At 34.0% G+C, this 72,089-nt stretch overlaps 2 protein-coding genes and 1 pseudogene across 4 annotated transcripts; 2 read left to right on the top strand and 1 right to left on the bottom strand.

Moving 5' to 3' along the window:
* The first annotated feature begins 4,567 nt into the window (after positions 1 to 4,567).
* Positions 4,568 to 7,352, top strand: LOC120124788 (cell number regulator 6-like). Of its 3 annotated transcripts, none has more exons than XM_039143364.1 (5): positions 4,568 to 4,666; positions 4,758 to 4,859; positions 5,771 to 5,885; positions 6,135 to 6,400; positions 6,928 to 7,352. In XM_039143364.1, the coding sequence occupies exons 2-5, from the start codon at positions 4,758 to 4,760 to the stop codon at positions 7,144 to 7,146; spliced, it is 702 nt and encodes a 233-aa protein (XP_038999295.1). In that variant the 5' UTR covers positions 4,568 to 4,666; the 3' UTR covers positions 7,147 to 7,352. The 3 variants fall into 3 exon arrangements, with proteins under 3 accessions (XP_038999295.1, XP_038999292.1, XP_038999293.1); XM_039143361.1 differs by having other exon boundaries at positions 4,588 to 4,669; XM_039143362.1 differs by having other exon boundaries at positions 4,600 to 4,662; positions 4,749 to 4,859.
* Positions 7,353 to 28,323: 20,971 nt separating this feature from the next.
* LOC120125108 lies at positions 28,324 to 29,620 on the top strand (annotated as a pseudogene).
* A 957-nt stretch (positions 29,621 to 30,577) lies between these two features.
* On the bottom strand, positions 30,578 to 50,072 carry LOC120125107. Its single transcript, XM_039143599.1, has 16 exons — positions 49,786 to 50,072; positions 49,606 to 49,689; positions 49,368 to 49,441; positions 49,242 to 49,275; positions 49,071 to 49,129; positions 48,439 to 48,553; positions 48,291 to 48,328; positions 47,664 to 47,761; positions 47,452 to 47,507; positions 46,279 to 46,537; positions 46,044 to 46,156; positions 42,451 to 42,507; positions 32,602 to 32,667; positions 31,906 to 31,980; positions 31,070 to 31,165; positions 30,578 to 30,829 (listed from the first exon to the last, which is right to left on the bottom strand). The coding sequence occupies exons 1-15, from the start codon at positions 49,960 to 49,962 to the stop codon at positions 31,103 to 31,105; spliced, it is 1,368 nt and encodes a 455-aa protein (XP_038999530.1). The 5' UTR covers positions 49,963 to 50,072; the 3' UTR covers positions 30,578 to 30,829; positions 31,070 to 31,102.
* Between the last annotated feature and the right edge of the window lie 22,017 nt (positions 50,073 to 72,089).

Below are 72,089 nucleotides of genomic sequence, written 5' to 3'. Positions count from 1 at the left end.
TTGAAGACACATGAAGAAGGTTGACCAACACCTATCCAAGCATTCATACACAAGAGAAAAGTTTTTCAATCTTTTTTTTTCTTTCTCTGGTAAATATTTTTATTTTGAGCTTAATTGTATATCCTTAGGTTTTGCTTTTGTGAGCTTAAATCTTGTAAACACCTTTCTTTTAAGAGGTTTTCTTGTTTACATCTTATTCCTTTTGTAAAGGGGATTGGTTCTAGCTTAGCCTTTGAAAAGCTATGGAGTTGTAAATGTTATCTCTTTATCCTGCAAAAAGAAAGAACAAATTAGTGAATTTGTTAGAAAATCCTTAGTGAGGAGCTAAGGTAGTGGATGTAGACTTGGTTGAGAAGTCGAACCACTATAAATCATTGTGTAAATTTTCTTATCTCTTTTTTACTCCATACCCAAATTTTTCAAAAAGTCAATTCACCCCCTCTTGGCAATGACTTGGTTGATCAATTGAGCTTTATTGAAAATCCCAACAGAGTACCCTTTAGTGAAATAAATAAAAATGATAACTTTTAAAATTAATCAGGATGGTAGAAAAGGAAATATTCTCATATTTAGACTTATCAGAAATGGGTCTTTCGACTCTATTTGGAGGTTTAGGTTCGATATTTCTAAATATGCGAGCATTCTCTATCTTAAAGGACCGGTAATCCTATTAATAAAATTTTTTCTTGTTTTACAACTTTAGGTAAATAAATACCATGAATGAGGAATTCTTTGTTTCCTTCTAGGTAATCATCATTCTACCTTATATTAGGTAGTGATTCTCTTTCGGTTCGAAATGTTGGAATGTCAATTAAAAGTTTCGATGAAGAGATTAGTGATCGATCGATTTAATTAGAAATGAAAAAGATTTCATTCTTCCTCATATAAGGTGGTTAACTTTCCCTAGTTAAATGCTCGAATTGTTAATCTTTTCTCTTGGATTTTAATGTAATTATTTAACTAAATAGGGGATCATTAATTAAATTAAGTCTGAATCCATACGTTCCATTGCAAAGATAATAATTAATCGATTAGGTATCGATTTCCGAGCATTGTGGGGGTGTTAGCTCTTCTCCACACGTAATTAACTCCCAAACCTATTTTTCTAGAAAAGCAGACCAAAAAGTTATTTTAATAAATTAAGATTTTATTAAAACAACTAAACATTTTGGGTGATATAATTACACCCTAAATAAAGATTGGTGGCGAGTTTATCGAACCATATTTTTATTTTAAAACACAATTTTAATCGAAACAAAACCCATAAAATTAATCCTACGATTTTTCAGGATGTTGCGACACTTTCATAAAAAAAAAAATCAATTATCACTAGCCAATATGATTTTACTATTATTCCTTAAATATATTTTTCAATAGAATTAATTTTATATTAGAATAACAATAGAACTTAAATTCTCCTCCAATTTTCTATACCAAATAACAATAAGCAAACTATAAACTTAATCAACTTTCAATTTTTTACTTTTTGTATAAAAATCTATGCAATAATTAAATTCACCTATGATAAGTAAATGGATGAGTGTGTGATGCTCAATGAGAATCGATAGGCACCATTAACAAAGAGTACCATTAATTTAATTTATAAAAATTTAAAATTCTAAAGATCTCAACATATAATTAGTAATTAGTTAAAAATTAAAAGATAAATTATTTAAAATAAATGGTAAACTATACCAATAGGATTGGCAATGGGCCGGATTAGGATATGATCCAGTTAGACCCAGATCTAGATCCATTTTCACATATGAATTCAGACTCACCCCAGATACGCGGGTTTAGAAAACTGAGATTGGATCCAGGTCCAACGGATCTCACGAATCTGGGTCCAAAATGGCTCCAAAACGGATTTGTTAAAAAACGACCATTCGACTTATTTTTTAACGTAAGAAAACGAGCATTGACTAATTTCACATCACATCTCCAATGGAGGAAAGATTAATTTCAATACATCTAGTAACAGAATAAAAAACGAAAAACTAAAGTCTCAAAAAATTCCAACTCAATTACACAAAATGTCTTTTGAATAACAAAAACATTAAAAATGTAGATCTTGAAACATTTTATTGTGGCAAGCCGAGTTTAAAACATATAATAGCTTAACCCTATAAGAACTCAGGCGTCTCTCTATATAAAATGTTTATATATATATATTAAAACCTATTATGTCATTTATATATATTTTAAAACAAAACGTGGGTTTTTATATAAACGGGTAAACGGGTCCATACCCAGTATCTGTGTCAGATTTGGTCTGGATCCTTCGGGTCCAAAATTTTAGGATCCAAACCCTATAAAATGGATATGGATATATGGATTCGGGTCGAGTCCAGGATCCGTTGCCATCCCTATATACCAATGACCATCGAACTATTGTCCTTTTTTTATTTTGACCACCATTTTTGAAATTTTGTCAATTAGGCCACTCAACTATTTAAATGCATTCAATTAAATCACTTGCCGTTAATATTTAACGGATAAACTGATGTGAAAGTTAAAATATTTGATATAATTATACATTTGGTCACTATTACTTATATATTCTATCAATTTGTTCCTAATTTTAATAAATTAAAATAAACTTAACTCTTAAATCAAATGACATCTGCCGAAGTTTGGTCGGTACCGCATCATAAATTAAAAATGACCACCACAATAATAACATCACTGAAAAAAAAAACCTCAATCAATCAAAATTATTATACATATAATTAATGTTTTCCGATAACAAAATTTGCACTAAATTATTACTTCATTTATATCAGTTTGATATTTCATTTATTCGTTTAATTGATTTAAATGTTTTCAAACTTAATTTAATATTTTAAAATTTAATTTAATCCAATTGAAATTACTATAATGAAAAAATGACCACATATATGCGCAAAGTCCCATGATTCCTACAAATATAACTAATTAGTTATAGTTCCTATTAATTGTTTTATAATATTTTGAATAAATTTATTGAAACAATTTTAGATTCTAAAATTAATATAAGTTACGTATTTCAATTAGGCACACAAAAGAAATCAAATAAGCTCTCATGGTAAGTTCTAATGACACATGACAACATTTGATTTGAGGGTTAAGTTTATTTTTATTTATTAAAATTAGGACCAAATATAGAATATATAAGTAACAATGATCAAATATGTAATTATACCAAATATTTTAACTGTCACATCAGCTTCTTTGTTAAATATTAACGACGAGTGACTTAATTGAATATATTTAAATAGTTGAGTGACATGATTGACAAAATTAAAAAAATGATGGTCAAAATGAAATGGAATAATCGTTAGGTGGTCATTGTTACAATTTACCCTTTATTTAAAAAATGACCTTTAAAGTTTTAACTAATTTATAATTATACATTGAGTCCTTTAGAATTTTAAATTTTTATAAATTAAATTAATGGTGTTCATCGTTAATAGCGCTCATCGATGCTCGTCGAGCGTTGTAGAATTTTTTTAAGTATATATATAAAGGAAATAAACAAAATTATGATAAAAATGTGTATCTAGAAATGAACAAAATTTGAATCAATTCAAAAAAAATATTATTTTTAAAAATTAAAGTTAATTTAATCTTGTTATGTATATTTTAAATAAAATTTGATAAGTAATTTGGTTTTTTAAGTTTAGTTTTTTTTATAAATTTAAATATCTAAAAAACTGATTAATAAATTGATGTAAGTATTATTTATGTCCTTAATAATTTTAAAAAAAATAAATATGATAATAACTCTTATGAAAAAAGAGAATTGTAACTATAAATGAAACACATTATTAATTTGGGTGATAAAGCACACAAATGTTTCCGACTATAAGGTACTCTTTTGTTAAGTCAATCGACTATTAAAAATTACAAAATGATTCTTTGACTATAAAGCGTTGCTTTGTCGAGTCCATCGACTATAAAAAATTACAAAATGGTCACCTAATATGTTCTAAACTTGTCATTTTCCAGTAAAAATTTGATGGTTTTCTAAACTGGACGTTAACATGATAACTGAGATGTGATAGTCGTTTGAGATTCTGAGATCATATTTTATCATATGACAATCAACAATTTAATGTTTAGCTCAAAATAATATCAATTTTTAATGAAAAAAGACGAGTTTGGAACATAATGAATAGTCGGGTGACCATTTTATAACTTTTGATAATTAAGGGACTCAACAAAGTAACGCTCTATAGTCGGAGGACCATTTTGTAATTTTTAATAGTTGAGGGACTTAATAAAATAGTACCCATAGTCGAGGGACTATTTGTGTACTTTATCCTATTAATTTATATTATCTTTAAATAAATTTAATTCACATCACAATTTTTAAAAAATAAAATCCACGTATTGCACAGATTTAAAACTAATTATAAATTGTATCCCATTAAATCCAGGTGGAAGCTGTCGTTTTGAGCCAAAACGTCAGTAAAAACGTGCTGGTTCGAACCCGGTTCTAAGCAAAGTCCACGGGCGAAGGTTAGGTCGGTCATATTAGACTATCGACGAAACCGTAGACACCGTAAAATTGGAGGATAAAATGAGGGAGTAGGAACTGTAGTTGACCCTTGAACCTCATTTCTTGTAATTCTCTTTGGAGATTGTAATATTCCCCGTCTCCCTCTAGATCTCCTACATTTCGGAGGTTTGTAAGACTCTCAAGACTCATCTATGTTCGCCTCCTCTTTCTTCTCAATTTCTTTTTATATGTTTTTGACTTATTACTTTTGGATCAGATGGCGGATGCGCAATCCAGATACGTTAAGCTGACTAAAGATCAGGATCCTTTACAGGATATCCAACCTGGTGAACTTAATCAGCCCATTGATGTTCCTCAGGTCTTTCTCTCTCCCAATTTTTTTATTCGTTTCTTGAATGCTCGCTTGAAATAAGAATGATAATATGTGACGATAGTGGGATAGATATTTCATTTAGGTTTGTAAAGGTTCGAAACCAGTCTGAAATTTGTAGCACGATATTGCTTGAAATCCACGAAATTTGCGCTCGATTTACCAGCTGTTGGAATCGGTTTTTTTTTTTGGAGGCCAGTCAGATCTATTTGGAGGATATTGAAATAAGAACTTTGCCAAATGTTTCTTGCTGTTTCCAGCAAGCATCATTTTTTTTTGTAGATCTTTTGCACTTAGATCTGGCTAATTGCTCAAATTAAGACAAATCTTACACAATTTTAGTGAATTAGGATCAAATAATTCTTTTAATGAGTATTAGCTTTTGTATTTGTGATGAGGATTTTCTCCCTTTTTTGTAACTGAGTGATGAGCTTCACGCACCAATTAGATGTCGGAGACCATTGGTAAAATAAACATGTTTTTTTTACAAAAAAAAATTAAAAAATTAAAATGCCATTTTTTGGCTTAAAAAATTATATTTTTTTCTATCTCCAAGTCTTTCACTCCAAACGGGCCACTACGCATTTACTAAATGTTTCTAGTTACAAATTGCAAAGATTTATCCCTTACTAAACTGAAACGAAAGGTTTGATTTTGATTCTTTCAATTGGTGATAGGCTTGGTCCTAAATTGAGTAATTACCCTTAGATCTTGTTCCTCTAGAAAATTATGAGCTCGGAAGGATTTAACAAAAAATAACAATGATAAATAGGCCTTTAATTTGTATAAATAAGTATGATCTACCTTAAGATTCTGTGCTGAAAAAAAAAATAAAAAGGAAAAATCCTAGCTGGGAGATGCACATTGGGGTATTCACTGATCTGTTCATTGTTTCTTAGTTGCATGTCCGAAAGTGCAACGAATGTGGACAGGCTTTACCTGAAAACTTTGAGCCACCCGCTGTTGAACCTTGGACTACTGGAATTTTTGGCTGTGCTGAAGATACAGAAAGTTGTAAGTTGAGATGTTTTTAATTTGTCAATCTCTTACTTTGCCCTTGTTATTTGTTAAGGAACTGTAAGTAATTTTACGGGAATGTTTACATGCTTGAATCAGTAACCAATTTTTGTCTGTCTGTCTAATTACTGACACTGACGGAAAAGCTTTGTAATAAAATGGTTTAGTATATAATACATCGGTGCTATTTATTATCTTCCACCAAAGCTTTTGATTTAAAAATTAGCATATTGACTTGCTCTGCAGGCTGGACTGGACTATTTTGCCCATGTGTTCTATTTGGGCGTAATATTGAGAGCTTGAGAGATGATACGCCTTGGACTACACCATGCATTTGTCATGCTATTTGTGTTGAAGGTGGCATGGCATTGGCAGTTGCAACAGCTGTCTTCCATGGTATTGACCCGAAGACATCTTTTCTCATTTGCGAGGGTTTGTTGTTTGCTTGGTGGATGTGTGGAATATATACCGGTCTTGCTCGGCAATCCTTACAGAAAAAGTATCATCTCAAGGTAGTATCTAACCACTTGGCTTGTATGCACTTATTATTAATGCAACACAAACACAGCCCTCTAAGTATTTAGTATCAAGCTCAAGTAGTTGCAAAGTGGTATAATATTTTATCAAATAAGCATGTGTTCTATCACAAAATAAAGTATTAGTTGGGCCAGCCAAACATAATTTTTATGACAGACGAATTAGTTTATATCCATGGAAGTAAATTTGTAAAAGAAAGAAGTTTTCATAAAGTTCAATTTTAATTTAGTATTGATTAGGAATTATCCCTTGTCTCTTACCGCGATTAGCCAATTACCCATGCAGACTAGCTTGTTGTGTCTTTTGGGATGGAGCAAATAATTATCTTGATGATGTTGGTTCATATTTGAAAATCAAATTACTTTGAAATTCATGTCTAAAATTAAGGTTGCTTACCAATGTGCCTATTTATTTCTATACCAGTATCCGTTTGGAATTTTACCCAAAAACACCTGCTTAAGAGCTTAAGCTATGTACATTCTGACATGCATTTGAACTGCAGAATTCACCCTGTGATCCGTGCATGGTGCACTGCTGCATGCACTGGTGTGCGTTATGCCAGGAGCATAGAGAGATGAAGGGAAGGCTATCAGATAACTTTGTCATGCCGATGACTGTTGTCAACCCACCCCCTGTTCAAGAGATGAGCTCTTCCAATGAAAACCGTGATTCATCGCCACCCTTCGGGACTAGCACTAACTTGGAGATGCAACCTCTCTAAGCTCCGACATTCTTCCTACAAGAAAAAAGGCATATCGGTGAACGGTTTTTGTTTAAGAGGGATTTTATTGTCAGATTCATGTCTTGTTTCGATATAGAATTGGCTAGTCTTCGCAGAAGTACTCTGCCATACTCTTTGCATGCGGCCTATTAACCCTTCTGATCAACTAGTCTTCACAGAAGTACAAAAAATGGCATATTGGTGAGGCTTTTGATTAGCTATATAAACACACACACACATTAGGAGAAAATAAATCCACATGCACTCATAAAATATCGTCAAGTGTCTTTTCATTTATTTTTAATTTTTAATATATTTTAAAGACGCTTATTATAAATTTAAAGTGTTTCCAAAAAAAATTGTGAAATTAGTTTTTCGCTCATAGTGCATCTAATAATAATAGTCTATAAATGCGAACTTTATAATGCTGGAATCACTTTCAGAAATCTTGTGCATATTTTACAATCCACAGGATTCAAACATGGCAGTTTGCCAGTGAGATACTTAGGGGGTGTTTAGTTCAAGGATTGTGGAATTCCCATGGGATGGGAATCCCACATTCCCATGTTTGGTTGGTCGGGAATCTCATTTCCGGTAATATTTTATTACCAATAGTAGATTTTTTAGGGTATATTACCGGGAATATCATTACCTCCCTTTCCTTAGGTATTGTAACATTACCGGCGTTTTGGACTAAAATACCCTTAAATTTTTATTTTTTTTTCAAAAATATCCTTCTTCTGTCATTGAATAATAAAAATTCTACGAAGATTAAATTATAAATTTATCCTTAAATTATTTTAGATTTAAAAAAAATCTATAATTAAAATTTTATATGAAGTTTAGGGGTTAAATTTTTTTTTACCCTTTCATTAAACTTTTTTTATATTTTTAATTTTGTAATAAAAATTATAAATATTATGAATTTAATTTTTAAAGAAAATATATAAATATTTTACAATTTGTAATATTATACAAATATATAATAAGGACAATTTGGTTAAATATACGTTACAATAATCTTTTATTCCTTTAACCAAACATGGTAATCTTACATTCCTGCTAAACCAACCAAACACAAAATACAACATTCACAGTAATCTTATTCCCTGGTAATCTTTTATTCCCACTGGTAATCTTACATTCCGTGAACCAAACGCACCCTTAGGGGTTTCTTTAGTCACAAGGAAACTCATTGAAAATGACGGTGTGTTTCTTATTGAAAAGATCAAATCCAGGCTACATCACTGGTCGGGAAAGCACTTGAGTTACGCCGGCAGACTAGAACTTATCAAAGTTGTTCTCTTCAGTATTGCTAACTTCTGGTGCAGGCAGTTAATTCTACCTCAGGCTATTGTTAATAGGATTAAACAATTTTGCTCTAGATTTTTCTGGTAAGGTACTGATAAAGCCGCCACTAGAGCCAAAGTCAGTTGGCAGAAAATTTGCCTAGCGAAATCTGAAGGAGGACTCGGATTAAAAGATATTAAAACATGGAACAAAGCATGTATGATACAATTCATCAGGAACATTCTTGCGGGAGAGGGATCATTGTGGGTAGCTTGGATCAAAAGCTACGTTATTAAAGGTGCAGACTTTCTGTTAGTCGATGAATACCAAACTCCAGCTGGTGTATCAAGCGCTTACTTAAACTAAGGGCAGTTACAATCCCTGTTTTATCTACAGGAGCTACGAAGACAAAAGATTTCTGGAAAGAACTACGGGTAAAAGGAGAAAAAGTCTCATGGCACAAATTGATATGGTTTCCTCTACATGTCCCCAAGCATAGCATTATAACATGGATGGCTCTCCTGGATAGACTCCCAACTAGGGAGAGACTCTGAAGAATGAGAATCATTACCGATGTTTCCTGCATAATATGCAATGAAGCTACGGAGACTAGGGACCACCTATTTAGTGAATGCTCTATGGTAGTTTTATTATGGAAGGCTATTTTGAACCTCTCGGGCTTAAGCACCCCTACTTTACCTTGGAAGAGCATGATGGACAGGGCAGTTGGTGCTTGGAAAGGTAAGTCCCTCCTCACTACTATCTTGAAACTTGCTTGGTGCGCTTTAATCTATTCCCTATGGTCGAAAAGAAATAGAAGATTGTACCGAGAAAGCACAATAAGTGAGAATGAAATTCTGAGTTTAATTAAGTAGATTGTATGTATCCAATTAAGAGGAAGGAATATAAATAGAGTAGATAGTCTCAATACTTACCTTTGTAATAGTTGGGGTGTAAACCATTAAAACTTGGTTGTAAGTAGGTTGTCCATTATCCCAATGATGAGATTTTTTATGTAGCAAAATTTTGCACCTTGGGTAATAAAATTAAAATTATCAAAAAAATATTATATATATATATATATATATAAATTTAAAGTATTTCTTTTTTTAATAAAATTAATAGTTTGAGATAAATGAGAAATACTTTACAAGATAACTAATGCATGTTTAGAAGAGACAACGTGCTTTTAAGGCCTGAATGAATGGCGTAAATGTTGTGTTCAAATTTTGGGTTACGCCAATGATCACTTAAGTAGCAGATTATTTAGGCCTTGTGGTTGGGCCTTAAACGTAGTGATAAGTGGGGCAATGAATTCAGCGGTATTTATTTTGAAAACAATTCGCAAATCAATTTCCCGCTCTTTTGAGAAATTGAAAAGACCACAATTTTTTACTCCATTTCATTCCTAACTCCGGAAAGAGGAAACCTTCTTCAACCTCTCCAAATCTGCCACTCAACAACTCCGATTTGCAACCAAGGTAAATCTGGTTCATTCAATTTACATACGTAGTGTCATAACCATTTTTTGAAAAACAATTATTTATTATTTTAAAAAATAATTATGATTTTAATTTGGAAAAATCGGGTGATTTTGGATTGATTTGAAATAAGTTGAAAGAGAGTCACCATCGACCTTTGGGTTAGGTAGGTCGAATACCTAAAAATGTCTTTTTAAAACAATTTAAAAAAAATTGTTTTTTAAGATAAAAACTGGTCTACATTTACCAAAGATTGGATTAAAAACGGGTTCGGTAGTCGGTTACGTGTGAGGAAGGGTAAGCATCCCACAACGCCCAAAATTGGTACTCAAACGCTTTGTCGTAATGGGGAAATAATAAATCGAATATAAAGTTAAATTACGATCTATTTATTGAAATATAATTAATTTACTTCAAATTAATTAATTACAAAAAAAAAATTAACTCAAAAAGAAATCTTGAAATTAACAATCATCCATCGGGAAAGCTAATTCGACTATTCCTTGTCAGTAAAAGGATATTCCCTCATAATTGATTTTAAAAGATGCAAATCAAATATAAAAATGAAAATCAATCTCTTCATAAAATAAATTGCTATTTAGTAATATGCATTGCATCGTTCAACATTAAAAAAATAAAATAAAAAAGAATTACTTAACAAAATAAAATCAATTTTATTTCAAGTTCACATTTGTTCGAATATCGTATCGGATTGTACCACTTCAATCAAGTGGTACTTTCCACGCTCGTTCTACAAATTCATGTTCTTGAAACTATTCGGATAACATTAATAGTTAAAGAAATGGAAATAAATATAAATAAAATATACGAAATAAAACATGCACAATAAATAAAGTTAAACATATTTATTTACTTATGATATAAATAAATACATAACATAAAAATATGTACATACATGAAGGATTAACATAAATACAAATGAATATTACAATCACTAAATATAATGATTAAAAAAAGTAAATATTTAATTACAAGGACCAAAATAACAAAAATAAAAACTCAAAGGACCCAAAATAATATAAACAAGAATTTAAAGGACTGAAATAGTAAAAACATAAACTTAGGGACTAAAATAGATAAAACAAAAACTTAAAGGGTTAAAATAGAAAAAAATAATTCAAAGCCAAGAACAAAATATTACACAGTATATGTACTATAAATGTAAATAACCCAAAAATAATATTAGACTAAAATAAAATAACTATAAACATAAAGGACCAAACAATAATTAAACCAAATGTCTAAACAGTGACCAAAATAGAATATTTACAAATGTTAGAGACAAATTCGAACCTCACCAAAAATACATAACATACAAAATCAATGACTAAAATGAAACAAATACAAATATAGTGACCAATGTCAAACATAAACAAATATGATAAAATAAACAAACTAGGGACTTAAATATAAATTCTAAAATGTAAGTGCTCGAAATCAAAGAAAATGGAACTTCATTTAATGGTTCAGTAATAAGATTACAAGACCCTAGGGACTAAAAGTGTAGTTAACCCACACGAAGAAAACACACAGAAGGTCCCCTAGAACGACGTCGTTCTGTATTACGATCCATTTATTGAAATATAATTAATTTACTTCAAATTAATTAATTAGAGACAAAATTTTAACTCGAAAAGAAATCTTGAAATTAACAATCATCTATCGGGAAAGCTAATTCGACTATTCCTTATTAGTAAAAGGATATTCCCTCATAATTGATTTTAAAAGATGCGAATCAAATATAAAAATGAAAATCAATCGCTTCATAAAATAAATCGCTATTTAGTAATATGCATTGCATAGTTCAACATTAAAAAAATAAAATAAAAAATAATTACTTAACAAAATAAAATCAATTTTATTTCAAGTTCACATTTGTTCGAATATCATATCGGATTGTACCACTTCGATCAAGTGGTACTTTCCACGCCCGTTCTACAAATTCACGTTCTTGAAACTATTCGAATAACATTAATAGTTAAAGAAATGGAAATAAATATAAATAAAATATACGAAATAAAACATACACAACAAATAAAATTAAACATATTTATTTACTTATGATATAAATAAATACATAACATAAAAATATGTACATACATGAAGGATTAACATAAATACAAATGAATATTACAATCACTAAATATAATGATTAAAAAAAGTAAATATTTAATTACAAGGACCAAAATAACAAAAATAAAAACTCAAAGGACCCAAAATAATATAAACAAGAATTTAAAGGACTGAAATAGTAAAAATATAAACTTAGGGACTAAAATAGATAAAGAAAAAACTTAAAGGGTTAAAACAGAAAAAAAATAATTCAAAGCCAAGAACAAAATATTACACAGTATATGTACTATAAATGTAAATAACCCAAAAATAATATTAGACTAAAATAAAATAACTATAAACATAAAGGACCAAACAACAATTAAACCAAATGTGTAAATAATGACCAAAATAGAATATTTACAAATGTCAGAGACAAATTCGAACCTCAGCCAAAATACATAACATACAAAATCAATGACTAAAATGAAACAAATACAAATATAGTGGCCAATGTCAAACATAAACAAATATGATAAAATAAACAAACTAGGGACTTAAATATAAATTCTAAAATGTAAGTGCTCGAAATCAAAGAAAATGGAACTTCATTTAATGGTTCAATAATAAGATTACAAGACCCTATGGACTAAAAGTGTAATTAACCCACACGAAGAAAACACGCAAAAACACGTAGAAGGTCCCCTAGAACGACGTCATTCTGTATTATATATATATATATATATATATATATATATATATATATCTTTTTATAAGACCAAAACCTCATCCCTTCTCATTTATTTCCCTCCAGATCGAGAGAAACGAGAGAGAAGAAGAGATTCTCTGTACTTCCCCTCATCAGGGAATAAAAGGTCCCCACTGCCAGCAACAACCACGTCGGTGCACACGGCGACGCACGGCGGAACACAGTGGTCGGAGTGACCCAAACAACCCTAAAATAACCCTCTCGCCACCCTCAACCTAGATTTAGCCTCCCAATGACCTAAGAATCACCCTAGCCCACTAGATTAGGTCGTGTTCTAAGACCTTTAGAGGCAATTCAATGCTTAGGTTTCAGGCATTTTCAGGGTTTATACAAATCCATTCACTTATACCAAGTCGTTTCCACTATCAGAGGTAAATCATGTCATATTGTATCCGAATGGCATTTTCGACATTTTACCGTGATCAACATAGGTTCATAATAGTTAATATTTAATTTCTAGCCCAATCATATTTATTTATGCATTAACCAATACCTAACTTGTTTCATACAACATGCAATGGGTAGTAAAGTATTACCTCGGTTTATGAGCCACATCGATCGACCATTTAAACTCTATTCTATCGCCCTCAAACTTTAAGTCAACGACCCATAAAGTCTCAGATACATAGCAAACGAATTTACGTTTGAAACATAACTTAATCGAAAAACCAAATTGAATCTAAAGATAAAACACTGAAAAATGACTTACCGAGTTCAAATTTGGCAAAACAGACTTCAGATTCAGACTCAGGACATTGAAAAACATAAAATATGACTTTTCAAAAACTTTGACTTTTTTTTATCAAAGTCAACACTAGTCAAAGTCAAACTCAACTCTGGCCAAAGTCAACGGTCAGTTCAACAGTCAGCCAAAGTTAACGAGTTGACTCTGTTTGAGTTGACTTAGCAAGTTGACTCAGTGAGTTGATTCATTTTGACGAGTTTGGGTCAAACATACCCAATTCAGATCGGGTTGGGCCGATTCGGTCCACCTGGACCGACAGAAGTGCCCTACGCACACTGACAACGCATGACGGCGCATGCAGCGGTGATGGGGGTTATTGAGGATGATCCATTACTTCCTGTTCAAGTACTCACCAAAATCACCCAAAAACATATCAAAATCCAATTAAAACATAGTGACTCGGGTGGAAGAAAATGGTCAGATCACTTACTACGGTGGATGGTGAACGAGCGATGGTGGGGTGATAAATCTAGTTGTGGTTTGTTTTGAATACCATGAGGAGTTGAATGCCAACAGCAGTGAGTAGAATAGAGGGCTAGCATTGTCAAAATTCACGAAAAACAATGCGGTGGCTAGGGGTTTACTTCGAAGCTTCGTACGCTTATTCACGACTAACAGAAGCTAGGTCCAACAATCAGCTAAAGGGGTTTTGGTCGCACGATGACATCAAGCGTGGTGGTAAATGTGGTTCATCGGAGCTTTAACAGTGATGGGGGTTTTGGTTTTTAGGATTTTGGTTTGAAAAAGGCTCGATTTTGATTGGGGGTTTCCAATGTTTGATTCGAATCAGAATTAAAATAAAATTTTCATAATAAAATAAGTGGAATAATGCCTAGCCCAAATGGTAGGGGTATGACACCCCACTCCTAATGGCCCAGGTTCAAACTCTTGTAGCCTCAACTATTCATTTCATTTTTTCACTATTGACAGAAAATGGAGAATTTAATGACTAAGTCCCTTAACTTCTTTTATTTACTAAAATGGGCTGTAAATTTTGAAATTTTGCAATTTGGTCCCTAATTTCATTAAATTAATTTTTATTTCAAAATGGGGTTGTGACAGTTTTCACCTAGAGCATGAACAATATCGACACTGTTCATACAATATCGATACTATTAACTTGAAATACACTATTTTGCTTGGGAAACACCCCCAAACTCACCCAAAACTCTTATTCTAAGGTCTAAGTTGATTATTAAAGCTTATAGAAGTTATTAGGGGTCATTATACATCATTTTTACACTAGAATAACATCCATAACAACAAATCAATAACCCAAGCCCCCACATGCTTTTCCACCCCATACAAGCAAACACACTCATGTAGATGACATACAAGTAGTAAAGAAGAGTTATAGTATGTTACCTCAACTCTTAGCAATCCATAAATGTCTCTAGATTACCCAATAACCAACCTTTACTTGACCTAGCTCTTTAGGGGTTCTTGAACCACTCTTCTATCACCCAAAAGCCACCAAACGATTCCAACATGAGAAGGAAGATTACAAGTTGTTAAAACCAAAAAATCTTAAGAAAAACACAATAGAAATCATGAGATGAGCCTTTTAAGCTCAAACCCTCACAAAAACCCATGGGACCTCAAGAATACCCTTGAAGAAGATGGTGAGCTCTCCATAATGCTAAGGATCTTAAGATTATAAACCTTACCTCTGATTTTCAGATTAAAGAAAGTGATAGAGAAAGGTAGAAGCTTTTCTCTTGTTCATCCTTAAATAAAGAGAAATATAAGAAGAAATAATGAGAAACAAAAAGAGAAGAGGGAAAATAAAATAAAGTCTTTTGGCTCTCTGTAAACCCCACGTCCAATTATAGGAAAGAATCCCCACAATTCAACCATACTTTTCCCAAATGGGTAAATTACACTCTTGGTCCTCCTATATTCTTTCTAAGCATAAGAATCCATTTTTTATCTTTTACAAAGCTAATTTATTACCCGATTAAACTCAATTTTAACTAATGAACCACCATGCTATAATATATATTTAATAAATTCTTGGGTCAACAAAAAACTACAAGATCGATATTCGAGGCATTACATTGACATTTTTAATTATTATTTGATTTATTTTGATTACTTAAAGTATTTGAAATCAATAAATGCGAGGGTTATTCTTAATGTATTTTAAAAAACATTTGGGTAAGTTTTTGGAGATAAGTCAATGGGCCTTCTGGATTCGGCTTATTTCATTTAGGTCAGGAAAAGGGGTTATAAATATTACAGAGATATTTGGATAAACTCTTATTGTTGTTGATTTTGCAATTGAATTGGGTGAACTGGAAGGCTTGAAACTATGCATGTAGACTTCTCAGTTCGTCTTGAAAGTTGTGAACTTGTAGGGGGCTCTTATCGTAAAGTGCATGAATTATTGGTATGGCTGCTAGGGATATTGTAGACCTAACTAGTCGTAGGCACCCTGGTAAGCTTGGTAGTACACCAAATTATAAAAGATCGATTGTTGTTAGCCCGATACACCGAGCACAATATAGGAATTTTGGGAAGATGATGGATGTAACACCCCAAATTTCAGGCTAGTAGTTTCATGTTTACCCAAGAGTTAATCATGAAATTCATAAGTAAAGTCATTGGGCTTAATTAGGTTTGGATTTAGGCCCTATTATCCATAAAAATGGATTTTAAATTATAAAAAAACAATGAAGGAATAATTGTGTAATTACCCCATTTTACAAACATGGGGTTTTATATCTCATCATATTTCTCTTCTCTTCATTTTTTTCTTCTTCATTCCTCTTCGTAATCTTCTCTAAGTAGGCATAGCTCTAAGGTAAGGTCTTGAACCTTTTTCTTGTTTCATTTTCGTTCTTAATCCCCTTGCAACATAGTTTTGAAGAATCAAAGTCTTGGATTATCCCTAGCTAAAGAAAAATGGGGGGTTTTCATCCAAATCACCAAGGAGAAGAGTGTGGTTAAGAAAGAATCTCAATTTCGGGATTCAAACATCAAGGTAGTGTATTTCTAATTCTTTGGAGTATTAAGCTTTCATAAATTTAGAGATTTTGCTAAGATTTGGTGATTTGAGCATTTTAGGGTTTATTTTTTATTTCTCAAGTAAATCATGTTTTAGGTGTTAATAACACGTTTTTATGATACTTTAAGACCCTAAATAACTTAATACATCTTTAAAAAGATTTAAAAACCAAATCAAGTCATTTGGGATGATTTTTTTAGTGATTCTTGAGCCTAAATAAACTATTTCAGGGTTTGAATATTGATATTAGGATAAACAATATCGATACTAGTTAAATTGGGGCTAAAATTAGGGATTTCATAAGGGAGTATCGATACTACCAAGGAGAGTATCAATACTTTCCTACAGTATCAATATTATGGGTGACAGTATCGATCCCGAGGTTCTATTTTCCCAATAAAATGTATCTTTTGTACCAATACTCATAGGTGTAACGATACTACAAGTAGAGTATTGATATTACTCACTTTAAATGGTTATATTTGACCCGTTTAAGGCTCGTAAGAGCTAAATACGATCAGTAATAGTAAGAATTAGTCCGTGAGGGATATAAATGACCAAGCATACCTAGAACACTCGTAAGAGCATGTTACATCAGGTGTAACCATATTAAGCATAATACGTCGAAGTTTCTTCAATCAAGGACGTATATAGATAGTTAGGACCAAGGATCGTTATAGGAAATATCCGATAAGCGTTACAATCTTTATGTCATATTCAGTGGCAGTGAAAAACATGAGCTTCGAGAATGTCAGTGAACCCAAGAAGATTAAGCCATCATTTTAAGTTCAAGAGGTTCTTAAGGGAAGTACGATAAGATTGAATAGAGTACTGCTACTTAGAAATGAACCCGAGCTAGATATCTAGCTAGCAAGTTCCACAATTAATAAGTAAGACTTTGCATAGCGTTCTAGATGAGAGAATGAGCGAGATAACAACTAGTATGATGTTGACTTCACTTTAGTGAGTCCAGCCATGGTAAGGTATACCCAGGTTACCTTACATACCCTAGTGGGGTATTACCAGGGTACGAGGCACTTCAGGGCTAACTAGGGCTCGAGGCCTGAACACTCGTGAGGAGTGGGTTAGCGATGTCAGTGTTATGTGGCATGTGGGCCTTAGTTATACATGGGTAGTTATGTTAGTTCCGTACAGTCAGGTAAGCTCCCAATGCACACAAATTTTGGTTCTTACCCATAGGCTATTTCGTATTCAAAGTAGATTGGGGTGTTGTTCCAAGATGCATATAAAATTTCTCTAACCACACCACCAGACCTACCTCATGTTTGTTTGTTTCAATCATGCATTTATACTCCTATCAGTCCAATATTATCAATTATGTTAAAGATTGGCTTGAAGGCTATGTGAGACCGAGCCAATGCTTCAGTTAGGCGAGAATTGCACCGATGCTATGTGACACTGGGTTCCCCTCAGTGATCTACCTAATGGCTATATGAGGACCATGAGATCATTCAGCATGTTTTGTGGGAATTACACCGATGCTATGTGAATTCGGGTTCCCTTAGTTAATTAGTGTCTGATGGCTATGAAAGACTAGATACTAGTCAGGTTTGCATTCAGATAATGCACAATATGTTCATGTTTGCATTTAGATAATACGTATCAGTACAATCATTAAAGTTAGAGACCCTTTAGTGGAGTACTCATGGCGAGGTCCTTAGTAGAGGATTAAGGGAAGCGTGAGACTCAAACTATAGAGATAGATTAGTAAAGCCTTACGTAGGTAGCACTTGATCTAGATCAAGCATATACCTACTGCTTAGTAACATATCTTCAGCATGCTCATGTTTATGAAATTCTTATACTGCTCTAGATTAGTGATTATACTACTGGGATTTGTAAACTCATCCTTCGGATTTTTTCATTGGTAGATCAGTAGCTTGAACAATTCGTGGAGCACTGTCGCAACAGGACGTCCAACATCTCCAACAGAGTATTGTACTGTAGCTTTAGTGGGCATGTGTATTCATAGAACCTTACTCATGTATTTAGTTTAGTAAACTCAGTGTTATATTATTTTGGTTTTAAATTATATGTCACGGGGCTCCGGTTTTGTAAAATGTTTTATACCAATTATTTATGTTTTATTTATGATACCATTCAATATGTTTAAAAGGAAAATGAATAGGTTTTGAAAAATCAAGGTTTGCCTCGGTAGCCCAGTGTGGCACTTTAGGCCCAATTGGGTTTAGGGTGTTACAATGAAAAGTTAGGTCGGTTTCTTTGCTCTTGCAGGTTCATTTTGACTGATTGTTTTGGTCAATAAGTAATTTATGCTCAATGCACCAATTATTGATGGTAAAATGTGGGTTGCGATGATTGTAAATGATTCACCCTTTTTGGTTTGGACGAAAATTGCAATTAGTGATTCTATGGAGAGTGGTGAGCAAAAAAGATGAGTGATGTGTAGCTGAGAGTTCAACTCACACTCTCATTCTTGCATAAGGGTTTATAAACTAACTCTTAGTGTTGGTGTTAGACCTAGAATTATAATGGTTATCTGTAGACTAACAGAGCAAATATATGCGACCTCTTGATAATCGATTTAAGCCTAACACATTTTGTAGGTCTACCATCATTTTCATCAAGAGATTGCAGTCTGTCGGAATGAATCTCAAAGAAACTTATCAACGAAAAAATTCCTCCAAATTGATATGCAGGAATTGTAGAATTGTGGCTTACGGAAGAATTCTTCCGGAGATACCACAAAAATGTACAAGAGTCGCTTTATTTATCTTTAGTAGAGTAACCAAAATGAAAATTTAGTTAATATTAGAAATTCTATAATAGTTTTGCCAACTTTCTACATATTCATTTAAAATTAATGAAGGAATCCGGTTCCTATCCACGTGAATGAATCATGGAGGAGAATCGGTTTAGAGTGTAGTAGTGGGCTTTATTTTTGGTCGGTCCAAACATAATATTTATTCTTAAAATTTTTTCAACTTTTCATCTTAAGTAGATATAATTAATTGAACAGCAAGGAACATCAATTCCATCTGTCCTCGCTTTGAATTTTATATAAAGTAGAGATCAGCCCTCCACGACCAAAACCATAAACCAAGATGTATAAAATCTTCATCAATTAATCAACCCAATATATAAATTATTTTCATTGACTTAAATACTACTTTTAATTAATATATATTTGTCAGTCCATCAACATATTAACATTTTGCGTCCTTATATGTCTTAATTAGTATTTGTATGAATTAAGTTACTTTAGTGGTTAAATGAATAATTATTCATCTTAGAGATTTTAAGTTTGAGTACTAGAGACTACAAGATATTTGAATATATATTATCAAATAGTTGAGAGTCTTTAGAACATATACTACCACTTATAAGCATTCTAGATTATTAATAAAAAAAAACTAGCATCTATAGCACTGGCGGATGCACTAAGCCCCTATAGGGTCCAAGTGCATCCCATTATTTTGGAAAAGTGGTTAAATTTAACTTAATGTGTTAAGAAAAAAAATTACAATTTCTGCATATCCATTATTTTTAAAAAAATAAAATTAAAATTTTGGACTTCCATTCTTAAATTTCTAGATCTGTCAGTGATCTATACTAATAATTGGTTAAAAAGAATTTACATAAAAAGTATATTTAATGTGATAGTTAAATATAGAAACTTATAATTGTCAAAACATTTAATCAAACGTAAAATAAAACAATTTTGGTACTTCGTACTATATGTATGTAATTGTTATTGGGATAAGGTCAACTACAAAGCTACCATCTAAAACAATATTTTAAGAAAAGAGAATCTCATTGGCAAATTAGTCAACACAATATATAATTTCAATTGACTTAAGTTCTACTTTTAATTAATTATAATTAAAAGATATATTCAAGAAGTCAATAAAATATTAAAAAATATATAGGAGACTGTATACTAAAATATTTCATTTTTATAAAGCTTCTTAGGGCTGTAAATGAGATGAGACAAATCACTAGTTACTTAAGTTCGACTCGGTCGAAATTCGATAAAAGCATGATTCATATGAATTTGACTCGAGCTCAATTCGTATGAATTTGACTCGAGCTCAATTCGTATGAATTTGACTTCAGCTTGGACTCGACTTGAGTTTTTAACGAACTGAAGTGAGCTACTTGATGTTCAACTCAAAAGGTTTGCGAGCAACTCAAAAAGATAATATATTATTTTTTATTTTTAAATTGAATTACTAATAATATTAATGTTTATTTTTTAAGAATATATTATAAAGTTTTCATATACTTAAGGTTTAAGTTTAAACTTGAACCGAGTTTGAATTCGAGCTTTAATTGAACTAAATTTGAGAATTTGTTTAGTTCAATTTTTTTCGATACTTTAATTTTTTATTTCAAATTCAAGTCGAACCTGGAAATTTTAAGTTCATGAGTTTTCGAAGTGAGTTAAACTCAACAACAATTGAGCTTGACTCGACTTGTCACACCCCAAATTAGGGGCAAAATTTTATTACTATAAAGTATCGAATTAAAGTTGTAATAAGTGAAAATTTAGACCAAATTGTAAGTTTCTGAAATTTTGGGCTAATTTTGAAAATCTAGGAAGTTTAGGAATTTAGCCCTGAATTTTCCCAATTATTTTGGGAAAATTAATAACAATTCCCCTCCCACGATCAGATGCAAAAATCCCCAATTTTCCCCTAATTTCTCCCTCAAATCCCTAACCCCTACCAGCTTTCATTCCCCGATCCCGTCGCCGTCCGGCCATTGAGATCCCCATCTTCGTCCGCTCCTAACCCGACCGGTGGGTCGCTCCATCATCACCGTTTTCGCCGATCACCAGCGTGGGTAAGTATTTCTGTCATTTTCTTTTAATTTTGATGGATTTTGGTTGATTATTGGTTTGGTTGTGGTTGTAATTAGTGTTTCGATGCAGCTGGAGAAATCGGCCGACCACCCCGACCTTTGTTGCTGTCGCACACACCGCCGACGCTTGTTGTTGTCGCACATGCCGCCACGCGTCGGCGGTGCACTTGGGGCTTGTTTTAGTCCAAGGATTTTTCCATAACCGGGTCGACCCGACCCGACCCGACTGGTCTGGTTCAGTCGCTGAGTCAACTCAGTTGAGTCAACTCACTAAGTCATCTCGTTGACTTTGACCTAGTCAACTCGTTGATCGTTGACTTTGACCAGTCTAGCCATTGACTTTGACTTTGACTAAAAAAGTCAAATTTTCCAAAAAGCCCTATTTTACATTTTTCAACATCCTGAGTCCAAATTCGAAGTCTGTTTTGCCAAAATCGCACCCGGTAAGTTGTTTTTCAATGTTTTATCTTTGGATTCAAGTTGGTTTCTCATTTAAGTTCAGTTTCTATCGTAAATTTGGTTGCTTTGTATCCAAGGAATTATCTGACGTTGATTTCAAGTTCGAGAGTGATCGAATGGAGATTAATTGGTCGATTAATATGGCACAAAAACTAAGGTAATACTTTACTACCTTTCATATACTTTTCGGAACTAGCTGATAAATGGTAAAAACATGAATGAAAATAATTGGTCCATTAGGTAGTTAACTATCTTTGGACTCATACGGAAATTGGATTAAGGACGGAACATTGTATAAGACTCTAACAGCTCGAAAAAGAAATTGGTAGACTGATCGAAAACAAATCTCAGTTCATTGAATAAATCAGTAAATCAATCAATCTTAAAACACATAAATCCTGATTAATCTCGATAAAGATTAAATGATGGAAATATTTGGATAAGAAATTACCAAAATAGCACTATGGAGTAAAATTACAGAAATGTTCTTGTACTATAAAAGGACCAAGACTTCCCCTAGTGGTGAAATTAACCTCTATTGATCAAATGAACAAAGTACCTTGAATGCTAAAAGAACTAGAATACTTTCAGCCCTAAGTTATTGGAAGTAATGCCACTGACAGAATTGGATGAAATGATGATAATACCCTTAAAGTGTAAAAAGAAATATGGATGACTATGATATTGGAGGGATTTCTATGGTTTTTGAAAAAATACGTTTTAAACTGCTACTGTTTTAAAAAGATCAGTTACTTTTTCGCTGGTTTTATGAGAACATACTAGACACCCTATTCTGATCTCCTAAACCCAATCATCTAAAATATTTCCCTTTAAAATGAAAGCTTACTGTCTGTTACTACCTGATATATCAGTGGGACCTCAGCTCAGCCTAAAAGTCTGTAGATGTCTGAATCAATAAGGAAACATATGCTTATATGTTATCTGCATGTTCTTCAACATCATCTGGTAGTTATGTATTGCTGAGCTTTCCAAAGCTCACTATGTTACTTACCTTTTCAGGTTAAAAGGATTGAACCAATACAACTATCGACATCGGTAAGGGAGTTCCACCGGCGTTGCTTGCGGAGTACGGTGCATGTGTTTAGGGGCATGTAGGTTGTATTTTATTTTATATACGAATCTAGAATATGTTTTATTTTTTTTAATATTGGTAAATTTTACTTTTATATTATAAATTGATTTATGATTTTACGTGTTTTTTAAAAAAATTAATTTTTTCGAGATTTTTACGATGGGTCGCTTCGGTGGCCCTAATGTGACACCTCGGATCAGATCGGGCCACCCGCATTGGTCTGAGGTGGTTACATTTAGTGGTATCAGAGCTTAGATTGAATCAAATTTTTCTAGATAGATCGGTCGGTCGAATGTCAAAAGATGTCTGGTCAGTACATGCCCTAGACTACAACTGTACTTCTCTAAGCTGGAACTCCAAAGTCGAGCTCTTCTCTATAATGAGCTAACTTAAGTTTCAAATCCGTTAGGGCTCATCTTATAGAGGACTCATACTTCTATAAAAACTACTTGAAGATATGGAAGAATTGATGGAAGCTTCATTTCTGTATTTCTGTGACTTGAGGGAATTTCGAGGACGAAAAGGAGAGAAAAATTGTCACACCCCAAATTAGGGGGAATTTATTAATATAAAGTATTAAATTAAAGTTGTAATAAGTGAAAATTTGGACCAAATTGTAAGTTTCTAAAATTTTGGGCTAGTTTTGAAAATCTAAGAAGTTCAGGAATTTAGCCCTGAATTTTCCCAAATTTTCTGGAAAATTAATACCAATTCCCCTCTCCGGATTAGATGTAAAAATCCCCAATTTTCCCCTAATTTTCCCTCCTCAAAACCCTAACCCCCACCAGCTTTCATTCCCTGATTTCGTTACCGTCCGACCATTTTAGCTGAAGCCACTACCCCCAAAACGATCGTCATCTTGCTCCAAACATAACCCGACCCTTATCCCATCATAAATCAGCGTCGTTCGCCGTAATAATCACTGGGAAGATTCATTGAAACCCCACCATCACCGCACATTTTTCTTTCGATTCAGATCAATCCAAAGATTGTCTCGCCTCACCGTCATCTCCATTGAGTTCCCCATCATCGTCCGCTCCTAACCCGACTGGTGGGTCACGCCATCATCGCCGTTTTCACCGATCACCGACGTGGGTAAGCATTTATGTCATTTTCTTTTAATTCCGATGGATTTTGCCTGATTATTGGTTTGGTTGTTGTTGCAATTGGTGTTTGGATGCAGCTGGAGAAATCTTCCGACTGCCTCAACCTTTGTCGCCGCCGCACACGCCACCACGTGCCGACGGTACTCGTGGGGTGTTTTGGTTCAAGGATTTTTCTAGAACAGGGTCGACTCGACCCGCCTGATCCGACCTGACCCACCTAGTCTGGTTCAGTCACTGAGTCAACTCAGTTGAATCAACTCATTGACTTTACTGAGTCAACCCGTTGACCGTTGAATTTGACCGAGTCAACCCGTTGATTGTTGAGTTTGACAAGTCTAAACGTTGACCATTGACTTTGACTGAAAAATTCAAATTTTCTAAAAGAGCCATATTTTATGTTTTTCGACGTCCTGTGTCCGAATCCGAAGTTTGTTTTGCCAAAATCGCACCCGATAAGCTGTTTTTCAATGTTTTATCTTCGGATTCAGGTTGATTTCTCATTTAAGTTCAGTTTCTAACGTAAATTCGGTTGCTTTGTATCCAAGGAATTATTGGACGTTGATTTCAAGTTCGAGAGTGATCAAATGGAGATTAATTGGTCGATCAATATGGCACAAAAATCGAGGTAATACTTTAATACCTTTTGTATTCTTTTCAAAACTCGCTGATAAATGGTAAATGCATGAACGGAAATAATTGGTCCATTAAACTATCATTGGACTCGGACGCAATAGGATTAAGGATGGAACACTGTATATACCTCTAACGGCTTAAAAAAGAAATTGGTTAACTGATCAAAAACAAATCTCAGTTCAATGAATAAATCAGTAAATTAATCAATCTCAGAATGCGTAAATTTTGATTAATCTCGATAAAAAATAAATGATGGAAATATTTGGATAAGAAATTACCAAAATAGCACTATGGGGTAAAATTATAGAAATGCCCTTGTACTGTAAAAGGACCAAGACTTCCCCTAGTTGTGAATTAACCTCTAGTGATCAAATGATCAAAGTACCCTGAATGCTAAAAGAGCTAGAATACTTTCAAGCCTAAGTTATTGGAAGTAATGCCACTGACATAATTGAATGAAATGACGATAATACCCTTAAAACGTAAGAGAAATATGGATGACTATGATATTGGACGGATTTCCATGGTTTTTGAAAAAAATACGTTTTAAACTGCTACTATTTTAAAAAGATTAGTATTTTTTTCACTGGTTTTATGGGAACACACTAGACCCCTATTCTGATCTCCTGAACCAAGTCATCCAAAATATTTCCCTCTGAAATGAAAACTTTCTGTCTGCTACTACCTGAGATATCATTGGGACCTCAGCTCATCCTAAAAGTCTGTAGATGTTTGAATCAATAAGGAAATTTATGTTTATATGTTATCTGCATATTTTCTAGAATGAAAGGAATAGGAAAAATAAAAGTTTATATTTCAACGAATCGCACGTAGAGATATTGATAAAACACATAAAGTTAATGGTATTTTATAACTAATTGATTGAGCAACAGCTCGCAGACCACCTAAAAAGGAATATTTATTATTTGATCTGTAGCCTGACATAAGAAATCCAACAGGAGCAATACTTGAAATGGCAATCCATAAAAAAATACCGATATTGAAATTGGCTAAAATAAGGCGAGAGCTAAAAGGAATTACTGAAAAATTTAGTAAAATTGATATGACTGTTATAGACGGTCCAATACTAAATAAACGAGTATTTCCTCTAGATGGAAGAATATTCTCTTTGAAAAGCAATTTTGTTCCATCTGCTAGAGCTTGAAGAATTCCTAAAGGACCGGCGTATTTAGGCCCAATACGTTGTTTTATTCCTGCATATATTTCTCTTTCTAATCATACAATGACTAGTAAACCTATTGTGATTCCCAATACAAGAGTCAAAAGAGGGACCAACATCCATATGATCCCATAGACCTCTTTTAAAGATTCTAATATGTAAAAGTAATTGATATCTTGTACTTCTGTCATATAAATTATCATTTCAACGATCCACTTCTCCCATAATGATATCTATGCTTACTAGTATCGTCATAATATCAGTCAATTTCATTCTTTTAACTAACTGAGGAAGAATTTGCAAATTGATAAAACCCGACGGGTGAATTTTCCATCTCCAAGGAAAACCACTTTGATCCCCTATCAGAAAAATTCCTAATTCTCCCTTTGGGGCTTCCATTCTTGCATAAAGTTCTTGTCTCGGTAATTCAAATGTGGGAGAAGGTTTTTTTACTAATGAATCGATATTCAAAATCATTTCATTTTGGATCCCTTTTTCGATCAAAGCATCGGATTTCTAAATTCTTATAGGGACCCCCCAGAATTCCTTCCAGGGCCTGTTGAATTATTTTTATGGATTCCGTCATTTCACTAATTCAAAATAAATAACGAGCTAATGAATCTCCTTTTTGCCACTGGATTTTCCAATCAAATTCGTCGTAACACTCATAATGATCAACTTTTCGAAGATCCCATTTGATTCCCGATGCTTGTAGCATTAGGCCGGATAAACCCCAATTTATTGCTTCTTCTCCACCAATAACGACTATCCCTTTAACTCGTTCTAAAAAAATAGGATTTCGAGTAATAGGTTTTTGATATTCAATAATTCCTGTTAAAAAATAATCACAGAAATCCAAGCATTTATCTATCCAGCCATAAGGTATATCGACTGCCACTCCTCCGATACAAAAATAATTATGCATCATTCTCATGACGGTGGAAGCCTCGAATAGATCATATACTAATTCTCTTTCTTTGAAAATATAGAAAAAAGGGGGTTTGTGCACAATATCTGCCATAAAAGGTCCAAGCCATAATATATGATAAGCTATACGACTCAACTCCAACATAATTACTCTGATATAGCTGGCTCTTTTAGGGACTTGAATATTCCCCAATTGCTCTGGTCCATTTAAGGTTATTGCTTCCGTGAACATAGTGGCTAAATAATCTCAACGCGTTAAATAAGGTAAATATTGTATATTTGTTCGGTTTTCCGCATTTTTTTTCCATTCCTCTGTATAAATAACCTAATATTGGTTCACAGTCAATAATATCTTCACTATCGAGAGTAACGATGAGACAAAGAACACCATGCATGGGTGGTGAGGTCCCATATTGACTATCATAAGGTCTTTTTCTGTAGCTGATAGATTCATAAGTTCTTCCTCAATTCATTCTTACATGAATTGTTGAAAACGAAAACACGTACTTCAAAATGAAAATCTAATAAATCAACTAATTTAAATAAATCGACTAATTCAAAATTTGCAAATTAACGATTTTTTTGATTCCCGAATATCCAACTCACTAATCAAAATCTGGTTTTGTGGGAACAAACTAGACACTCTATTCTGATCTCCTGAACCCAGTCATCCGAAATATTTCCCTCTAAAATTAAAGCTTATTGTTTGTTATTACCTGAGATATCATTGGGACCTCAGCTCAGCCTAAAAGTCTGTAGATGTCTGAATCAATAAAGAAATTTATTTTATATGTTATCTGCATATTGTTCAACATCATCTGGTAGTTTTGTATTACTGAGCTTTCAAAAGCTCACTCTGTTACTCACCTTTTTAGGTTTAAAGGATTAAACCAGTGCAACTATCGATATTGGTAAGGGAGTTCCACCGACGTTGCTTGCGGAGTACAGTGCATGTGTTTAGGGGCATGTAGGTTGTATTTTATTTTATATACGAGTCTAGAATATGTTTTATTTTTTTTAATATTTGTAAATTTTACTTTTGTATTATAAATTGTTTTATGATTTTACGTGTTTTAACATAAATTTTAATTTTTTCGATATTTTTACGGTGGGTCGCTCCGGTAGCTCTGATGTGACACCCTGGATCGGATCGGGCCACCCGCATCGGTCTGAGGGAGTTACCCGACTCATTTACACCCCCAATTCTTCCTAAGATAGTGGCATGAAATTATACATGTATCTATGTAAAATGTTATTTGCATGATGATTAGATTAAATATTCCATGGTTGGCTTATTATGTGTAATTATACTGTCCGACTGTCTCTACGGAAGGGCATATCTGATAAAATCCCAAGAGAGATGGAAGAAGATCCTACCCTTAGTTATGGGAAAACCCTCACTTTTTTTTCTTCACTAAACTCACCTCCCATGTGATGCTTCCTGGAAATTAAACACTTATCATAAAAGTTGACTTTCCCCAACTCTGTCATACATATATACACCATAGAGTTAAGCGGACATATATGAATGAGACTCTCAGATAGAAAGAGAAGTAATAAATAAAGAAAATGAGGAGCGATGAAGTGCTTTTGAATTGTGGGATAACAATTCCAGTGATTGGATTAGATTTATTCTTCTGATAATGATAATGATAATGACAGAACTGAGAAAGCTATCCATTTGGCTCTCAAGGTACGTATGAGGTGTATATGAATACATATGCATGTATGTATCATGTATGTACGTATTTATGAATATATGCATGAGGAATTATAATGGAGGTGTTGCAGATGGGGTACGGGCATTTTGATACTGTAAAAATATACGGTTCGGAGCCGGCTGTTGGAAATGCTTTAAGAAAGGCTATTGAGGATGATAAAATCATCCCAAGGGAAGACGTTTTCCTCACTTCAAAACTATGGAGCGCTGATCACCATGATCCTGTTTCGGCACTCAAACACACTCTCAGGTATAGTATGAAGTGATTGCAAGATAATATCTGTTCATAATCTTTCATAGTCATTAACAACGCATACACCCTATAGACGCAACTACTCATCCCCCTTAAACCACTTATGTCACTTAATGAGTTCGAAGGAACTTTGTTATTAGTAATAGTTATGAGTTAATGGTTTTAAATGAACGAATGTTTGTAGGAGGGTGGGGATGGAGTACATAGACATGTATTTGGTGCACTGGCCGGTGAAACTGAAGCCATGGGCATGTGATGCTGTTCCGAAGTAAGAAGAGTTTGAAAAGCTGGAGACCACATGGGAAGGGATGCAGAGATGCTTGGACATGGAGTTGTGTAGGTGTATTGATGTTAGCAATTTCTCCACCAACAATATTCAAAACTTGTTAGATTTTGCTTCGGTCCCTCCTGCAGTTAATCAGGTGGAAATGCATCCTATGTGGAGCAAAGGAGGCTTAGGGAAAGCTGCAGGGAGCACAACATCCATGTGAGTGCTTATTCGCCACTAGGAGGACCTGGAAATGCATGGGGATCCACCTCTGTGGTTCAAAATCCAATCATCACATCCATTGCTCTCAAACATAAAGCAACTCCTGCTCAGGTACTTCATTATCCTTTTCACTTTCTTTTATACCATGTAACTACCTACCTTGATTGAGCCTATTAACATCACTGCTTGTACCATGCATCCTATGCATGGCGTTGTTTTTAAGAGTTTCAATCCGGATAGGATGAAAGAAAACATGGCATCCTTGGACCTCAAATTGGATGATGATGATTTGATTGAGATTGACAAGTTGGAGGAGAGGAAGATCATGAGAGCCGACTTTCTTGTTAATGACACAACAAGTCCTTATAGGTCTCTTGAAGATCTTTGGGACTACGAGATTTGATTAAAAAAAACTTACAACAAAGTCTATATGCATTCTTTTATTTTTCAATTTCTAAATGCCAATATATCCCTTCGGCCCTCCCCTTTCAATTCCCTCCCCAAGGGTGTAAATGAATAGTGTTTGACAAACTATTCATGAATCGTTTGTATAACATTCGTTTATATTTGTTTATTAAGTTAAATAAAAGAGTATAAACAACATTTTTATGATCATTTAATAAACGAACAAACACAAATATAGGTGTGTTTAGTTCGTTTATGTTAACGTACAATTAACTCATTCATATGTTTGTTTACTTGGATTTCCATTTCCTTTTATTTTTTTACATTTGAAATATTCATGAATGTAAGGACTAAATTGAATATAAGATGAGCTTTGGAGTTCAAACTATGAAGCATATGGAGCTTAAAGAATACTAGCCTAAATTCATCGTTTTTCTGAACACGATATTAAAACTTGGGAGGAACATGAACCACATACAAACATAAACAACTCAAAATAAACAATCCAATCTTATTCATTCAAACCAGATAATTTACATTTCCACCTCCATCATCATATATCATTGCAATGCGACTCTACTAGTCCTCGAACTTTATAAAACTTTAGTCAATAATGAAATACTAATGCCTAGGAGAATTGTAAATGTTACTTGTAACCTGCTTCAGTCAAACTGCGAGTGCATGATTAAATACAGTGATTTAAGCAAACTATACAATCACTTGAAATGTTTTTCTCAATTCAACGATTGTTTTAGACGAGTTATAAATTTAATCACTTCATAACAAAAGACAAATTTCATCCTTGTACAAAAACTAATTGAATCGGTCTACTAAAAAAAATGGTTCTATGACTTATAAACACCACAATAGCAAAAGTCAACAATTAAAGTTAATGTACTTAACAACAATTGAAGTAATTATTATTTTCTGTAAATTATTATGATGGACCGAATTCTGAAAATGGTGAAATCCATAATTAGCCCTTTTAAAATAGTATCAAAGAAAGGTAGGATACACAGGCTTTGCCCAGAGAGGTTGCAAGAAAATAATTTGGTTCGCCTGCTATAAAAATTGTTGAGGAACACAATCTTCTCCAATACATATTTCAGCTAATTATTTGCAAGAATCTTTGCTTTAATTTGATTTCTAAAATTCATCGCACAAAGTTCAACAGCTTAATCCATGATATCTTCTCCTCCATTCAGCCCTGAAAAACAGATAACGTCATGTAAAACAACCACGTACGGATATCACCAGAAACCCAAACCATGGTAAAAACAACTACCTAAAAAACAAACATGCATATAAAATCAGCTTTGGCCAAGAAACATAAACAACCACTTCATTATCGTCTTAAAATTACGGCACGTGTTGAGCATAGTTGGATTCTCTATCTTCCACACCTACGGCACACAAGTATCAAAAGTATTGAAGGCCGCATTCTTACCTCTATCTGCTCAAGCTAATGACAGCCCGCCACCTATTTTTCAGCCAAACTCCTACTATTTTCATTGGACGCCGAGGAAATGCCTTGCTCGATGCGCTAGAAAAAGCATTATAATGAGATTATAGCACATCAATTTATACTGATCAAGGAATATAGGAAAGACACTTCATGCTGAAATTATATGGCTTTATTTCAAGATACTGTATGACATGCTATGCTAGTAGATGCTTGTCAACAGACATGCAAGTTTGGTAGAAAGCTAATATTAAATACTACAAAATGGGTCATCATGAGGTGGGGAAATGAGTAAAATATATCACAAAACATAAATTTTGGTGGTCGATCAAGCATTTCCTTCTTCAGATATTTAACTTATTAACAAACTCCGTAGTGAAGTTTATGGATGTCAAAAACAATTTATAGCCTATCATTTTGAACGGTTGTTTTACATTGTCACAAACTTAAGAGAATGACAATTTCCATACTGCCTTCTTGTCTCAAATTTTAATGGTACCAAAACTCTTGCATAGTATAGTACCCTCAATAACTGCACTGTGTTTTCACATTACAAAACCTGATGCAAAATTTGCCATTTACAAATTTAGTGCACAATTGTAAGCTCGTTGTCAATATAAATAAGAGAACAAGTTTTAATCTATTTTCATAGCTGAACTGGAGAAACAAGTATCACGTTTGTCTCATTTTCCAACTAAAAGCATCCTTTGAGAGTCGAGTGAAAACAACTGTTAGACTGAACTTGGAAAATCATTGAAGAAACCTTCACGAGGCACATCAGTTATGGTTATTACTATTAACAATGAGATAACATGTAATACCTGAAGAAGGTACCCATGCAGCCAATCCAATGTCTGTGGAAATGTGGTTGCTGATACATTGATAACTGTTAAACCCTGTTCCAAGGGGGGGAAATGCATGAAAAAACACAAAAAAAGTTCAAACACTAACATTTTCAAAGGACCTCAGGGTTGAGTCAAAATAAGCTTCTAAAATTCAGTGGGAGTAGAAAATGCATGTTGGTTTGCTTCCTCTAAAAATTAAGGTGGTTCATTATTGCAAACTCTTCACTCCATACTAAAATTTTAAAAATACCTAAAATGATAGGGCAATCCAACATGTAAGAATTTGAAGCATAAAACATCATATTGTAATTCCAACAAAAGTAGACCCAAGAGTCATGAGATCATTTTGGAGATTGTTAGATGAGAGTTGAGACAATTAAGAAACTCCCTTTATAAATACCAAGGGACATTTTACATGAAGCCCACTTTCTTTGCCAGCAATCTAACAGAACAGTTGCCAAAAAAATATGATGCGTACAATGGTTATGCTCCTTCGCAGCTAAATCTGATTGCATATTAACACTAACATACCTTAATAAGATGTTATAATGCAAAATAGATATATTCCATTTTAAGTTTTGACTGAATAATAGCACTGAAAAACATGAGCGAAAAGGTCTGGAATAAATGTTACAGCCTGACAATCAAAGAAACAGAAATGAAATGACATACCTGTGACTCAAAAGAGCAAAGATATTCTTGAATGGTTTTCAAGTTGGTTATCAACTTATCTGTATCCTGTAATAAGAAATAACAGAATGAAAACTTATTTTGTTACAAATTCATCAAATAGTGAAATAGGAAAGTCAATTGAGTAAACATTTTACCAAAGTAATAAACAATTGAAAACATCACTGAAAGAAAAGGTACGGAGAGAGGATTCTGCTTCATTCCTTTTGTCTTGAACTTACTTTAGTAGGCACTTCTTAATATGAGAGAGAGTAAGAGAGCGAGAGGGAATCCAAAAAGTCAATCTTCCTGCAGTGAGGAATGGATAGCTTTCGTGGATAATCTGAGCAAGAGAGTTAGAAGGAGAGCTTTAAGGGAACTTTTCCATTACCAGGGTCCAGTCATTAGGGTCTTTATCCCGAGTACTTTGAACAAACCAAAGTACAAAGCTTCTACTTTTGCAATTTGCTAATGAGTCTGCTTTGAGAAATGCTATTGCGAATGTTAATGGATCATGGATTGATGGGAGGAGAGTCTCAGTGGAGGTTGCTAAATATCAGAGGGCTAGAAAGGGAATGGCCGCTGCAGGTAAAGTCCAGGTGGAACCTAAATAGTCATCTGGAGGTGAAAAGAGGATGATCAAAGAGGGAGTAGAGTCTCCGAGGAGTTTAAGGGACGATAGATCCTAAAAAGAAGTAGTGCTCTCGGACAAGAAGTTCAGGGATGAACCTGGAACCATGAGAACAGAGGGGGTAATCTGCAAGATGCAACATGGATGAGGAGTGTATGGGAGATGCATATCCCTCCAGAAGAGTCGAGTTGGATGAAATGCTCTTTAACAGGGATCATTAAATCATCCTTTAAGCTTGGATTGGTGCAGAAGGCACTGTCTAGTGATGGAATTGAAGCAAAGGTTGCCTATTGGGGTTACGCATGGAACTCTTGTATTATCACCTTCAAGTCGGCTGAAGCGTTATCGGAGACGTGGAATAATAAGAAAGATGAATTGTTTTTCTGGTTTGATTGGTTGGCACCCCTTATGAATGAAGATGGAGTTCCAATGGCGTATTGTTTGATTGAATTATATGGAGTTCCATTATTATGTTGGCATGAGGCGTTCCTAGAGAGGCTTGTTGGAAGGTGGGGGTCGTTGGTTTGCATTCAGGAGTTGACCAAGAATAGAGGATATGTCGGCGGAGAGATTATTGGTGAGAGTCACGAGTCCATTCAAAGTTCCGAGAATGAGTTCATTAGGCTCATATGGGAGATCATTCAAGGTAAGAATTAAGGTGGCTTCGGTTTCTAAGAAGCTAAGTGATTTGCTGGAGAAGACAACGGAAAAAATTTCAGAGGATGGTTGGAATGATGATTCATCGTCGGAGGACCAGGAAAGTGATCGGGCGATGAGTGGAAAATGAACAGTCACTTGAGGAGTCTCTAAACAGGGTTGACACGTGGCTTGAAGAGGGAAGAATAGTTGACATTGAGAAGGGGGTTTTAAGACAACAATCATTATTGCAGGGTAAAGAGAACGAAGGTATTAATGGGAAGGAGACAGTTTTCCTCGGTACTGGGAGAGCATTTAAGGGGGAGTACGCAGGACTTGGATTAAGGATATAGCCCAATGAGCCCATTTCCCCATCACCGGAATTATTCCTTCAGGTCCTGTAATAAATATAGCCCAATATAATTGTTGGAATTCCTAAAATTAAGGATAAATTACTTACCTTATTCATAGGAGTTCCCTTGTACTATAGGATCTAATCTTAGTCTCTAATTTTTAGGGAGTTACTCATTTTTAGGGATTGTTTCCTTATTTATACTTAGACTACTCTATAAAAGGTGTAAACTATTTAGTCATAAAATAACAACTTTTTTTTCTAAATTTGTTCATGGTATTAGAGCTATAGGAATCATTCGATCCCTGCTCCTTTCGTCTTTATCTTCTTATCCCTCTCATCAATCTTTTCTACCTCTCCGGTTGAATCCATTTTCCATGGTTGACGATGAAACTCTATCCGAAACTAAGACTTCACAAATGACTCAGACTTTTAACCAAGGAATCTCTCAAGGTGACCTTAATTCCTCCCTCGTAATCACCCATCATCGTCTAGATGGAAAAAATTTCCTGCAATGGTCCCAATCGGCCATTATGGTAATTCATGGCCATGGCAAATCAGGTTACATCAATGGAGAAATTTCTCGACCAGCCCCAACAGATCCGACTTACGCGACTTGGGAACTCAACAATTAGATTGTAATGGCTTGGCTAATTAATTCAATGAAAGGCTAATTAATTCAATGGAAGGCCATATAAGTCGCTCCTATCTCTTCTTCAAAACTGCAAAAGACGTGAGATGCAATCAAAGAAAACTACTCGGATTTGGGAAACGCCTCCCAAGTATTCGAGATCAAGATGAAGTTAAAGGATATTCGACAATGAGCACTCGAAGTAACTCACTACTACAACAATCTGAAAATTTAATGGCAGGAGCTGAATATGTACTACGAGGCAGACGTGGGCGAAGGCGTGGTACACACCAAGTTTATGACTCATCTCAACAAAGAACGCCTTTATGAGTTCCTAGTAGGACTGAATCGTGAGTTAGATGAGGTTCGTGGACAAATTCTGGGCAGAACCACTCTACCAACAATTAGGGAAGCATTTGTAGAAGTTGGAAGATAAGAAAAACAACTTGTCATGATGGGAGACCCAAAAGAACCTAATTCTGTGACAACAATTGGTTACCGTCCTCCTAAAAATTCTGCCCTTACCTCTAGAGGTCCTCAACCACAAAATTGTGCTGAAAATGATTCTGGATCAAACAGACCATGGTGCAACCACTGCAGTCGTCTGATTATACAAATGAAAAGTGCTTCAAACTCCATGGCTATCCTGAAAAAAATCAAAAGGAGAATAAGACTGCAACGTTGTCCACTAATACCTCCATTGCTGCAGATGATGCTCTCGATGTTCGTCTAACCAAAACCCAACTTGAGACACTCCATAAGTTGCTTGATACTTCAAAAGCTAGTGGTTCACTAGCCACCCAAGGTACTACCTTCAACATTGCCTTTGAACCTAACAAATCCTCCTGGATGCTCGATTCGGGTGCTTCCGATCACATGACAGGTAACTCCACTTTGTTTCACACTTATACACCTTGTCATGACCAATTTCGAATCCGCATAGCTGATGGATCTTACTCACTGGTGGATGGAATTGGAAAAGTTAAATTAGCAGAAAATTTATCCCTTGATAAAGTCCTACAGGTCCCAAAATTGTCCTGTAATTTACTTTCAATCAATAAACTTACCAAGGATGAAAATGTTCTTGCTGAATTTTATGCAACTGGTTGTGTGGTACAGGAACAAAAATCAGAGAGGGTGATTGGCAATGCTAAAGTTGATGATGGACTCTATATTTGAAATATAGACAGTACACAAAAGGAATTGACTCTATCTACTTCAAAAGATGACACAATTATGTTATGGCACCATAGACTAAGGCATCCAAACTTATTGTATTTGAAGAAACATCTTCCGTTGTCATTTTGCAATAAAAATGTGAGCTCCTTGAAATGTGAAATTTGCCAATTATCCAAACACACCCGTGTACCATACCCATTAACGCCTTATGTACAATCTCAACCTTTCTCGTTAATACACAGTGATCTATGGGGAGCTAGCCGTGTAAAGAATGTTACGGGGCTAGATGGTTTATAACTTTCATTGATGACCACACTAGAGTTGTTGGGTATACCTCCTCAAAGAAAAATCCGAAACACCCAAAATCTTCCAAAACTCTCGCTCAATGGTTCGAACCTAATTTAATTCTACCATACATACTCTCCGAACTGACAATGGAAGAGAATATTTCAACTCTGTCCTAAGCCCTTACCTTTTTGACCAAGGCATCATACATCAAAGTTCTTACCCCGACACACCTCAACAAAACAGGATATCCGAAAGAAAAAACCGACATCTCCTTGTTGTGGCTCGAGCCCTAATGTTTACCATGGATATCTCAAAATACTTGTGGGGAGAGACTTTCCTCACTGCTTGCTACACATAAACCGTTTACCATCACAGGTATTAAATTTTCAAACACCTCTACATACACTTCAAAAGGCCTTTCCCTTATTTCGTGTTCTCAACCTACCAACAAAAATATTTGATTGCAAAGCTTTTGTCCACAATCATCAACCCAATCAATCCAAACTTGATCCTCGAGCCCACACGTGTCTTCATTGGATATTCCCCCACACAAAAGGGCTATAAGTATTACCAACCTTATATTGAATGTTTGTCTCTCAGGATGTCGACCTTTTTTGAGAATGAACCATACTTTGCAGCATCTCATCTTCAGAAAGAGACTCTTAATGAAGATGAGACCCTTAATACCCTTCTCATTATACCTCATGATCCTACCTCTACTATCATAAACAAGCCTAACAACCCAACAACCATTGTAATTCTAGATTCATGAATTATTTCTCCTGTGCAACAACAACAAATTAGCATAATCAATCACACCACCGAAGAACAACAACAATCTGATCCAGGAAGGCAACAAAAAGGCCCCAAAACTTCAGGTATATTCTCGACGACTTTATTCTTCTGAAACTGAAACAGCAATGCCAATTTCATCCCCAACCGAGGACTGTTCTGAAATAGAAGTCTCACCTCCATCACCGTCCATCTATCTTCCAATTGCAGTTCGAAAAGGAACAAGGAGCTGCACTCAACACCCTATTTCTCGATTTGTGTCCTATAGAAACTTATCTAAGTCTTATAAAACCTGTGTCAAATTTTGATACTGTAGAAGTTCTAAAACATAGAAGAAAATCTTAAATCAATTGAGTGGAGGCAAGCTCTGATGGAAGAAATAAAGGCTCTCAAAGACAATGAAACGTGGGATTGGATTGGCCCTTGACCCAATTGGACGTAAAAAACACTTTCCTCAATGGAGAATTAAATGAGGAAGTGTAAATGGACTTCCCACCCGAGTTTGAAGAGAGCAAGGGCCAAGTTTTTAAGTTAAAGAAGTCCTTATATGGACTAAAGCAGTCTCCAAGGGTGTGGTTCAATCAATTTGCCAAAACTATGACTAGTAGAAGTTATATTCAAAGACAGGCTGACCACACCATGTTTTACAAACACTCGAAAAGTGAAAAATGTTGCATTTTCATTGTTTATGTGGAGGATATAATATTAACTAAGGATGATTCAAGCGAAATTGAAAGGCTAAAAGAGTTTCTTAGTGTTGAATTCGAACTTAAGGACTTGGGGAATCTTAGATACTTTCTTGGAATGGAGGTAGCAAGGTCTAAGGCAGGTATTTTCATCTCCCAAAGAAAGTATGTTCTCGATCTGCTTTCTGAAGTTGGTTTGTTGGGATACAAACGAACCAAAACTCCTATAGAATTCAATCTTAAATTGGGAACTGATCAGGATGGAGAAGAAATCGACAGGGGGAGATATCAACGACTACTAGGGAGACTTATCTACCTATCTCACACTCGTCCAGACGTAGCTTTCGATGTGAGAGATATCAGCAAGTACATGCATGCTCCAAGGGAGAAACATCTGGAAGCGGCGTACATGATATTAAGGTATCTCAAAGGGACTCCGGGTAAATGCCTGCACTTCAAGAAAACTGCCAACCGAAGTGTAGAAGTATACACTGATACAGAATGGGCAGGGCCTGTTAACGACAGACGTTCTACAGTGGTTACTATAGCTACGTGTGGGGTAATCTCGTAACGTTAAGAAGTAAAAAACAAACCATTGTAGCACGCAGCAGTGCAGAGGCAGAGTATCGAGCACTATCCCATGGTATATGTGAAGGAATATGGATACGACTATTGGGAGAACTAAAAGTGTCCTATACTATACCTATAAAAATGAATTATGACAACCAGGTAGTTGTCAGCATAGCACATAATCCTGTTCACCACGATTGCACCAAACATGTGGAAATTGATCGCCACTTCATCAAATAAAAAATTAACTCGGGAGAGGTTTGTGTTACCTACCTACCTACAAGACAAGTTGCAGACTCGTTGACCAAAAGCTTGAGCAGAAACATGTTTGAATAAATTATTGGAAAGCTGGGTTTGATAAATATCTACACTCCAGCTTGAGGGGAAGTGTTGGAATTCCTAAAATGAAGGATAAATTACTTACCTTATTCCTAGGAGTTCCCTTGTACAGTAGGATCTAATCTTAGTCTCTAATTCTTAGGGAGTTACTAATTTTTAGGGATTGTTTCCTTATTTATACTTAGACTGCTCTATAAAGGCTGTAAACTATTTAGTAAAAAAATAACAACCTTCTTTATAAGTTTGTTTAATAATTTGGGAAGGAAATTTTTTTTTTTTGATAAGAAGATAGGCCTCGTTAAAAACCCCTTTCATGATTAATGGAACAAAAAAATGTTCCTTAGTCAGCGGAAGGAGGAAAAGAGTGCCTTAATAACCATTAATAAACAAGAGTTACATAATGTTTAACAACAGAACTCTCCCTTACAATAATAAACCCAAATGCTGAAAGAATCCATACACACTGAGAACTAACCGATACCGGCCTTAGCTAAGCTGTCAGCCTCAACATTAGCTGATCTAGGAACCCATCTAATAATACCATTTAGATCTCTTAACAAAAAACCAATCTCTCTCACTAAAACTCTATAAACAACAGGACATCGATGGATATCAAAGTCCTCAGTCAAGAGACCTCATCCGTAGGAGATCACCCTCCTCCCGTCCTGATCGTTTCACAGAAGGAACAACTCGATTGGAGTAGAAAAAATTAGATTTTTTGGTAAAGTCTACTACAGGTCTAGCTGGAGAAAGAGAAGAAATCGATTGGAGATGGGAGATGGGAGATGGGAGATGGTTCTACACAAGCGGTGGAAGAGATATTTAAGAACAACTTACAGTTGGACCATTTAGAGCACGTGATCAATGTAGATGGTGCGAATATGGATCACAACAACAATTTGGTAAGAGAAAATAACAATGTGAGTATTGTTGGGTTTAACGGGCCAGCTAATCATGGGCAGTCAACAGCAGTAAACGAGTCTTCGGGCCAAGATAATAATCAGACGGGAGAGGATTTGGGAGATGGAATTACCATCAGCAAAGACGATGGCAACAATCCTCGGTCTTCTGCAAACAGTCAATTTCAAATCATTCCTTATGATGGGAGACCCTTAGGAGATGGTCAAAACGTCAAAGTATGTGTAAAAGACATCAGAAGAACCAAAAGAATGCTGATAAGGGATGTTTTAGACTAGGTTAGTACCTCTATTGTTTCTTCCTCTTCTTTCTCGGTGTATTTGGAGGAAGCCTTGGCCACATGGGAGATTAGTAATCTGTTGGGAATCTCTTTTAAGGATGGGAAGAAGGCTTTTTTGGAGAAAGTAATTAGCCTGGAGAGGGATCGGGAGGACTTCGGGGAAGATAATCCTCTCGTGTTTTAGTAGGGTTTTTTGTCATTTTCATCATGCCAAAATAATCTATCATCACTTGGAATATTAGGGACCTGGGAAGAAAGGAGAAACAATGAGCAGTTCAGAGTTTATTATCTAAAAAGAATCTGACCTTCCTCTTTTTACAAGAACTCAAAGTGGACACAATATCGCAGTCAGTCTTAAGATGAATTAGGGGAAAGAATCTACAGGGGCATGTGTTTTCTCTAGCTGAAGGTTCTGCAGGAGGGTTGCTGAGTTGTTGAGACGATAACATATTTGAAGTCAAGGAACAATTTGTACACAAAAGGTACATTGTCATTTTTGGGCAATTTTGAGAGAATCAGTTTAATTGTGGTTTCATCAATGTGTACGGGCCGGCTACAAAGGATGAGAAATGAGTCTTTTTTGAAGAGCTATCTTCTTATATGGGTAATCAGAGGGTTCCTTTATGTTTGGGTTGTGACTTCAATGTGTATTTATCTCAAAAGGAGAAAGAAGGTAGATCTCAAAATTGGAATTCGATAGAGCTTTGGGTTGTGTCCTTTATGGTTTAGGAATCAGAGGGTTCTTGTATGGTATATTTTGGAGAAGAAGTGGGGATGGAGTTTACTCGGTTAGATCTTGTATAAAATTATGCTCCAATGAGACAGAACCAGATTAGTTTTGGAAAAGTTTCCTATGAAAGGGTTCGGTGCCTCCATGGGTGGAAACTTTCATGTGGCAATTGGTTCACCAAAAGCATACTGTAAGGGCAAAATTAATAAAGAGAGGTGTTCAAGGGATTTCCGATCCACTATGTCCTTTATGCAATCGGGAAATAGAGACTTCTTCACATTTATTTTTTTCTTGTATAGTTCCGTGTAGGCTGTGGAATAAGTTTATGCATTTCTGGAAGATATTCGTTGTCATACATGAGAATGTGTTTTGCTTTCTATCAACCTGAGAGGAGTTGGTACCTCATTCAATCATTTAGAGGTTTATTCCTGGTATGGTTATGCGGACGATTTGGAAATGTAGGAATGCCATTGTATTTGAAAAGGGGAAATTTGACCCAATCCAGTTGTTTTTCACAACAAGGTTCAGATAAGCAGCTTGGTTCCTAGCAAAATTCTCTAATATTCTTATATCGATGGACTCCCTCATTGGGAACCCATCTGTTGGAGATTTGTGCTCTGTTCCAAAATGTCATCCAGCAGCTCAGATTTCCTAGTCCCCCTCCCGTGGGTTTTATAAAATTGAATGTGGATGCTACAGTCAATGGCGATTGGAAAGCAAGTGGTATAGGCAGGATTCTAAGAGACAGTTCCAGCACAATGCTAGGAACTTTTTCAGAAGTTGCTGGTCTTGGTCCTCCACCGTTAGTGGAATTGCACTCCATTAGAGCAGGCCTGATCTCTTTTTAATTATCTAGTTAGAGTTTTAAGAGGAGTTTGATTATTGAGAGTGATAACAAGAATTGTGTGAAGTAGGTTAAGAACTTGGATGTTTGTCTGAGTATTTATGTTTCAATTACTAAAGAAGTAGCATATAGAATCAGAAGCTTGGAGGGTTTTCTCCGATGGATAGCTAGACCAGCAAACTTAGAAGCAGACGCTTTAGCTAAAGAAGGAATTGGTTAAGATAGAGAGTTTAGGTTGTGTTTTAGGTGTTCTTGTTTTGTTTGTTTTATATTTCCTAAGCTGGAATACCCTACGGTGTTCTAGTAATTATGAAGGGGGCTTTTAACGAGGTCTCCATTTCTTATCAAAAAAGAAAAGGTACGGAGAGAGGCAATAAAAACCAAGGTACCACCATGCCCACTTTTGACCAGAAACAACGATAAAAAAGTTTTGCACACATTGACATAATTGGAAGGGCATCATCTCACACCAAAACAGCTCTCCAGCTTAAGAGAATTCTGGAAAAATATATCATGTGCTAAAAATTCAAGTAATTGTTTTCATACTGAAATAAGAGTGAAAAAATGCCACTATTGATACAAGGCAACTCATGACTTCATATGCCACTATGCTCCGGGCAAGCTAAAGTTAAATCTTTAAGAAACTACTTAAAGAAAGCACATGAATATGACTTCTTGAATTTTCCAAGGATCCACTTTCAAACATCAAATGATGCCATTGTTTACTCTATATTCATAGAATCATACTGTATAACTCAGTACTTAATCATAGTCCTTGGTTAAAGGACAACAATTAGCATTCCAAATTGAGAAAGAGAACTTCAAATCAACCCAATTATCCAGTAAAAGATTCATGCAATACCCCCACTAAGATTTTTGTCAAATTGTATTATTTTTCTTCCATGATGATAATTACTTCAACTTCAGTATTAACAATAGTTTATATGGAATGAGAACCCAGAAGTGTTATTAATACCTGGACTAGACATTTACCACTTAATGTTCGGGTAGTTATCCTCTCCTCCAGTAATGCCTGCATAAAGTATAGTTAGAACTTAGAAAATCATATAGAAGTGAGAAGAGAGACGTTAGAAGGGAACAATTGAGATAGTCCTGACTAAAGAGAGCCACCTTCATACAATTAAGAATAACTTTGCATGAAAATGATTACACCTTTCTAAAATCAAGAACAAAATGCACTAAAGAGAGCCACCTTCATACAATTAAGAATAACTTTGCATGAAAATGATTACACCTTTCTAAAATCAAGAACAAAATGCAGCAGTGTCATTGCAATTTATGCTAGGATAGAACCGATAAAAGATCCCATCATTTTATAAATTTATGTTCAGAGTAGTCTTTCCAACAAATGATATCACACACAAGAAGAGTGGATTGAATGAATCATCCATAATGTTAAGTCAATCCGGAGGGGCTTGACGATTTTAGGCCAATTAGCCTTTTTGGAGGGTTTTATAAAATTCTTTCAAAGGTCCTAGCTAGAAGGCTGAGTTTATGTATTAATGATGTTATAAGTCCGTCTCAATTTGCATTCATTCCGGGGAGACACATTATGGATTGCTCCTTTATTGCGAATGAAGGTATTGACTTTTGGAGGAAGAAAGGATTGAAGGGGGTGGTATTTAAGGTGGATTTTAAAAGAGCCTATGACTCGGTGAATTGGGAGATTTTGATGAAAATAATGGATAAAATGGGTTTTGGAGTTAGATGGTGCTCTTGGATACTTAAATGTGTGTCAACAACTTCTATTTCTATTCTAGTAAATGGGAATCCAACAGAGAAAATTTACCCTGCAAGAGGTCTAAGGCAGGGCTGTTCATTATCTCCAATGTTGTTTAATTTGGGGGGGAGTTGCTGCATTTACTGTTGGTAAAAGCAGTGGATAAGGGGCTGTTTTCGGGTTTCGAGCTAGGTTCTCTAGATCGATCATTTATGTTATCTCATTTACAATTCGCGGACGATCTTATAATTTTCAGCAAAGCAACAATTCGCGATTTGCTGAATGTTAGGAGGGTGCTGTTCATTTTTGAGATTTTGGTGGGACTGAAGCTGAATTTGACAAAAAGCAGAATATTTGGAGTTAATGTTGAGGATGAGGTTCTAGATTCATGGGCTAAGGAGATTGGGTGTTCAATGGGTTCTTTTCCTTCGGAGTATCTTGGGTTACCATTGGGAGCCAAGAGAAATTGCGTTACCTTGTGGGAGCCTGTTGTGCAGAAATTCTATAGTTCATTGGCTGGTTGGAAGGCAAACTCCCTATCGTTGGCTGGAAGGGCTGTTTTGGTTAAATTTGTTTTGTGTTCTATCCCCATCTACTTCCTATCTATTTTTCGGATTCCAATCACGGTTCTCAACAAGTTAAACTCTATTATGGCAGGTTTTTTATGGGGAAGTACGACAGAAAAGAAGAACATCCATTGGTTGAATTGGAAGTCAGTGTGTAAGCCAAAGAAATTGGGAGGCTTAGGGATTCCGAACTTGCTGCTCTTGAATAGGGCTCTTTTGGGGAAATGGGTTTGGAAATTTGCTTCGGAAAAGAGCTCTTGGTGGAAAAAAGTGGTGTGCAGTGTGAATAATTTGGATACAAATGCTATGATGATTGGGAATAATTGGACAGTTAGAGCTTCTTGGATTTGGAGAGGAGTTATTCAAAATTTCTTTTCTATTGATGATTTTGGGGATTGCCTTAGAAAAAACATGTGTTTGAGAGCTGGAAATAGAGAATTAGTGGAGTTTTGGAATGATACTTGGCTGGGCATTGTTCCTCTGAAGGAACGATTTCCAAGACTTTTTGCTTTATCGAATAACAAAAGGGGTAAAGTAGCAGATTTCTGAGTGAACAGTTATTCAGGATGGGTGTGGGATATACAAGTGAGAAGAAATTTGGTGGACTGGGAGATTGAGCAATGGTTGCAACTTATTTCATTGCTGAATAGTACCACTCTCCAACTATTGGAGGAAGATTGTTGGATATGGTTAGGTAATGGGGAGGGTTGTTTTTCAGCTAAATCGTGTATTTTAAGGTTTTATGACCAGGAGGGTAATGAGGGTGAGGAGAGTAATTGGGAGAGGCATGTTTGGGCAGGGGTGGCTCCTCCACGGGTAGAAGCTTTCGTTTGGCAAGTTGCACATCAAAGAGTAGCAGTGAAAGAGGAGCTGTCGAAGAGAGGAGTGGCTGGGTTTGAGGATCTCTTATGCCCGATGTGTGGGAAGGGGGAGGAGTCGATTTCACATTTGTTTTTGCATTGTGAGGTGGTTTGGGTTCTGTGGTCTAGATTTTTTAGGGGCTGGAATATTTCTTTTGTGGTTCCTAATAAGGTGATTGACTTCTTAATTTTGTGGGATGAGTTAATGCCGAGATCTACAATTTGGAAATTCATTCCAAGGGCGGTGTTGTGGTCGGTTTGGAAATGTAGGAATGAGATTATTTTCCACAAAGGGAAAGTGGATTCTGCACTGCTGTTCTTTCTTGCTAGATTCAGAACTGTTTCTTGGTTTGGGGCGAAATTCAAGGATATTAAGATTCCTTTTGATTCTCTAGTTGGGGATTTAAAATTGGCAGACTCGATTAAAAGACAAAATCATAGATGTGTTCCTACTTCTTGGTGGGTACCTCCGCCAGAAGGTTTCATCAAACTTAATGTGGATGGGGCAATGGTTAAGGGATGGGATAAAGGAGGAATTGGCGGTCTGATTAGGGATGATAGAGGTTTGAAACTAGGATCTTTCTCTGAAATAATTGGAGGAGGTCCTCCTATTCTTGCAGAGTTGATGGCGATCAAAAGAGGTTTAAGTCTCATTGAAGAGTTGGGATCTTTTCCAACTCAGAGGATTAACTTGGAATCAGACTCGACCACGGCTCTCAAATGGATCAAAAATCCAGAATTATGTACCCCGTCGTTTCAGTCCTTGGTAAGAGGCATAGCTACTTATGTAGAAGGAAGGGGTATCATCTCAAGACATATTGTGAGAGCTGCTAACTGGGAAGCGGATGAGTTGGCAAAAGCTGGTATAGGATGATCAGTGGTTATGAGTTATAGTTATTAAGCTGGGGTGTTCTGTTTTTTAAGGGGCTTGGTTTTTTGTGCTGCAGTTTGTGTCTATGATTGTTAAGTCTTATGTTATAAGCAGACCATGGTTATGGATTGGTTGTATGTTATGTTCAAGATTAATACAATTCAGAGGCGCTCTTTTCCTCCTTCCTTTGTCCTTCATGTTACTTATGTAACATGTAGGATATGAAGGGGGGTTTTTAATGAGGCCTATATTCTATCAAAAAAAAAAAAAAAGATCCTTGCAGAGCTTTTCTATCTATACATAAAGGTTTTTGATTGTACAGGTTTCATCAAAAAGAGATCAAGAAATTGACATGAAAACAACACCAATATTTGCAGCTTTGCCAAATGTGAATTAGGACTAGTGTCTCCTCCATATGCTAAGTTTAGCAAAGCGCGCCACATCATTGACCAAATCAAATTTACACTCACCAACAAGTCTCTCACATCACTGTTAAAGATATACAAAAGTGAACAGAGAAAGCAACCATACCTTATGATCAAATTCAGCCATCTTCAGAACTATGGGTATAATTATTGGTTCCGGGCCAGGTTTTTCTTTTCTAGTGGTACTTCCATTTACTTCTGCATCCTTAACAGTTTCACCTGCATGAACACAAAAACCATTAACTGTCATATTGTACACTCGCTTAGACTAATACTGAACGCATACACAAAACAAAGTTAGATGACATATCAAATAATACGAGTTAAGAGCAGAAATCTACCTTTATTCTCAGATGCAGTTTCTAGAGCAATGGACTCTAAAGATTTCGAGACTTCATTCACCTGATCAACAGATGCACCATGCACAAGATGGTTTTGGCTATTTTCCACATTACTTTCAGATGTATTATTTTCCACTTGCAATGCAAAATTACCGTCCGGTGCCATGGGCTGTGAGGTTGGTTGATGCCCTTCAGTCACAGAGGATGTAGTTTTACGCTCATCATCCATTAAATAAATGCTTGGATCCAAATGTATTCCCTGTTATTGTCATAAGAAACAAGGAAAACCCACTAACATCAAAGTGACGTGCGTTAAATTGACATGGAAAAGCCAATACATCTCAATCTCATGCAATGAACAGGTAGAGAAAAAAAACTATTACTTAAGAATATTTTCAGCAATTTTTGTGGCCAAAAAGAAATAACATATGTAAAAGTAGAACAAAAATCTAGAAATAACAACAATCTGCAGGGTAACATGGTAGAAGATCAAACTTCATGCCTATGTAATATCACGTTGTCAGTTGTCACATGCATGTGTGTTTCAAAGGCATGGCTTGCTCAACTAAAACCCACTATGGCTAAATCATGTAATTTTAACTATTACATTCGTCAAATCACCAACAAGAATAACCACAAAGATCTAGAGAAATCTAAGGATGGAACTTTGGGTTGAGCCAATATAGCTGAAAATAAAAAAGAAACAAGTACTGAATATGTACATGCGTACAATATATTCAATCATAAAAAGATGCTCATGTCTAGCACTCCACAGCTAGACTCTACTTATTCCAATGTGCAAGTTGAAGCACCCTTTCATGACAAATGCTACAAAAACAGACAATACCAGATAGAAATTCCCAAACAAATTAAATAGCCTTGAGGAACTGTTTAATTTTATTTCCAAGATGGCACCAAATCTTATTAAAGCAAATTAATTAATGCAAAGAAAGAGTTAAAAAACCACAAACAATCAAAACATAATGTACTTCCACATATCACAGTGTTAATTCTTGAGCACATAAAGGTGAATTGAAGAAGTATTCGCTGCAAAGATTAAAAAGTGAGAGAGGGAGACAGAGAGAGAGAGAGAGAGAACAATGTGGTGGACGTCACAAGGATAGAGGATGAAGATATCAGAAAAAGAATGTAATCAACAATCATATGTCTCACCTCAATTATAATTGGTTTTCCATCTTTCATTGCCTTTTTTAGATCCCCATTCAACCCTAAGAAAAAATACAACAGAATAGAATCAATGACGAATATACCTTTAGAAAACAATAACATGCCATTCAGGTTTTATATGCCCCTAGGCAATTCTTGCTTTTAAATTTATGAGAGGGAGAAGTTCCTCAAAGCTAAATGAAAATATTAGAAACTACCTTTACGAACTATCCTGCATTCTCGACAAAATTCAGTAATTAACTCCTCAGAGGAGATGAAATCCCGTTCCCATACAGGAGTGGATCCTAATGGAGCACTGAAACAAATAAGAGAGGTAAGCATTTTTACAATCTGTTAAAGGGAAGTCAGATAAATCAGTTGCACAAAATGATCTATCTACGGCGGACAATCAACATTTTCAAACACATGGATTGAGAGTGACAATAATAAGAAAATAATGAAAATAAATTTTTAAATCCAATGCATTATTTAATAATTTTAGGTAGTGCCTTTTCTTCTAAATTTATTGAAATAGCAAGCAATTAGTGAATTTAACTTCTTATCTTGCAGTCAAATACATAGCTGAGGTGAAACTTATCAAATTGAAAAACCAAAAAGACCTGTTCTAAATACAAAATCAACATCTTCCTTCCACTTATAAAACAAATCCAAACTATTACTGGCTATCCCAGATGTCCTCCTTTGGTTGAAGCCAGAACCAGCAACCATCATTTTATTTATTTATTTATTTGCACTAGATTGACATGATCAAAATTTTCTACATTGGAACAGAAAGCTGAATAATTTAAGAAGAGAAAAAAAAAACAAATTGATTCTGGACATACTCTGTTGCTGTGCGTAGCAATTCATAAACCATATCTGTCTGTAACAGGTCAAAACAGAAATGTAAATACACTAGAAAAATAATAGGCAGATTTAACCAACAAATATGAAGAAAATATTAAATCTCAGTAGAAAAACAGAATGCTGAACCTGTAAGACATTTGGCAAGTTGAGCCTCTGTGCGAGTTGTGTGGCTATTGTAGACTTCCCAACACAGGCCGTCCCACAAACAAGAATCACCAAAGGAACCCTTTGATGGTGAAATCTGAAAGTAGGAAACAAGAACAGTATTACCAAATGAAGCAACGATAAGAAGTTCCTTACATATTTTTGGTTTGCTTCTTCATGTCAAAAGAAAGTAATGAGTCTATACGAAAAAGTTCCACGCATAATCCAACTTAATCCTATGCCAATATTACTTTTGTCTTTACTATCAAGTTAGGGTAAAAACAGCAATCATCAAGTTAAAGTGAAAATGTGAATCAGGCCTAGACCATCAATATGAGTATGTGTGGAACTTGATAGTCTAGGCCTGATTCACATTTTCACTTTAAAACCTAAACCTTTTGCGCTTTTTAAAACCCAGGTAGCAAACAAAAGGAAGATAGTTACCCAAAGGGGGAAATATTATACAAAAGGAAGCGACCACCATTATCACACAGTACAGTTTTTTGAGCTCAATTAGCTTTGATTCACTAAACATGCAATAAAGTTGAACATGAAAATGTCGTCCCACCAAGCACCATAAAATTGTTTGGCGTCATCTTGAAAAGCTAACTGACCTGGTCATCATTTTGTACCGATTTATATACTCTTCCCCATAACCTCGACGTTCCATTAGCTGCATAAAGACTACGATTAAAGCACTTGAAAAAATAACAATCTCCAATAAGTCAGAAATTGCTCTACTTTTTCATCCATACGGCAAATTCACAAATGTTATGAGCAAATACCTTAAAAAGATTAGCTTCCAAATCAGTTTGCGAGCTGCATAAGAATTTGACGAATAGAAAATTTGGAATGAATGATATAAGTCCCAGATTGAAAATAAAATCAAAAGAAAGAGAAAGAAATCATACACATCCAAAAGGCTGTTGTCTATAAGCAGCTTCTTGAGCTCGAGGGCGATTTTAATAGCTACATGATTCGGAATCTGAAACCGCCATGTTATAAAGATAAACATAGAATAAATAAACCAAAACATATTCAAGTAAAAGCCATATAAATAACAAAACAGTGAAGAAAATAAAGAAATTTAAGCAAGCATATTCTAAGAAAAATATTTAGAACTTAAAAACAAAAGAATGTCATTGAGACCTTTGTGACAGTTAACATTCTGCTAAGCAAGAACCTGGATAAAACATAATAGTGATCTGCGTTATCACCCAACCAGACTTTCACCTAACAATTAAAAAGAAAGAAAATATATATGAAACTCGGAAGATTTTATTTAAAATTAATTAGCGTAAACGGGATTTAGAGAGGGAAAAAGAGAACCTTGACGAAGTCGTATTTGGAGGAAGCGTTGCGAGGACTGGATTTGACTGAGGGAAAAGAAAGACCAGTATTCTTGCCGTCGTCTTCGCCTTCGCCACTGAAATTGTGGTTAGCTCTTGTTCGCTCTGCAACTCCCTTGCCCTTGAAGTTGTTCATCGTCCTCTCATTTTCTCCCATTCTCTTCTTTCTCTTTCTCTTTTTGTTTTAGATTTCAATGATAGTTTATACCAGCAATTTCAATACCTTTCCCTGGACTTAAAATTCGCCCGGTCGGTTAACGCCGTCTCCATCTTTGCCACTTCAGCAATCAGCTTCTTTCATTTTATTTAGGGTAAGTTCACAAATAGTCCCTCAATTATAAGAAATTACTTTATTTAATCTTTTAACTATTTATATGTTCTAAATTTATTATTTTCGTAAAAGATGATATAATTAGAGTTAGACGTTAAATTATTGACTGATATATGATAGTCGTTGGAAATTTTTGAATCAGATTTTATCATATCACAACTAGCAGGTTAACGTCCAACTCATATTGTCATCAGTTTTTTAATAAAAATGACAGTTTAGAACATATGAATAATTGGATGATCATTTTATAACTTTTAATAGTCGGATGACATAAAAAATAACATCCTATAGTCGAGAAATCATTTGTATAATTTGTATTTAAGAATAAACTAGAGGTGTTAAGAAAAACATGTAATTGTTAACTGTTATAACTTTACATTTAACAGATCAATTAACTAAATTGTTAATATTAAACGGTTTCGGTTAACCAAACCGCTAAAATTGATAGTTAACGATTAAGATTAAGATTACGAATTTTGATAAATGGTTAACTGTTGGTTAACTGATAATAAGTTAAATTTATAATTATATTTATAATTTTTTATATTTTCCCACAAATAACTTATTATAACTTTCTATTGTTTCTAATTTTATATTTTTTAATAAAAATTGTACACAGGAAACTTAATATATATATTTTATTTTTTATTTTGATTTCTTTGAAAATACGAAAACATATGTACACTAATATAATTATGTGTTTATTAGGTACCAAGATATTGGAAGATGTATATACTTATATTGGTGTAAGTATGAGTTAAGTGATATATTTTTAAATTTTATTCACTTACACCAGAATAAGTATATGTTAAGTTCTACACTTTTTTATAGAATGAATTATGAAAAAAATTTACAAATAATTATAATTGGTTAACCGTAGGTTAAACTGTAACCGAATAGTTAATAACGATTAATCGTTAGGGTAAATCATTTCTTAATGGTTAGATTACGAATAGAAAAATCTCATAACCTTTATAACGGTTAATTGACTGTTTAGACTAAAATATACGGTTAACCATCCATGAACGGCCCTAGAATAAATTACATAAATGACTATTAAAGTATTGTTGACACCAATTTTCATTTAGGTTTATTTTTATTTTATTTTATTATTATTATTATTATTATTATTATTATTATTGTATCTTTCCTTTCCTTTCCTTTTTGCAAGCCCAACAGCAAATCGGCCGAGACCAATTTAATCAAACCCTATCCCAAAACCTAACCTAAACCCTAGCCCTAGCCCCTATCATACCCCTGTTGCTGCCACTAGCCTTTAACAGTTACTATTATCGGCACTGCCAAAACCTGTCATCGTTGCCACTACTAGTCGGTCACCTCACTGAACCACACTTGTCCCAAAACAGTGAAAACAAATCAAACCAAATCTAATGAAATTAAACACTCATCAGATTTTTCGAGGAACCATAATTGAAACTCTACCCTAGCTTTACTAAATTGGTCACCCTCACCATTAAATGACCAAGCATAAGTAGATAAAAAGATGAGGGGTTGGAACTAAGAACAAGAGGGAAGTGAGGGGACGAATTTGAATAATAAGAATATATATATATATAAGGAAGAAGAAATAAAAGAAACGAATAAAGAGAGCTTGCCCCAATTCGTCATTCATTGAAGAATTAAAGGGACATTGAAAATTGTAAAAGTTGAATATATCTCCTTATATTTATGACGTTTAAGACTCTTTTAGGCCATTCGGAACCCGGATCCGTGATCCTGCATCAAGAAGAAGCTCCCCGTGAAATTTGGATTTGAAAAATGATTGCCGACGGTTGGAGTTGGTCGATGTGGTGGCCGACGATGAGCTCTCATCGATTTTCTCTAAGTGCTATAAATTACGCGAAAATATGTGTAAGTATACACAATCGAACAAGTAATATAGTAGTGAGTGAGTATCGTCTCCGCAAGGATTTGAGGGATCTTGAGTAAAGTTTATGCATTATTCTAAAATAACTAAGTATAGTTAATGTGGTACGAACAAGTGAGATGAAAATGCCGAGGCAAAATGAATTGTACACAGATGAAATTGCAATGGCAATATGGAAAGGTAGCAAATGGAAATGTTGCGACAAAATGAAATGTATGTAGGTGGAATTTCAATGGTAGTGTGGATGGGTGGCAGATAGAAATGTTATGGAAAATCGAGATGTTTAGAGTGTAACCAATTAAAAATTCTAAGGCAAAATAGATTGAGGATTCGGGGATAAGTAAGATAACTTGACAATCCTCACAAACAAGATACAATAGGAATGATTGGTGGGATCACTAAGGAATCCTAAGCCTTGTCTATTATAATGGTTCATGCTTATATGGCCTATTTGCTCGACAGAGTTTACTAAAAGTGATTCTATGCTATCTATAGTCATGGATCCTAATAGATAAAAATGCCACTACAATACTTCTCGGTGTGAACAGTAACATTAAACCTATAAAATAAGCGTTGCTCCTTTTAGTTGTTGAAATCCTAGCCTTATCTCTAATAGCAGATTAGGTTCTAATTGGCAGCCAAAACCCATTGCTCACGTTGATCTTCCCTTAGTTTCTCTCGAACACTAAGAATTTTTTACATAGTTTATCTCAAACACTAAGTGTTTTACCTAAGAAATGACTACTCTCATAGCTCCTACAATCCTAAGTAATTAAACACAATGAGCAAAGAAAATAATAAACATAAAAACTTAAACCATTCATTAAAGAACACTTAATCATCTTTAAATAACCTACACCAAATAAGGTTAGTTCATGGTGGGGTACAAATTATCCATGGAAATAATTTGTTCCTTACAACCCATAAAATATAAATGAAAATGAAAGTGTAACACCCCAACCCGTACCCGACCCGAATACGAGTCTGAGGTGTCACATTGACTTTTAAAACTTTGACACTTAAAGAAAATCCCCGGGAAATTTAAAACTTAACTTTGTTTAAAACAAAATACTTTAATTTACATAGAAAAGACTACAAAATACAAACTCGATCAGAGTGCTCATAATTAACGACTTATTACATGCCAACACTCTATACACAACAAAATACATACTTTGTCGATTACTTCTGATCTGATCTTCTAGTAGTGATACTGTCGTTGCCACTTCTATTACTGCTCTTCTTGTTTCTTGGTACCTACGTGTAAATCACTTACACGCTAAGTCATAGACTTAGTGAGACAATAACTGAACATGTACCAATAGATTCATAAATATGCATTCTTACCATTTGATCATGACATTTCAATATGCATATATATATTTCATGACATATATATAATCATGTCATGCACACATGAAACTTACCTTCTTGTATCACTTTCACTTTAATTTATCTTTCAATTGTATTGCCCATGTATATTATTGAGAATAGAGGTATGTGAGTACATTGAGGTTGTGCACCAATGCTGTCACCACAGCTCGTATAAATTCCCTCATGGGGCATCGAACATTTGTTCAGTATTCGTCCCGAAGGACTGGTATATATGTCCCGTAGGACCACTACGTCCCGAAGGACTACGTCCCGAAGGACTACAGAACCCTCGACTCTTGGCATGCCAACTATACCTATAGCTCTCGTATCATATACTATGGGCATTTATGATGAATACATTTCTCATCACTTGTTCTTTCTCTTCTGTCACATACCACATGTATGTGTAACCATGTATTTCATATCATATCACATTTTTCATATTCATATGTCATTTCATATATTCACATAGTTTTTCTCATTTCACATGGTCATGTCTCATAGCATAATCATGTATGCATGTATATCATGTAACATTTATAATAATCTATACACATTTCATGTATTCATGCACATATAAAAATCATGAAATCAAATAACAATTTAGGAGTCACTTCTTACCGTAGTAACTCCATCACTGGCTCATCGCAAGCCAATGTTCGTTCAATAATATAAGTACAATAAAAATTGCACTCACCTTAGCCTTGTTTGATTTGAATCAATTCTAATCCTTTGATTATTCCAGAACTTGTTTAGGCTCAATATCTATATAAATATAACATTTCAAAACAACTATCAGAAGCCTAAACCTTAAACTTGATGTTAACAACTTAAGCCAGATTATTGAACTTAATTTCATTTTTCCTTTAGGGGGAATCGATACCCCCTGGACATTCTGGAAAAATTTCGTCCAAGAGGGGAAATCGATTCCCTTCATAGGGTATCGATTCCCTCTAACCAGAATTGGTATTTTAACCCCGAAAATCATCAATTCTTCACTTAATTCTTCTATTTTAAACCCCTATCATGTCATTAAATTCAACTACCATCACTTAAACCAACTTATATCCATGAAAATCATCTATAACTTCAAAATCCTATCTTTCATATAAAATTCAAGAATCATACTCAAATTTCAATATGTTCTAAATACAATTCTAACACTTCATATTCCTTAATTAGGATGATGACAAGTCAAATTTAACTTTAAATTCAACTTATCAACTATTTTCCATGATTTCATATAAAAACTCGTTTTCTTAAATCTCTTATAACTTCTTCATCTTTTGATTATAAGACAACTTAAGCTTTCCTTAAGCTTAGTTATCATCTAATGATCAAAACCTAACCTTTAATTTAACAAATAACCAACAAATCAGAAAACCCTTACCTTTGCCTAGCTTCCACGGTTGGGAGAAGAAGAAAGTAAGAAGAAAGAGTTTTCAGATAACTCTTTCCCCCATCCCACGTGATTCTTTCATATAATTGGGGGAAAAATATCTTTCATGCTAAATGACCATTTTGCCCTTTAATTCTTTGGATAATTACTATAAACTTTTAGGAAATATTTCTGAACCAATCATTGAACTATTCAAATATCCAATTTAAATCACCAAAATCTGAAGTTTTACAATTTAGTCACTAACCCGTATTTTGGGATGTTACAATTCTCTCCCCCTTAAGAAAATTCGTCCTCGAATTTTCACTGTACAAATAGATGGATAACTATATACTCATTCTTATTTGCATTTCTCTGTTATATTACGGATCCACCTCTTTTAAAGATCCATAAGGTCCAATGAATGTAGGACTGAGCTATACTAAACAGAAAATCTTATTCAGAACAAGATATTAAGAAATACTTTATCACTTATCTAGAAATTCCATTTTTTTTAAATAAGTGTAGAACTTCTGTTAACTATCCATTATGTAATTCCCCCCCACTTTTCTTCAACTTCTTTGATCCAATCTATCCATACCAAATCTCAATATTTCTATTCAACTAACTTAATAGGGTCCAATATTTCTTTTACACAACTTCACAAAAAGCTATTTTGATATATTTCTTTACTTGCGGACCTACTACTCATTAAACAAACCCAATAATAACTCTTTCTATGACATGATAACATTCATCCGACTTTAAGTCTTTAACTTTCCCTTCGTGGTTGCCATTACTAAACTTATTTTCAATCAACAAGGAATTACATTCATTCATATCTTTTCACTCATTCGATTCTACACCTTTTAATCTTTATAAATTCATATAAATATAATGTCGCTCATCATGGAAATAATAAGGTTCCATCCATACGGTAATCTCAATCTTTGTCACTCAACATCATGAGTCCACTGATTTCTTTCATCCATCTCTAATGACTTACAACATAAACCAAACATTTATTCTTATACCATCTTCATTCAAATTACTATACACATTTCTTTCTAAATTTTACTCATATTAATCTTGAAATTGATGTCAATACTCTTTTTATCATCTCAAAATTAACATACTTATCTTTAACAACTTGATTAGAGAGAATACTATCATTCAAATATATCTCAAGTTTCCTTCATACATATAAATAAATCCTTATCTCTTTGACTATATTTACATGGCTAAGAAACACAACCTTAAATCAATACATGTTACACTTGGTTAACTGAGTCTGACATTCTTTTTCCGATCTTTTAAACTCTATTATACTCTCCCCTTTGCATAATAATTTTTTTTCTAATACGATACTTTATGAAAAACTTTATCGTCTTCATGAAATTCAATTTATTTCTGCCTCAAGTCTGCCTAATACTTTTGTCGATCCGATGTCATCTTGAGATTATCTTTACCTTATCTTCAACCACTTTCAATAAATCCTGGCAAATAAAATTCTAATCTTTTAACTTGAACCAAATTAATGGTGTCCGACAATTTTTCCCATATAAAACTTCATAACTCTTTATCCTTTCCACTTAGAATTGAAAAATTTCTTACTTTTATACCAAACTTATACTTTACACCTCATTCTAACCCTTTTTAATAAATCTTTCGTGCTATCATAACCTTCATTTCATTACTTTAATTCTTTCATTACCTTTTTCCTCTTATGCTTTTACCTTCTTTTCATATCATTTATACTTATCCCTCTTTATCATTTTAATTTTTCTATCAATCCTTTGTTTCCATCAAACATACAAATCCTTTAACTTAATACATTCACTATCACATTACTTTATTGATCAACTTATTTCTTTCCATCAAAACGTAACCCTTCATCGAACTATCCATATGTGTATATATATATATATATTTTTTTCAAAATAATTCATTCTCTATTTCCTTCACTTATCAAACCTTCATTCTCACTCATCCATAATACGATTCCTTTGGTTCAAAATTAACCATTCCATTTACCTTTTTATAATTAGTATTATCTTATACATAACTAAATCATATCATGTCCTTTATACTCACATGCTCTTGTATATCACATATATTTATCCTTAACTATCACTCCTTATCACATTTTCCTGACTTTGATAGTCATATTTACTAGCACATAACTTTATTCTTTATCATTCTTATACTTATATCTTTATTCCTCAAAGCTCATTTTAAAACCTGTAAATACTCTTCTCATTGTCTTAATATATATATAGGATCCAAATACCTAACCATATTCAAATCCATATCATACTTGATTAATTCACTTTATTTTTTCTTCCAATCTTTTAACTCTATCACCTTTACTCTTACGGATAGTCAATAACAACTGTTTAATCTAGTGCACAAGTCCCAATTAATTAATCATATACTCCTTTTCCAATCAGAATTATCTCAACAATAGTTTACTTAACTTATCAAATCCACATTCATTCTCATGTACCATGAAATTTTATTTGTCACTCTCAACATTTCAACATCTTTCATCTTATAAAATAATTACTAACATACCTATTTCTAAAAAAAAATTTCCGAAACAATATTCACATCAATTAATCTTCCATTATTCCCATTATAACATTTATTTACCATATTTTATCTCAACCGCATAGCAACTAAATTATCTCATCTAAATTCTCCACTTTAGAATAGTGGATATCCTTTAACATTATTTAATAGCACATTCAATTTTTACACGAAATCTTTAACTTTTAATCTAGGGTACAACCCTTATCCACTCAATCATATACCATATTTTCAATCAATTTTTTTTTATATCTTACTTATCTTTTCAAACTCGGACTTTTACTCACACGCAATATTATTTTTCTGTTTAAAACAAATCAAACGTTATAACTTCCTTTATCTTATAAATTGTTCACCCACTTACTCATTCTCAAACTTTTCTATTACTCTATATGTTCTCTTGAACATTCAAATCCTTATCTCACATACACATACTTAAACTCATTATATTCCTTTAAAATAATTTTTTTTTCCTGCTTCAATTTTCATAACTTCTAACAGAGCTTTTAACCTAATTCACAAAGGTTGTCTTTAACCCTGACTTATTATCAATTAAATCCTTGTTTACTCTTTCAAGATCAAACCCTACTGCTTGAGTCTGTCGGACTCTCATATGATTTGATTTTCTAACGGAGAATACAACTAATTCATATCTAGTTTAAAGTTGAAAACCAAAATCTCTATTTTTCTTTGATAGTACTTAACTCTATAAAGCACTAATTCTCTTAATCATCTGATATTTTTGTTGTCCAATCCTTTTATTCTTAACTCTTCCTAGAGCTTTAACACGATTAACCATTTCTAGAAATGAGAATAATTTCAAAACCAATAACACATTTTTTTTAAATTTAAGGCGCAAGCCCTAAACAACCAATCACATGTTCTTTCTTATCCTTCTTTATCAAAATCAACTCAACAATAAATCTGTTTAATTTATTAAACTTATATTCATACACATGCATGTGTAACTTCTTTGTTAATCTCATATATTCGATCTTCATTTGTTTTATGAACTGATCGTTCATGTACTTATTCATAAACTCTTCTACAAATAATAACCACATCACTTGATATTTTAACATTCTTATGGTAACATTTGTTCACCATACTTCTAACTTATCTATGTAGTAACAAAACTACTCAATTTAACTTCTCCACTTTGGAAAAATTAAAATTTTCTAATATTATCTTCCTATCATTTAATCAAATTTCCATAACAATGAAACATTTCTCAAATTCACCCTTGAACTTGGGTGTTCTCAACTCTTTTCAATACATTCATTTTATGAATTATAGAAGTATAAAAGTAAAACACATCATAATATCATTCTTTAATCTTATTCAGGCATTCCCTGAGGTTTTCGCTCTTCTCCCTGCCTGGCCAGGGCAGGTGAATGCTATTACCTTCAGTTTATTGCCTTGTGCTTCACATTAGAAGCTCTCATTATCATACATATAATATAACATAACATTTTAATTCTATTAGCAAGACAGTACACTCCTTACCGTATCAGATCATAAGTTTTCACTATTTTGTTGGCATGTATACCTTATAAAACACTCTAGACTCCGGTTTATGCCGAGAATCGACTAAACCTTAGCTCTGATGCCATTAACTGTAACACCCCAACCCGTACCCGACCCGAATACGAGTCTGAGGTGTCACATTGACTTTTAAAACTTTGACACTTAAAGAAAATCCCCGGGAAATTTAAAACTTAACTTTGTTTAAAACAAAATACTTTAATTTACATAGAAAAGACTACAAAATACAAACTCGATCAGAGTGCTCATAATTAACGACTTATTACATGCCAACACTCTATACACAACAAAATACATACTTTGTCGATTACTTCTGATCTGATCTTCTAGTAGTGATACTGTCGTTGCCACTTCTATTACTGCTCTTCTTGTTTCTTGGTACCTACGTGTAAATCACTTACACGCTAAGTCATAGACTTAGTGAGACAATAACTGAACATGTACCAATAGATTCATAAATATGCATTCTTACCATTTGATCATGACATTTCAATATGCATATATATATTTCATGACATATATATAATCATGTCATGCACACATGAAACTTACCTTCTTGTATCACTTTCACTTTAATTTATCTTTCAATTGTATTGCCCATGTATATTATTGAGAATAGAGGTATGTGAGTACATTGAGGTTGTGCACCAATGCTGTCACCACAGCTCGTATAAATTCCCTCATGGGGCACCGAACATTTGTTCAGTATTCGTCCCGAAGGACTGCTATATATGTCCCGTAGGACCACTACGTCCCGAAGGACTACGTCCCGAAGGACTACAGAACCCTCGACTCTTGGCATGCCAACTATACCTATAGCTCTCGTATCATATACTATGGGCATTTATGATGAATACATTTCTCATCACTTGTTCTTTCTCTTCTGTCACATACCACATGTATGTGTAACCATGTATTTCATATCATATCACATTTTTCATATTCATATGTCATTTCATATATTCACATAGTTTTTCTCATTTCACATGGTCATGTCTCATAGCATAATCATGTATGCATGTATATCATGTAACATTTATAATAATCTATACACATTTCATGTATTCATGCACATATAAAAATCATGAAATCAAATAACAATTTAGGAGTCACTTCTTACCGTAGTAACTCCATCACTGGCTCATCGCAAGCCAATGTTCGTTCAATAATATAAGTACAATAAAAATTGCACTCACCTTAGCCTTGTTTGATTTGAATCAATTCTAATCCTTTGATTATTCCAGAACTTGTTTAGGCTCAATATCTACATAAATATAACATTTCAAAACAACTATCAGAAGCCTAAACCTTAAACTTGATGTTAACAACTTAAGCCAGATTATTGAACTTAATTTCATTTTTCCTTTAGGGGGAATCGATTCCCCCCCAGGGGAATCGATACCCCCTGGACATTCTGGAAAAATTTCGTCCAAGAGGGGAAATCGATTCCCCTCATAGGGTATCGGTTCCCTCTAACCAGAATTGGTATTTTAACCCCGAAAATCATCAATTCTTCACTTAATTCTTCTATTTTAAACCCCTATCATGTTATTAAATTCAACTACCATCACTTAAACCAACTTATATCCATGAAAATCATCTATAACTTCAAAATCCTATCTTTCATATGAAATTCAAGAATCATACTCAAATTTCAATATGTTCTAAATACAATTCTAACACTTCATATTCCTTAATTAGGATGATGACAAGTCAAATTTAACTTTAAATTCAACTTATCAACTATTTTCCATGATTTCATATAAAAACTCGTTTTCTTAAATCTCTTATAACTTCTTCATCTTTTGATTATAAGACAACTTAAGCTTTCCTTAAGCTTAGTTATCATCTAATGATCAAAACCTAACCTTTAATTTAACAAATAACCAACAAATCAGAAAACCCTTACCTTTGCCTAGCTTCCACGGTTGGGAGAAGAAGAAAGTAAGAAGAAAGAGTTTTCAGATAACTCTTTCCCCCATCCCACGTGATTCTTTCATATAATTGGGGGAAAAATATCTTTCATGCTAAATGACCATTTTGCCCTTTAATTCTTTGGATAATTACTATAAACTTTTAGGAAATATTTCTGAACCAATCATTGAACTATTCAAATATCCAATTTAAATCACCAAAATCTGAAGTTTTACAATTTAGTCACTAACCCGTATTTTGGGATGTTACAGAAAGTACAAAGATAGAGGAACCTCCCAACATGCACGCCATCGTGAGTTCCCTTGGACCATCATGAACCACCTTAGCGACGCTAACTCCTCTCGGATACTTAGCTATCCACTCCCTTGAGCTTGGATATGGAGGTTACCACCAAGAAGATGAAAGGGAAAAAATTGAAACTTTCAGCCCTTTCACTCTTGTCTACCTCATTTATTTCCACAAAAGAATCCTCCTTGATTTTTATGGCATCCTTTTTTATTTATACTAGGGAATATTTTAGGGTTTTTTTGTGAAAAATCCCATAGTACCATAGGGTACATTCCCCTTACGTGAAAGTGAGTACAAAGGTGACAGTGGTTCCCTCTTAGGTGACTGGTACTAGAAATCACGTGAGGTTTGGACAACTGGTGCTTTGATGAAAATATCTTTTGTTCGTTTGTCTTTTTCTGTGTCCGGAAATGTTGTCCTAACTGCCGCAACATTTTCCTTATATGTAGATGTCTTGAATTGCCATGTCAATTTCTCCTTGCTCACCATCTGAGAATGTTGTGGTAAATCTCCTCGCTCACCCTTGGCTTTATTATCCTGCACATCATCAACAAGACGCAAAATTTCTCGTAAAATAGCATCATTTGCAAAATAATATGCCATGGCAAATCAAATCCACTAAATGTAATTATATGCTCCTAAATGCATCTATATGAACCTAAATGTGTCTTAAGATCAATAATAACTTAAGTGAAAAGGCCCTAAATATAGCATTTTTACGGAGTTATCAACAGAGGAGAGAGTTTTTAAGAAAAAAAAAAGGAAAGAAGAAAAATGAGATGAAAGTGAAGAAAAATGAAGAAAAATGGGCTTATATAAGCCCATTAAAATGACATCATTTTGACATCCTTAGGCTCGAATGGATATCTTTTAGGTGAGGGTTCATTGTTTGTAAGACTTCTATTTTAATCACCAATCAAAGCTTTCATTTCTTTTTAATTTAGAGCATTTATTTTCTATTTTTACGATCTAATCCTTATTTCATTGTATATTGCTATTTCTTACTTTTTAATTTTGGGTTGCCGATTTACTAAATATGCACTTTGACCACTGCTTAAGTTTATTTGGTTTATGTGCATGATTGGTCCCTATTATTTCTGCTAGATTATGATTTAGTCCTTAATTTAAGTTGTTAATTTATGCATATAGTCCTTACACTTTTAATACATGTATCTATCTATTTTTTTTAACCCATGTATTTTATTGTTGTTATTCATTTTTTTCATATTTTATGTATTTTATTTATATGTATATGTATCTCATGTATATGGTTTTTTATTATTACTATCCATTTATGTACCGCACATATATATTTATTTTATATATTTTTTACTCTTATATATTTATTAAATATATTTTAACCATGTATGCCTATATATATTTTCATTTCTCTTTTCTATAAACACTTATAATTTTATAATAGAAATATTTTAATAAAAATCAAATTATATTTATTTTTATGGTAACGTCTCAAACAAAGAGCAATATGTGGGAAAACTTCCAAATACCTAGAATGCTTTTCTTTAAGACACACGAGTGAATATACCGTCAATTTCTAAATTAATAAATGTTATGTGTGTCATTTTTTATAATTTATTTGTTATATTACATTTTATATTCCATCCATTATGTACTTGTCATTTAATATTGTTACATTCATAAATCATGCATTGATTTTCTATTTTTTTAATAGTTAAAGGCAACGTTGTCTAGCATCGTGGGTTAACGAAATTGCGTCCAACATAACTGGATTTCAATTTTTGTTAATCCATATAGTAAGGGAACATCCTTTCTAAGCTCGACTGAATTAAATCATTTTCGTCAAGTCAAATATTTTTTTAAAAAAAAGAGATTCACTTATTAAAAATATTGAAATAAGTGACATAATTTAAATTTATAATTTAAATTTGTAAAATTCCACCATTTTGGACAACATATAATTGAGGGTACTAATTTTGGGTGTTGTGGGTTTGCTTATCATTCTCCATGCGTAATCGACTCTTAAATCCTTAAAATAAAATTTATGTTATACGTAGACCAATTTTGTCCTTTTAAATATTTTTTAAATTATTTTAAAATACATTTTCAAGTATTCGACCTACCTAACCCAAAGGTCGATGACAACTCCGAAATTCAAATTAAAAAAGAATCCAAATTTTTCCAAAATAAAGTTATAATTATTTTAAAATTGATTTTTCATTAAAAAATGGTTATGACAAGTATGTGTGAGTTTCTTCTTTTAGCATTGAAGTGTCAAAAACAACAAATCTGTTATTAATATTATTGTTTTGCAACAAATCGATCATTCAATCATTAACTGTGGTTACTGTAATCGTAGAGTCTGATTTGGCATTGGGCGCCTGAGTTGGCATTGTTTGATTACATTAACAAACTTTAGCCAACTATTAACCTGTATAAGTTACAATAGCTAAAAAAATAAAATTTAGGTAAACTACATGGGTGACCACTAAATTATGATAAAAAAATCATTTTGACCACAGATGTTTCATTTCGATCAAACAGACCATTCAATTATTTAAATGGTTCATTCAAGCCTCTCTCCGTTAATTTTTAACGGACATAGTGACTTGTCAATTAATGACATAGTTATATATTTTGTCCTCAATACTTACGTATTCTATCAATTTAATCCTAATTTTAATTTAATTTAAAAATTAACCCTCCATTTTGGAGGTGCCACTTGTCAACATATTATTGCGACACATTTTTAAGTGACATGTGTCACCATATGATTGTAGAATTATTTTTAATTATTTTTAATATTTTAATTGGATAAATTTACCCACCAACCAAGTGATGACACATGTCATCACCTTTATAAAGGAAAACAAATTGCGAAGATAGATACTGATAGAGAGTTTTGGACCATGGACCACTGGTGTCATTGGGCAAGCCTTAACCATTGGGGTAAATGCTCCATTTGTTACTAGATCATAAACTCATATATATATATTTATATCATTTCACACTATACATATGTATTAAATTATTGAAATAAATCTAATAAATATATTATATTTTTCACACACATATGTAATTATAGTTAATGTAAGATTTAAAAATAAAAATTAGTTTACTATTTTTTATATTTTTAAATTAAAATAATTTTCACAATTATTTTCACACTATACATATGTATTAAATTATTTTTTATCTATATCTATAAGATAGGGTTTTGATATACTTTATTATTAGGACTTTAATATCAATTAGAGTTAGTGTCACACCCTTTTTCTCGGGTTAAATTTTTTGTAATTTAATTCTAAGGACTAAATTAAAATTTTGGTAAATTTTAAGGATTACAATGAAAATTTTACTTTATTTTAAGTCTAAAATCAGAAAGTTTTAAAACTAGAAGGACCCATGATGTAATTTTACCTTTTCCCTTTTTATGGTTAATAAACCCCTAAAATCAGAAAATTGCCATTTCTGAAAACCATTTTCTCTCTCCATTTAAATTTTCCCATTTTAGCAAGTTTTAGCCAAATAAATTCAAACTTTGTTTCACCATCGATCATTGCTCTGTTATCGACACTGCATGTACCATTGAAGTCCTTGCATTGTCTCAGGTCTGTCATTGTCGATCATTGCTCCGTTAACTTTAAAACTATGGTAGTTTTATCGTGTCTGTCACTGGCGTGTGGAGGGGTGAGCAAAAGCAAATTCTCGACATTATCGAATCGAGCTCTCTACCATTCACCGTTGTGAACCGAGTTGGTAAGTGCCTTTAAATGCTTAAAAATAATTTTTGTAACTTTTTCGACACCCAAAGATGCCATAAGTGCTCCTATATGCTGCTGCTATGCGTGGGGATGGTCCACCGCTTGATAGGTTTCTAGAGGCGGGTCAAACCGATCCGTTGACCGACCCGCCTGCCTGATCTGACCCCCTTGTCCGATCCGTCTGACCTACTGACCCATCCGACCCAAATATCAAACTGACCCACCTAAAACGATTCGGATATAGTGGAACCAAACCGTACCAACTCAAACTGGTCTAGCCGAGTCGCACCACACTGCATCGCTGCCACGTCATTGACTATTGATCAGTCATTGACTTTTTCTAGGACCACCTATTCTGAGGTTTTTCGATGTCCTAAATCCGATTTTGTGATCTGTTTTACCAAATTATGATCCGATCGAGCCCGTTAATCTGAAAATACTTGGTATTTAACATTTATGCTTATTTATTTATGATTTGATTATGAAATTAATCTGGGATTGTATTTTTGTGAAAGTACTCGTGATTCCCTTAATTGAGGGTCGACCAGATCCGGTGCTTCTCGTCCGATAAATCAATACGATAAGTGTTCTTCGAGAGGTACTCGTAGGAAATTGGTTAATTTAAAATTTATTATTTATTTTTGCATTAGGATTTTGAGATAGATTTTTCGATTCGTATGGTATAGCACCACCGCCAATCATGATAGGTAGACTCGAGAGTAGGCTACCATCCCAGACTTCTCAGATCAGTACATGTGTGTTCCTATTGGTGTTACAGTACTATTTTAAATTATATGTCTGAACTATTTTGAAAATTTAAATATTATGACTGTATGATATCTGTTTTATCGCATGCTCTGATTTCTGATATCAGATTTACTGTATATTCTAGCATGATCTCTGGTTACCGTATTTATGTATTTGATTTTGAAATATAAAAAATGTTTTCATGTTTTAATAAATTAAACTATTGTTTTTACTGTTTTGGGGATATTATTGGAGGAAGTATATCATGCCTAGTCTCTGACTTGAAAGTCCTTACAACAGGCTCCTTTATTTTGTACATTGGCTAAGACATTTCCTGATGCTATCAACATAAGGTCTTTATCAAGCGTACATGTGGGTGTATAGTTCAAGGTAACCTACACATTTTGATGTTTGGATGGGGGCAATGTTCATGTTTTAAAAATCATGTTTTAAGGATAAACTTTTACCAAAACATTTTATTTGTATGTTTTTATACACCATAAGGAGCACACTGGCCTTTTTAGCCCATTCTTTAATTTTAACTTTTCGGATATTATTTGACAGTAGGCTAGTAGACTTGGCATCAGGAGAATTAACCATTCTCCATTTTGTACCACTGTATATTTTCTTACGCCCATTTCTATTATATTTTGATGACACATATTTTTATTATTGTTTGTATATATATATGTATATGTATACCGATATTTTGTTCTGACCACTTTTCCATATGGACTTCTAATGATATGTTTATATACTTACCGTTATATATTTTCGTATATTACCATTAATCATATTTATTTACTTAAATGGATTTTAAATACGTTTTGAATTTGAAAATGATTTATGTATATGAAATGTGACCATCTAGATTCGGGCATATTGTCTAAGTTGGGTTTAGGGGATTATAGTTAGTGGCATCAGAGCTTTCAGTTTTAGACACTCGGACTGTAGATGAGTACAAATGTCGTATTTTCAAAGATTATTTCTGATATTTATAAACACCATGTCATTATTTTACAAGTTTTAAAGGGATGTGAGATTTCTGATGACAGTCTAACTTAGGTTTAAATTCTTTTTGTATAGCCTATTAGATCTGATTAGATAAGTGCTCGAGGTTGTACGATAGGCCATGGTCGTGGTCGTGGGCGAGCGACTCAACCTTTTGTTCTTATAGAGGACCTATTGTTAGTTAGAGATCCTTCGTTCTGCGTGTTCATCTGTCTACTTCTATAGAGGATCTGGTTACACCTGCAAGATACCCTTCCACCACTGAGGACAAGTATGCTGAGATAGATCAGGGTGCCATAGATAAATATGTTCATCACATGTTTCAGAGAACGGCTAGAGCCCTACTAATATGTCTGCTGTAGATATATATACTTTTCTGGTGTATGCTAGAGTGGTTATGTTTGAGGGCATTACTGGAGGACCTCCAACAGATACTGAGTACTGGTTGGAGGATACAAAGAGAAATATGGATGAGATAGAACTGAGGCCCGAGAAGAAGTTGAAGGGAGCACTAGATTTGCTTAATAAGGAAGCGATGAGATGGTGGAATTCAATTTCCAGCAGTATCCCGAGGGATCAATTAACTTGGGATCTTTTCAAAAGTCATTTCTGAAGTCGCTACATTGGACAGAGATACTTACAAGAGTGGCGTCAGGAGTTTCATAGTTTGGAGCATAGTGATATGTCTGTTATGGATTATGAGATTAAGTTTATCAAACTGAGTCGTTATGCCCCGGGACTTGTGGGCATAGAGGTGGATCGATGCTTGAGGTTTGAAAATTGACTTAGGTATGAGATTAGGGATCAAATTGTTACCCACCAGGAGAGGAACTTTGATACCTTGGTTGAGATAGACAAAACTATTGAGGAGATGGAGCGAATGGGCAATGAGTGTGGAGGGATAGAGACTGAGATAGAGATAGAGACCGGTTTAGGGGATCTTCTGGTTCTGGGAAGTTTTTGTGCATCCCAGCAAGAGAGGTAGGTACGAGTCTTCTTTGAGAGGTAGTATAAGTTCTAGACTAGTAGTGTCAGCCATTCCGACAGTTCCAATTTTTTGTCATGGTGGTTCTTCTGGAGTACCGCTTTTGTCCACGTGTGAGTACTGCAGGAGACATCATTTTGGAGAATGTAGGAAGAAGATGGGTACTTGTTTTATATGTGGGTTTGATGACCATTTCTTGAAGGATTGTCCAGAGTTGGCTCCCACTGTTTAGACACCAGTTCAGACACCCGCTCGCACTCAGAGTATAGTTTAAACTCCAACTAGGGGTTGTAGTCAGTAAAGAGTATACGGGTCTACTAGTAGGGGCTGAACTTCTTAGAGTAAGGGTATAGCTCAGACTGGGGCCAGACAACATGAGTTGTTATATACTTTTAGGCGTCAACATGATCGCGATGAGCCTAATGTGATTGTAGGTACCATCATTATTTATTCACTTCCATACTTTGCTTTATTTGATCATGGTTCTACTCATTCCTTTGTATCGCATTATGTATCTGGGGGTCTCAATATTCCAGTAGAGAATACCTAGAGTTCTATGATAGTTTAGATTCCCGTAGGTTAATCTGTAGAGCTCTCTTCTCGCATCTCTTCAGGTCAGGAAAATTTTGAGGATAAAATATCTTTTAAGGGGGTGAGTTGTTACGCCCCAATTCCGGGGGTTAAAATTTTTTTAATTTAATTTTGAGGACTAAATTAAATTTTGGTAAATTTTAGGGACTAAAATAAAAAAATTAATTAATTTTGAGTCCAAAATTAAAAAGTTTTAAAACTAGAAGAACCTATAGCGTAATTTTATCTTTTACCCTTTCGATTGGTTTATAACACCCAAAATCAGAAAATTGCCATTTCTAGAAACCCATTTTCTCTCCCCCTTTAAATTTTTCCGTTTTAGTAAGTTTTAGCCAAATAACTTCAAACTTCGTTTCACCGTCGACCGTTGCTCCGTTATTGACATTTCCTATAACATTGAAGCCTCTGCGTTGTCCCGAGTCCAAAGGTGGTTATTTCTTCGTCTCTGTCACCATTGTGTGGTGGGGTGAGCAAAAGAAAATTGTTAACGTTATGAAATCGAACTCTCCACCATTCACCGTTGTGAAGTGAGGTTGGTAAGTGCCTTAAAAAGCTTAAAAATAATTTTTGTAATTTATCTATAATTTTTTCGACACCCGAAGACGCCGCACGTACTCCCACGAGCTACCGTCGTGTGTGGGGATGGTCCACCATTTGGTGGGTTTCTAGAAGTGGTTCAAACCGACCTATTGACCCGTCCGCCTACCTAATTCGACTCGCCTGCCCGACCCGTCTAACCCGCTGACCCATCTGGCCCAAATATCGTACTAGCCCAGTTAGACTGACCCATTCAAACTGGACCGAACTTGTCTAGTAGGGCCGAATCACGCCATCCTAAATCGGTCTAGCCGCATCGCATTGCACCACATCGCTTACCGTGCCATTGACCAACGTTGACTTTTCCAGGACCACCTATCATGAGGGTTTTTGACGTTTTGAATCTGATTTTACTGTCTTCTTGTTCAAATTCTGACCCGAAAACCCCGAATCAAGCCCGTTAATCTAAAAATTCTTAGTATTTTTAGCATTTATGCTTGTTTATTTAGGATTTGTTTATGAAATTAATTTGGGATTATATTTTCGTGAAGGTACCCGTGACTTCCTTGACCGAGGGTCTACTAGATCTGATGTTTCCCGTTCGATAGATTAGTACGATTTGCGTTCTTCGAGAGCTACTTGTAGGTTTCCATAAATTGGTTAATTTAAATTTTATTATTTATTTTTCGTTAAGATTTTGAGATAGTTTTTTGATTCGTAGGGTCTAGTATTGTTGCCGATCGTGATAGGCAGACCCAAGAGTATGCTACTATCCCAAACTTCTCTGATCAGTTCATGTGTGTTCTTATTGGTGTTACAATACTATTTTAAACTATCTATCTGAACTATTTTGAAAATTTAAATATTTTGTCTGCATGGCATTGTTTTACTGCATGTTCTGATTTTTTTATATCTGATTTACCGTAAATTATGTCATGATCTCTTGTTACCGTATTTCTGTATCTAATTCTAAAAATATAAAAATGTTTTCAAGTTTTAATAAATTAAACTATCGTTTTCACTGTTGTGGGGGCATTATTGGAAGAAGTATCTCATGCCTAGTTTCTGACTTGTAAGACCTTGCCGCAGGCTCCTTTGCTTTGTGCATTGGCTATGGACCTTACCTCAGGTCCTTATGCTATCAACATAAGGTCCTTACCGAATGTACAGGTGGGTGTATGATTTAGGAGAACCTACACATTCTGGTGTTCAGATGGGAGCAATGTTCATGTTTTAAAAATCATGTTTTATATATAAACTTTTATCGAAACATTTTATTTGTATGTTTTTATACACCGTAAGGAGTACACTGGGCTTTTTAGCTCATTCTTTAATTTTAATTTTTCAGATATTATCCGATAGTAGGCTAGCAGACTTGGCATTAGAAGGATCGACCATTCTCTATTTTGTACCACTGTATAGTCCATTTCTGTTATATTTTGATAACACATGTTTTTACTATCGTTTGTATATATATATGTTTACCGATATTTTGTTCTGACCACGTTTCTATACATACTTCTAATGATATGTATATATACTTACCGTTATATATTTCCGTATATTATCATTAATCGTATTTATTTACTGAAATGGATTTTAAATACGTTTTGAATCTGAAAATGATTTTTGTATATGACATGTGACCGCCTAGATTCGAGCCTACCATCGAGGCCAAGTCTAGGGGGTTACAATTAGAATTCTATATGAGATGTACTCCTTATGCTTGTAAATATGGAGTTCAAAGAAAGCATTTGTAAACAACTCATATTGAGATAATAATACATTTCTCTCCCTTATTCCTCTATCTCTTGTTATTTTTGTTCTTCTTATTGCTTTGCTTAGATTCATCATGTACAATTTTCATTCGAGATCTGAGATGATAAAAAAAATTAGATAAGTATATTTTATACTACTTTTGATATGTTATTTTATTATCTGTATTGATAATGATCATATATATATTTTTTAGTTGGATTACACATTAATATTTAATTAATATATATATATATTGAATCGAAAAAGAAGAGTATGAATCATTATATAATCGAAATCATGTGGCCTCTTACTGTTTAACATTTAAATTGTATGATTACATATGTTATTATTATTTGAATATCTTAAGAGTTTAATTGATTTACCATGTGAAGTAATCATGCAATTAAAGTTTATGCCATTTAATACACGTGATCACAGCAGCTATTACCTACCACTGGTTAAACTGGTAATTTTTATTTTGTTAATGATATCAATTTATTATTTTAGTCATGGGAAATTTTGATGTGTCGAAGTGGAACTAAAAGAGACTAATTTGCAGATCTTATTTTTTTTCTCGTAAAGCTGTAGACTAGAATTGTCCAACCATTGCTTTAATGTTCCAAGATTTGATAAAGAAAATTAGTATTGTCCATTTTCCTTATAAAATTACTTGTGATATGATACTATGACCATTTTTTTTTAAATATGGTTGATAACAAACTTTCTATTTACTTTACTGATGAGATCTAGTGATTAGCATGCAATCAAGTTTATGATTGGATTTTCCTATCTTACTTGGTACAATGAGTCGAATTATTAAATTCAATCAAGAATGTTTATATTTCAAGTCTTATTTTGTTTATGACTTCAATCAAGAATGTGATAGATATATAAATAATGACTGGGAGTGTGAATCAAAGAATTGATAATACTAATTTCAAGTGATCAACTTGATCGTTGGGTCCCAATGAATAAAGGTAAATTTTTTCTTTCCCTTTACTTAAGTAGTTTTTCTTCTTCTTCTTATTCATAAGAAAATCGATATATTACACTCCATTTTTGAATATGCTCTTGTTCTGTTAGCTTCAGGGGAATGTGACATCTTATAAAAAAATAAACAATAAAGATCACTTTAGCAATCATGATTGTTATAAACGTAACCATAGTCATGGTCACAGTTAAGGAAGTGGAAGATGTGGTAATTTTATGAATACCTACACCCATCAGAAGTTGGATTATACAAATGACAAAAGTGACAATCCAATTATAAAAGTAATATCTGTGTTATGATAAATTATTTTGTTTTTACCTATAGTATCTCAAAGCATCATGTGGACCTTTATCAATAATTATTAAATAATATTTTTTTGATAGAGTAATTATTAAATAATAAAGAAAAGAAAATGGAGACAAATTTTATTTCTAAGAATGGTGAAGATGATTATGATATTATAGTTCCAACTTAATTAGAGTTATTGACATAGATAACAAAAGGTAAAATGTGAATGTTGATTAGTAAATACTATTTTCTATTGTTTGTGAATTTTGATTTGTGATTACGGTTTTACCATGAAAAGAAAATTG

This window comes from Hibiscus syriacus, unplaced genomic scaffold (genome assembly GCF_006381635.1).
Source record: "Hibiscus syriacus cultivar Baekdansim isolate YM2019G1 unplaced genomic scaffold, ASM638163v2 tig00110429_pilon, whole genome shotgun sequence".
In the NCBI taxonomy this organism is placed as follows: Eukaryota; Viridiplantae; Streptophyta; class Magnoliopsida; order Malvales; family Malvaceae; genus Hibiscus; species Hibiscus syriacus.
Note: the sequence above shows the minus strand (reverse complement) of the source record. Positions and strands in the feature narration are given on the sequence as shown.

Bases quoted from the DNA above. Each gene is read 5' to 3' on its own strand.
- LOC120124788 (XM_039143364.1), top strand. From the start codon at position 4,758: ATGGCGGATGCGCAATCCAGATACGTTAAGCTGACTAAAGATCAGGAT. The intron at 4,860-5,770 runs GTCTTTCTCTCT...ATTGTTTCTTAG, and splicing joins AGCCCATTGATGTTCCTCAG to TTGCATGTCCGAAAGTGCAA. The intron at 5,886-6,134 runs GTAAGTTGAGAT...CTTGCTCTGCAG, and splicing joins TGCTGAAGATACAGAAAGTT to GCTGGACTGGACTATTTTGC.
- LOC120125107 (XM_039143599.1), bottom strand. From the start codon at position 49,962: ATGGGAGAAAATGAGAGGACGATGAACAACTTCAAGGGCAAGGGAGTT. The intron at 46,538-47,451 runs GTGAGACATATG...TGACAATAACAG, and splicing joins GAAAACCAATTATAATTGAG to GGAATACATTTGGATCCAAG. The intron at 32,668-42,450 runs GTATTAATAACA...TTCTTATTACAG, and splicing joins GTGGTAAATGTCTAGTCCAG to GATACAGATAAGTTGATAAC.